The following is a 72,089-nucleotide window of genomic DNA, read 5'->3' on the forward strand; positions in this document are numbered from 1 at the left end:
ATCAAATGAAGGGATAAAGGTGGACACTCAGAAGATTGAGGCCGTGAAATCTTGGCCTAGACCTACCACTCCGGCAGAGGTACGTAGCTTTCTAGGCTTAGCAGGATACTATCGGAGGTTTGTAGAGGGTTTTTCTTCCCTTTCGGCACCATTGACGAAGTTGACACAGAAAGAAACTAAGTTTCAATGGACAGAGGCTTGTGAGCGGAGTTTCCAAGAGCTTAAGAACATGTTGACCTCAACTCCAGTTCTAACACTTCCAGAGGGTCTAGAGGGTTATGCCGTGTATTGTGATGCATCAGGTGTCGGGTTAGGATGTGTCCTGATGCAACATGGGAAGGTAATTGTGTATGCTTCAAGGCAGTTGAGGAAGCACGAGAGGAATTATCCGACCCACGACCTCGAGTTAGCTGCGGTTGTCCATGCACTTAAGATATGGTGGCATTATTTATATGGTGTTCATGTTGATGTATTTACTGATCATAAAAGCCTACAATATATTTTCAAGCAGAAAGAGTTAAATTTGCGACAGAGACGATGGCTTGAGTTATTGAAAGATTACGATGTTAACATTCTCTACCATCCAGGGAAAGCTAATGTTGTAGCAGATGCCTTAAGTCGCCGATCTATGGGTAGCTTAGCACATGTAGAGCCCGAGAAAAGACAATTAGCTAGAGAGATTCATCAATTGGCTTCGTTGGGGGTTCGGTTAGTAGATTCTGAGGATGGTGGAGTTGTAATCCAAAACACTGCAAAATCATCCCTCATAGCTGAAGTCAAGGAAAGGCAGTACGAGGACCCAGAGTTGGTCGAGTTGAGAGAGCGAGTTCCGCAGCAGAAGAAGCCATTGTTAGAGCTCAAGGGAGATGGGGTTCTCAGATACAAGGGTCGTTTGTGTGTTCCAGATGTAGCAGGGCTACGAGACAGGATTATGTCAGAGGCACATTATTCATGGTATTCCATCCATCCTGGATCGATGAAGATGTATCATGACATTAAGGATGTGTACTGATGGAATGATATGAAGAAGAACATTGCTGAGTTTGTCGCCCAATGTACTAGTTGCCAGCAAGTGAAAATAGAGCACCAGAAGCCTGGAGGGCTAATGCAGACTATAGAGATCCCGACATGGAAATGGGAGGCGATAAACCTGGACTTTATCACGGGTTTACCTCGTTCTAATCGTAAGTTCGATTCCACATGGGTGATAGTCGATAGGCTCACGAAATCAGCTCACTTCCTACCGGTCAGATCTACATATACAGCAGAAGATTATGCAAAGTTATATATTAAGGAGATAGTGCGGCTACACGGAGTACCAGTTTCTATTATATCTGACCATGGGGCTCAGTTTACAGCACATTTTTGGAGGTCATTTCAGAGAGGTCTAGGGACTCAGGTGAATCTCAGCACAGCTTTTCATCCACAGACTGATGGACAAGCCGAGCGCACAATTCAGACGCTCGAGGATATGTTACGAGTATGTGTGTTGGATTTTAAAAGAAGTTGGGATGAACATCTACCTCTTATCGAGTTTGCATATAATAACAGTTACCACTCCAGTATCCAGATGGCTCCGTACGAGGCTTTGTATGGGCGTAAGTGCAGATCTCCTATAGGGTGGTTTGATGTTGGAGAATCTGGGTTACATGGGCCAGACCTGGTTCAGCAGGCCATAGAGAAAGTAAAGGTTATCCGGGAGCGACTGTTGACAGCTCAGAGTCGTCAGAAGTCATATTCTGACGTGCGGCGACGAGACTTGTTCAGGATTAATGACTGGGTATTCTTAAAGGTATCACCTATGAAGGGCGTGATGAGGTTTGGCAAGAAAGGCAAGCTTAGCCCACGGTATATTGGGCCTTATAGGATCATTCGGAGAGTGGGCCAAGTAGCTTATGAGTTAGAGTTGCCCTCAGAATTGGAGTCTGTCCATCCGGTTTTTCACGTATCTATGCTACGGAAGTGCATTGGCGATCCTACCCGAGTGGTGCCCACGGATGATGTACAGATTACAGAGGACTTGTCATACGAGGAAATTCCAGTTGCCATCCTAGACCGACAAATCCGCAATCTACGAAATAAGGAGGTAGCTTCCGTAAAGGTTTTATGGAGGAGCAAGAATGTAGAAGAGATGACGTGGGAATCGGAGGAAGAAATGAAGTCTAAATACCCCCACCTATTTCAAATTGAAGATATGGTTCGAGATGGGACGCTACAACATAGCTCTATGTAGGCTAGCAGGTCATCAGGTAAGCTTTTATTTTTCACTTCCAATATTTATGATTTACGGTCGGTGAGGCAAATTGCTGCTATCTATAAAGATTGGCCATGTGTGGCATGCATAGTATGTTTCTGGCTACGTGCAGGTTGGTTTTAACCTAGTGTACGAAGGATACTCTGGCAAAAGTTTCCAAAGTCTCTAAGAGTAAACATTCGAGGACGAATGTTTCCAAGGGGGGAATGATGTTACACCCTATATTTTCGTACATAAAAATGCTTCGTAAGCAAACTAATGTAGGACCAAAAATGAGATAATATTTAAAAGTATATAAAGTAACTTAATAATGTTACCTCTGAGGTTACAAATATTGAAGATCATGAACAACAAGTACAAAGAGGGTTGGACAGTTCAGAAGCAAAAGCAATTGAATAAAACAATGTTTCGTCGAAAGTCGACAAGTTGGGAATGTTATAACATGTACCTTTGGGGTGAGACTAGGGTGATTAACATGATAAGGAGATTATGTTATGATTTATATTAGTCGTATGACATCCGTTTGTTATGTTTTGAAGTCAAGAGAGTTGTGGAACAAAAGTCGATGAAAGTCATCACAAGTTACATTCATAAGTTTTACTGAAACTTTGGGTCAAATGTAACTGCGCTTTTCTCCCAATATACTTATGGTTATGGGGTGTTCCACCCATCCAATTAAATATCTATGAGTCTATTTTCCAACGCATTAAACCGTTTGTCCATACGACATCGGAGTAGAGAGATATGGGCATTTTTGCAACACTGCGCAAGCTGCTAGGTGACAAGTAGGTGTGTCACCTACTTGCTTAAATGAAAGCCCAAAAATGGGCCATTTCGGGTTGTCCAAAGAGGCCTTTTAAGGGCCTATTTTCTTCATATATTAGACTTAAAATAGAGCATAATAACCAGACATAAGCTCTGCAAAGAATCCTCCCAAACATTTCCCACAAACCCTAATTGATTTTCTCTCCCTTTCAAGTTCCAATTGGAGGTAAAACTTATAGTTTGAAGAACCAAGATAGGAGCTGAGTTATCCAACAAATAAGGTGAGTTTACTGCTCTCTTTCATCCATTTTTTCTTCTGTAAATTCATGGCAAGTCGTTCTATACTTGTAAGAACTCACGGGACGGTGATTGGAAGCCGTGAGTTCGAGTTATTCACTTGTAGCGGACTGTTTTGTGGACTGTTTTGTGTTGCTGTTGGGCTGCGTGTTTTACTACTATTTTGTGGAGTTTTGGAGGAGGAAGGGGGTTTATAAACACCATATAAATGAAGGGTGGTTTGCTGGTCGTTCGTCATAACATTTTTGGGTCATTTGACACTACTACGGTGGTCGTTTTGTGTACGAAGAGATTGGGGTGTGTTGGGCTGTTTTGTAGTATTTGATGGTGTATATAGGGCTGGAAAATGATGTATATATGTTGTTATTGTTCTGTTCTTGTATTGTTGGTGTTATCTTGAATTTGGAGGAAGGGCATATTATAGGGGAGATGCTGCCCGTTTTAATACAAAATAGGTTTGTCGTTCGTTGTGCGATAGTTGTACCTTTCGTAACTTAACGATAGTATTATTATCATTCTTGTAGATTAAGGTGCGAAGAGGTGAGTTCAACTTGGTGATTGGAAAGATTGTGATAAGGTATGTTAAGGCTAAGCTTTCCTTCATTTTGGCATGATCTCGTAGCTACATGTGTTAGTAATGAGACAAAAAGAGAAGTTCATATTCATGAATTTATTCACACTATTCTAGTCTCATAAGTTACAATATTATTCCTTATCGAGATTCTATATTCAATTTAGTATTGTCTTCTTCCAGTCAAGAGAGCAACAAGCCTATATATACAGTATTACAGTATTTTCATTACCATCGAGCTATAATCGATGGGCAGGCCCCTATTGGGCAACCACTGATATATACCGAGCCTACTGTGGCCGAGCGCCTATGAGCGAGCCCAGCATGGTCGAGATACATAGCCTAGTATGGCCGAGCGCCTATGAGCGAGCCTACTATGGCAGAGCAGTTATATATACCGAGCCTTATAAGGCCATACAATTATTTTACTTACTATATTGAAGGAGTTGAGTCAGTATCAGCAGGTAAGTATATCTCCAGATCATCTTTGACTCCCAGTTAATTTCAGTTATCATATTATCAGTTTAGTTTCAGATTTCAGTTATTTTATTGTCTTACATACTCGGTACATTATTTCGTACTGATGTCCCTTTTTTGGGGACGCTGCATTTCATGCGTGCAGGTTCAGACAGACAGACGGGTAGACCTCCTCAGTAAGTGTTTCCCGAGTTCCGCCTGATCGGTAAGCTCCACGTCTTTCGGAGTTGCCATGTCAAGAGTTTTGTGTACATCTTATGTATATCTGTATATATGTTATGGGTAGGTCGGGGCCCTATTCCGATCTCAGTACATCTATCAGTAGAGGCTTGTAGGCATCTCCTGTTGGTTAGTGCAGTATGTTGGGTTTGTATAAATTGGTGGTTTGTCAGCTGTAGTAGCTATGACGGCCTTGTCGGCCTAGCTTTATATTGATATTTAGTTAGCGCTAGTTTACATTCAGTTTTATATTTTGCTTCGCAAATTGTCTTGCAAGGTGGCCCCATGGCCAAAGTATGACATTATGTGTTCAGAGTCACTTAGTCGCAATTTGGTACGCCAGGTTAGGTGAGGCACAGGGTGCTTGTCTCGCTCCTAGGTTCGGGGCGTGACACGTACGCAGGGAGGGTCGATCCGGTGGTCGAGGTACGCATGGAGAAGGAGATGGTGGAGTCAGTCTCCAATTGATATTTGAAATATTACAGGCTCAAAAAGCCGCTATAGCGCAACTACAAAATCAACATTAAGCGCCGAGTGGGGTAGAACTAGAAGTCGTCCACAGGACCGAGCTAGTGCCGGAAAGATCGAATGCCAATGAATCGGAAACTGACCCCGTCATTATGAAAATGCTCGAGAAGCTCACTAAACGAATTGAAACGGGAGAAAATAAAATCGAGGCAAATGACAAGAAAGTAGAGACATATAACTCCGGGGTTGACCAAATACCGGGGGTACCACCAATTTTAAAAGGTATAGATTCGAAGAAGTTCGTGCAAAAGCGGTTCCCCCCAAGTGCGGCTCTGAAGCCCATTCCAAAGAAATTTTGCATGCCGGATATCCCCAAGTACAATGGGACCACCGATCCAAATGACCATGTCACCTTCTATACATGTGCAATAAAAGTAAATGATCTAGAAGATGATTAGATCGATTTGGTTCTATTAAATAAATTTGGAGAAACTCTATCGAATGGGGCAATGATATGGTATCACAATCTGCCACCTAATTCCATCGATTCCTTCTCCATGCTTGCAGACTCTTTCGTAAAGGAACACGCCGGAGCAATAAAGGTTGCGACTAGGAAGTCGGACCTCTTCAAGGAAAAACAGAAAGATAACGAAATGTTGAGGGAGTTCATATCTCGGTTCTAGATGGAACGCATGGAACTACCACCAATCACAGATGATTGGGTTGTTCATGCTTTTACTCAAGGTTTGAACTATTAGAGTTCGGTGGCATCACGACAGCTAAAGCATAATTTAATTGAATACCCAGCAATAACCTGGACCAATGTACATAATGGATACCAATCAAAGATCAGGGTCGAGGATGATCAATTAGGGACCCCTTCCAGTTCCGCTTATCCGACCAGGCCCGTTGGAAAAACACAAGAGATATTCACTGAGAACCTCGGTCGAACATTGATCGATATCAACCATACAATGTAGATCATAGAAACAATGACCCAGGACGCAATCCCATCCGAAATAATAGAAGGAACAATCGAGGACAGATCTCTCGATGGCTCATGAGTAAAAACAGTTTTGATAAACGTGTCGATCCCACAAAGGCACCACGATTATGCGAATACAACTTCAGCATCGACGCATCAGGTATTGTGTCAGCCATTGGGAGAATCAAAGATACTAGATGGCCCAGGCCCCTGCAGACCGATCCATCCCAAAGGAACCCCAATCAAATATGTAAATACCATGGTACGCATGGTCACAGAACCGAAGACTACAAACAACTAAGGGAGGAGGTGGCATGTTTATTCAATGAGGATCACCTTCGAGAGTTCTTGAGCGACCAAGCTAAAAATCATTTTAGAGACAGGGATGCAAACAGGAAAAACAAGCAGGAAGAACCACAGCACGTGATTCACATGATCGTTGGTGGGATCGATATTCCACAAGGGTCGATTTTCAAATGCACTAAGGTATCGATCACCAGGGAAAAACGAACTCGAGACTATGTACCATAAGGCACTTTATCATTCAACGATGAGGAAGCAGAAGGGATCTCACATCCCCACAATGATGCATTTGTTATCTCTATCCTTGTGAATAAATTTCAGGTTAAACGTGTTTTAATTGATCCAGGAAGCTTAGCCAATATTATTCGATCGAGGGTTGTGGAGCAGCTCGGCCTACAAGATCATATCGTGCCCGCAGCTCGAGTTCTCAATGGTTTCAATATGGCAAGAGAAATTACTAAAGGAGAAATCATTTTACTAGTAAATATAGCTGGGACTATTCAAGAAACCAAGTTCCATGTGATTGAAGGCGATATGAGATACAACGCCCTGTTCGGAAGACCCTGGATTCACTATATGAGGGCACTCCCTTCAACACTTCACCAAATGCTAAAGTTCCCAAACACTGGATAGAGTAAAAATGGTGTACGGGGAATAGCACACTGCCAAAGAAATGTTCGTCGTCGACGAAGTGATACCGATATCGGCACTTTCGTCAACAAAAGGATCGGAGTCCAAATGAAAACAGGAAGCTAAATAGCAACCACAACTGCCAACCTCGACTCAATAGGAGAAGCAGTGAACGGGGTAGGACGATGACTATTGGATATCTTGATCCTTCATAATCCCCGAGGATTCCGACGCCACCAAATTGACGGTCGAGGAGCTGGAGCAGGTCGTACTGATTGGTCATCTATCCGATTGAAAGGTATACCTAGGAACGAGATTAACCCCCGAGCTCAGAGAAAAACTCATTAAATTACTTATCAATAATATAGATTATTTTTCTTGGTCCCATTTAGATATGACATGGATCCAGCTGGAAATCGCTACACATCGACTGAGCTTGGACCCGAAGTTTCGCCCGGTAAAACAAAAGAGAAGACCCCAGTCCACGGTAAAACATGCATTCATCAAGGATGAGGTAACCAAACTTCTCAAAATAGGATCCATCCGGGAGGTAAAATATCCCAAATGGTTAGAAAACGTAGTCGTAGTCCCTAAAAAGGGAAATAAACTTAGGATATGCATAGATTATAAAGATTTAAACAAACCATGTCCTAAAGACTCTTCTGCTCTACCGAATGTCGATCACGTGATCGATTCCATGGCCGGCAACTAGATCCTTAGTTTTCTCGATGCCTACTCCGGGTACAATCAAATACAAATGAACCCAGAGGATCAGGAAAAGACTTTGTCCATCACTAAGTACGACACCTATTGTTATAATGTAATGCCATTTTGACTAAACAATGTTGGTGCCACTTATCAACGCTTAGTGAATAGAATATTCAAAGAACAAATAGGTAAGTCAATGGAAGTTTATATTGACGATATGCTAGTTAATTCCCTTCGAGCAGAGGACTATTTGACACATTTGCAGGAGACCTTCGATGTACTAAGGAAATACAACATGAAACTCAACCCGGAGAAGTGTCCATTCGAGGTCGGCTCGGGCAAGTTCATCAGCTTTATGGTATCAAATCGGGGTATCAAAATCAACCTGGATAAGATTAAGGCGATCGAAGACATCACAATTGTGGATAATGTTAAGGCCGTACAAAGATTAACAAGACGCATAGCCGCCCCAGGCCGATTCATCTCAAAGTTTTCAGATAGAAGTCATAAGGTCTTCTCGCTAATCAAAAAGAAGAACAATTTTGCATGGACCCCGGAATGCCAACAAGCATTGGAAGAGTTATAGTGGTACCTCTCGAGCCCGTCACTGCTTCATACTCCTAAAGTAGACGAGCAACTCTACTTGTACTTAGCAGTCTCGGAAATCGCGGTAAGTGGAGTCCTAGTTCGAGAAGAGCAAGGTACGTAATTTCTTGTTTACTATGTTAGTCGAACTCTAGGTGACGCCGAGGCTTGGTACCCAAACTTAGAAAAATTGGCGCTTGCCCTAATAAGAGCCTCTAGGAAATTAAAACCATATTTTCAATGTCACCCAATTTGTGTAGTGAGCACTTATCATCTTCGCAATATTTTGCATAAGCCCGAACTCTCGGGCCGATTGGCCAAATGGGCCGTCGAAATCAGCGGGTATGATATCGAGTATCAACCCCGAACATCCATCAAGTCTCAAATCTTAGTAGACTTCGTGGCCGACTTTATGCTAGCCCTCATACCTGAGGTCAAAAAAGAACTATTACTTAAATAGGGTACAACATCGGGGGTGTGGACCCTATTCACAGACGGTGTTTTGAACGTGAAGGGGTCCGGGCTAGGCATCGTTTTGAATCCACCCACAAGTAATACAATTAGACAGTCTATCAAAACTTCTAAGTTAACTAACAACAAGGCCAAGTATGAGGCAATGATTGCAGGTCTCGAGCTAGCTAAGAGTTTGGGAGCAGAGGTCATCGAAGCCAAATGTGACTCCTTACTTGTGGTAAACCAAGTCAACGGAACCTTCAAGGTTCGAGATGATCGAATGCAGAGATACTTGGATAAATTAAAGGTGACACTACATCGGTTTCAAGAATGGACCCTACGGCATGTACCCCGAGAGCAAAACAGATAAGTCGATGCCCTTGCAAATTTGGGGTTGTCGATCAAAGACGACGAAATTAGCGCGGGGACTTTCGTGCAACTTTTGAGGTCAGTTATCGAAGAAGTCCACGCCGAAATAAACTCCACAAGTTTGACCTGGATTGGAGGAATAATTATATCGAGTACCTAAAGAACGGAAAGCTTCCGTCGGATCCTAAGGAATCGAGGACTCTATGTACGAAGGTTGCACGATTCACATTGGCCGAAGATGGAACACTATATAGAAGGATGTTCGATAGACCATAGGCAATATGTTTGGGTCCCGGAGACACCGACTACATCCTACGGGAAATTCACTAGGGATCTTGTGGAAATCATTCTGGTGCCAAATCATTGATTCACAAAGTCATCAGAGTAGGATACTACTGGGCCAATATGGAAAAATATACGAAGTGTCAAGGAAATGCGCCGACAATCCACCAACCCGGGGACCAACTCCATTCAGTCCTATCCCAATGGTCGTTCATGAAATGGGGAATGGATATCGTCGGCCCTCTACCATAGGCCCCAAGTAAAGCTAAATTCATTTTATTTATGACTAACTATTTCTCTAAATGGGTTGAAGCACAGGCCTTCGAAAAAGTCAAGGAAAAAGAAGTTATCGACTTTATCTGGGGCCACATTATATTTCGATTCGGAATCCCTGCCGAGATCATATGCGACAATGGAAAGCAATTCATCGGCAGCAAATTAACAAAGTTTCTTGAAGACCACAAAACCGAAAGGATCTTGTCAACGCCATATCATCCTAGTGGGAACGGACAGGCAGAATCAACAAACAAAACCATCATCCAAAATCTAAAGAAAAGGTTGAACGAAGCTAAGGGAAAATGGAGAGAAATGTTGCCCGAGGTCCTTTGGGCGTGTCGAATAACATCAAAATCCACTACAGGGTCAACGCCGTTTGATGTTGGGCATATTTCGATATGTGTTGATGTTACTTTACCTATGTTTTAACCGCTTTTTGATGCTATTTGATCTTTAAAATGCCCAACATGGTTTAATTATTGGTTTTATGACTAATTGAGTTGTGTGTGATGATTTAGGGTGTTTGGAGTGCAAAAATATGAAGAAAAGGTGCTCTAGCTAGAGGAAGAGGGGTTGGATGTGTCGCATCCAATCTAGAAAAAAATCAGATTTCATGCACCCTTAGCAGTGAAGTCAGCCCATAGCATCCGCCTTAGCATCCACACCTGGGCATCCACCCTAGCATGCGAAGCTGGGAAGTAGAGGACGAGGTGGATCCACTCCAGCATCAATATCTGAAGCTGATTTGGATTAGGAATACGATAAATTTGGCCCACGACTTTTGTACGCAATATATAAGCCAAAAACGCCTCTTTTAGGGCATCTAAGATATTGGGAAGGGGGAAAAAGCCACGACAAAGCTGGGGAACCACGGAATTCATCTTGAGTTATTATTTTTCCTTCTTTTATTGATTATTATGCACTCTTGTGAATTATTTGATGATTGCATGAACATGAGTGGCTAAGAACCCTATTATTCTAGGTTCATGGGCGATACATGAATGTTGATGTTTGAAGTTTAATTTGACAAACTTGATTTTATCATATTGAGTTGTTTATTTAATTCTGTTTTTAATTAATTTGCTGAGTAGCTAACAGTGAATTACTATCTACGAATCTAGAGTTAAACTCGAAAGTGGGAATTCTAGATTGCATATAGAATTAAATATAGCAAGTTCTTGAACCCGGACATCGGGGAACGGATTCGCAATTAGGATAGAAATATACCTAATTGTCTTGCTCGGTTGAGATACAGGAAGTGTAAATGCATTCTTGTTAATCTTAATTCCATAGACATATAGGTATTAAGTTAGCTTGAACAGGCGAGTAAGAACTCGACAGATTCATATGAGTAATATCAACCTGTCAATCAACAATCCAGATAAATCAATTAGTTATTTTAAGCTAAGAATGCAACATGATTGTTAGATAACCGGTGACCCTGTAATATTATCTCCTATTAATTGTTATTCGAAATCATTTAAGTGTTGTGGTTGATCTTTAGTATTTCATTACTTGATAGTTTTTAGGTAGTAAATTAGAAAATTATCTATTTTGTGAGAAATCGCTTGAATCGATAAGTTATTTGAGTTTGAATTAGTCAAAAGTTAATTATAAGTCTTCGTGGGAACGATGCTCTACTCATTACTATATTACTTGACGACCACGTATACTTGCGTGAGTTTGTTTGGTCGCAACAAGTTTTTGGCGCCGTTGCCGAGGACCTAGAAATTAGCTACTTGACTGAGTTAAACTTTTATTACTTATTTGTTCAAGTTTTAATTTTCAGTTTTCCTTGTTTGTGCTAACGCAGGATCTTCTCTTGAATGAAGAGCAGTAGAAGTGCAAACAAACTCCTTCCTTTTGATCCAGAAATTGAACGAACACTTCATAGAGTGAGGATGGAAGTCGAAGCTAGAACGAGAATAGAAAGAGAGTTGGACATCATAGTTCAACCACAACCAATAGAGATGGCAGGTAATGAGGAGCGCCCGGTGATAGAAGCCGCAAGGCCCAATCTTGCTAATATGACTCAGGCTATCGTGAAGCCCGATATCACGGGGCATTTTGAACTCAAACAGTACATGGTACAACTTATTCAGTCCATAGCGCAATATGGTGGGTCTATCTCATGAAGACCCGCACAGGCACATTCAGAGCTTCTTGGAAATTACAGACACTTACAATTATACGAACGTTTCCAATGACTATGCCAGGCTGACACTATTTCGTTTTTCATTGTTGGGGGAAGCTAAGGAATGGTTGAAAAAGGAGCCCGCAAACTCAATCCACACTTGGGATGATTTAGAAAGGAAATTCCTAATCAAGTTTTTCCCTACTAAGAAGACAAAATCGCTGAGGAGCCAAATTCTTGGGTTCCAACAACCGGATGGCGAGACACTTTGTCAAGGTTGGGAAAGATACAAGAAGCTACTCAGAGACTGCTCGCATCATTGTCAGACTGATGAGATATTGGGTCACACTTTTGTTTATGGGCTAGACAAGGAATCAAAGATGAATCTTGATTCAACTTATGGGGGTAGTTGCATGGAGAGGCCGTATAGTGAAATACAACTCTTGATAAATAACATCACTGCTAATTATCATAATTGGCAGGGAGATGGGGACGCAAGAAGAGCAATTAAACAGAAGGCAGTCGTGGTGATTGATCTTAATGACTTCTCAGCCATGAGAGCAGATATTGCAAAGCTAGCAAATCAGATGAACATAATGACAATGTAACAAACACAACAGATGCAACATGTACAGCAGATGTCTATTTGCTGCGAACTATGTGGTGACAGTCATATGAGTGACATGTGCCCCACGAATCGTGAATCTATATACTATCTGGGGCAACAAAACAGAGGTCCGATGAATCAGCATGCACAATATGGGAACACTTACAATCCAAATTGGAGGAATCATCCTAACTTCTCATGGGGCGGAAATCAATAGAATCAGAATCAGTATAGGCCTCAAGGAAATTTCAATCAGCCTCAGAAGCCACCCCAACAAATAGAAGAGAGTATGAATGACTTGCTAAAAAAGTTATTACTTGACAATCAACAGCTCAAGACCGATTTCAGAAATCTTGAGAGGCAAATGAGGTAGTTAGCAGCAAATCAAAATACTAGACTTACAGGCTCTCTTCCTAGTGATACAGAGAAGGACCCTCAAGTTAATACAGTTACACTTAGAAATGGGAGGGAACTAGAGGAAGTGACAAAGAAGAGAAAGGACAAACCTATACCCGAGGGGGAGATGACCCCTAAGGTAATACACGAGTCAAAGAAAAATGATGCAAGTTTAGAGCCAGTAGAGGCTGAAAGGCCACCACCACCTTTCCCCCAGAAATTGCAGAAAAAGAATGACGATCGCATGTTCAACAAATTTCTCTCTATGTTGAGTCAGGTTCAATTAAATATTCCATTGGTGGATGTACTTCGTGAAATTCCAAAGTATGCTAAGTACATAAAATATATAGTGGCTCACAAGAAGAAATTAACTGAGTTTGAGACAGTTGCACTTACTGAGGAGTGCACTTCAAGGGTCCAACACAAGCTTCCTCAAAAGCTTAAGGATCCTGGCAGTTTCACCATCCCGGTGTGAATCGGTAATATTGATGTGGGTCGTGCTCTTTATGATTTGGGGGCGAGCATATATTTGATGCCATTGTCCTTGTTTAAGCAATTGGGTTTGGGAGCTCCAAGACCAACCACTGTGATGTTGCAATTAGTAGATAGGTGCACAGCCTACCCTGAAGGAGTGATTGAAGATGTGCTGCTGTAAATTGGGAAATTTATCTTACCAGCTGACTTCATTATTCTTGATTTTGAGGCTGATGAACAAGTTCCAATCATATTGGGACGACCTCTCTTGGCTACTGGTGATGCAATAATTAAAGTGAGAGAAGGGAAAATGATTATGAGGGTGGACAACGAGCAAGCAGTCTTTAATGTCTACAAAGAAATCCAACTTCCCTGTCACTATGAGGAGCTCTCTATGATATCTGTTGTGGAGGTGGATGAGCAACTTCTTGACACGAGTGTATACCTAGACGACTCTCTAGAAAAAAACACTCATGTTGTTTGATAGCTTTATGATTGATGATGGGGTTGAGGAGATGATGCATATCCTAGATGCATCATGTGCTTACATGCAAGGAATACACCCGTTTGAGCCCCTGAATAGGCCAAGTAGTCCCCCTCCAAAGCTGTCAATTGAAGAAGCTCCACAATTGGAGCTTAAACCCCTACCGCTCACCTTCAATATGCTTATTTGGGTAGTTCTGACACTTTACCTGTTATTGTTTCTTCTCACTTGTCTAAATTGCAGGAAGAAAAGCTATTGAGGGTACTACGTGAGCACAAACGAGCAATTGGGTGGACAATGTCTGACATTAAAGGCATTAGTCCAGCTTTCTACATGGATAAAATCCTCATGGAGGACGGACACAAGCCAAGTGTAGAGCAACAACGCCAACTAAATCCAATCATGAAAGAGGTGGTAAGAAAAGAAGTGATTAAGTGGCTTGATGCAGGTATTGTATTTCCAATCTCTGATAGCAAATGGGTAAGCCCCGTTCAATGTGTGCCGAAGAAAGGGGGGATGACTGTTGTAGTTAATGAAAATAATGACTTAATTCCTACAAGAACTGTCACTGGATGGAGAATTTGCATAGATTATAGAAAATTGAACAATGCCACACGGAAAGACCACTTTCCCCTCCCCTTTATTGACCAAATGCTTGATAGGTTAGCTGGCCAGGACTACTACTATTTCCTGGATGGTTATTCGGGGTATAATCAGATTTCTATAGCCCCAGAGGACCAAGCGAAAACTACATTTACGTGTCCTTATGGCACGTATGCGTTCAAGAGAATGCCCTTTGGTCTTTGTAATGCACCTGCAACTTTTCAAAGGTGTATGATGGCTATTTTTACTGACATGGTTGAATGATTTGTAGAAGTGTTCATGGATGATTTTTCTGTGTTTGTATGTTCTTTTGATAATTTTTTAATGAACCTTGATAAAGTGCTTGCTAGATGTGAAGAGACGAACTTGGTGCTAAACTGGAAAAAGTGCCATTTCATGGTACGTGAAGGTATAGTTTTGGGGCACAAGGTGTCGAAAAGTGGCTTGCAGGTGGACAAAGCGAAGGTGGAGGCGATTGAAAAATTTCCCCCACCGACATCCGTCAAAGGAATTTACAGTTTCTTGGGCCATGCAGGTTTTTATCGTCGTTTCATTAAAGATATTTCAAAAATTTCTTCTCCTTTGTGCAGGCTTCTTGAGAAAGATGTGCCCTTCAAGTTTGATGATGCTTGTCTGAAAGCATTTGAGGAGCTGAAGGGAAGGTTGGTGACTGCACCAATTATCATTGGTCCAGATTGGGCGCAATCATTTGAGTTGATGTGCGATGCAAGTGACATAGCAATCGGAGATGTTTTGGAGAAAAGGAGGGATAAAATCTTTCACTCCATTTATTATGCGACAAAAACTATGAATCTAGCTCAGATGAATTATACAGTTACTGAAAAGGAGTTGCTTGCAATGGTGTGGGCGTTTGACAAGTTCAGATCCTATCTAGTGGGAACCAAAGTCATCGTTTACACAGATCATTCAGCTATCAGATACTTGTTTGAAAATAAACACGCCAAGCCGAGGCTAATTCGTTGGGTCCTCCTCTTCTAAGAATTTGACTTAGAGATCCGAGATCGAAAAGGGACAGAAAATCAAGTGGCTAATCACTTGTCCAGATTAGAAAGTCGGAACCATGTAGCTGAAGGAGGGTCAATCAAAGAAACATTCCCTGATGAGCAGTTATTAGCAGTCACCTCAGGTGAAGCCCCATGGTATGCGGATTATGTTAATTTTATTGCAAGTGGGGTGACACCACTAGAATTGACACCTGATAATAGAAGAAGATTCTTACACGATGTGAGGCTCTACACGTGGGATGAGCCATTCTTATATAGGCAGTGCGCAGATCAATTGGTGCGAAGATGTGTTCCTGAGGAAGAGATGAATGCTATACTGCATGACTGCCATGTTTTTCCATATGGAGGTCATCACGGCGGGGACAGAACCGCTCAAAAAGTGCTACAATCAGGTTTCTATTGGCCTAAATTGTTTAAGCATGCACATGCCTTTGTTAAAAATTGTGACAGATGCCAAAGAACCGGAACTATCACAAGGAAGCACGAGATGCCCTTGCAAACTATTCTGGCAGTAGAGCTTTTTGATGTTTGGGGGATTGATTTCATGGGGCCATTCCCATATTCTAATGGGCACACACACATCTTGGTGGCGGTCGACTATGTTTCTAAGTGGGTGGAGGCCATTGCTCTTCCTACTAATGACACAAAGGTAGTGGTAAGCTTTGTAAAGAAGCACATCTACACACGTTTTGGGACTCCAAGAGTGTTGATAAGCGACAGGGGAACTCACTTTTGTAACAAATTGCTGAATAATGTTCTTACAAGGTATGGAGTTAAGCATAAGGTTTCCATTGCCTATCATCCCCAAATGAGTGGTCAAGTAGAAGTTTCCAACAGAGAGGTAAAGTAGATTTTGGAGAAAACAGTAAGTGGGAATAGAAAGGACTGGGCCGGAAAGCTGGATGATGCATTATGGGCATATCGCACTACATACAAGACCCCCATAGGTACTTCTCCATACAAGTTGGTTTATGGGAAGGCATGCCACTTGCCTGTTGAGCTTGAACACAAAGCCTATTGGGCGATTAAAAAGCTAAATATGGAGATGGACTTGGCCGGTGAAAAGAGATTGCTACAACTAAACGAGCTTCATGAATTTTGATTGCATGCGTATGAAAATGCCAAATTGTATAAAGAAAAGACAAAGAGGTGGCATGATAAGCACATCCAACATAGTTATCTTGTTTAATTTGAGGCTGAAGATTTTTCCCAAAAAGCTTAAATCTCGATGGTCGGGTCCGTTTGAAGTGGTTAGTGTGAAACCTCATGGGGTGGTGGAATTATGTGATACGAGTTCCAATACGACATTCTTGGTAAATGGCCAAAGAGTAAAACACTATTGGGTTGGTGACATTGCACGTCACAAGACCTCGATGGATTTGGTGGAGGCGTGAAGAACGTATTGCATCGTGCCGCGACATTAAATCAGGCGCTTGTTGGGAGGCAACCCAGCTTTACTGCTTTCTTTTATTTTTGTTTACTTTTTATTTTATTTTATTTTATTATTTTGTAGTATTTATTTTTGTTTTGTAGGATTATGAGCATAGGAAGAAAATCCATTAGAAGAGTGCAAAAGCGATCTAGATGGTGAGGACTAAGTGTGGGGTGCCTACACAAAGGACGATGCCTGGGGGAAATCTGAGTACCTCGTGAGCCGCTATTGCTTCGGCCTTTGGCCGTTTACCCTCTTATTATTTATAGTGTGCATTGAGGACATTGCAAAATTTTAAGTGTGGGGTGAGGAGATCGTTTGGATGAGTTTCTGTACTATTTTAGCTTAGTTGAAGTACTCATTCTTATGTGTAGTAGCTTTTTTGTGGAAAAAAAACGAAAAAAGTAGAAAAATTGGACTTTTCCCGACGATTGATCTCCTAAACAGTTTTCTTGAGGGATTAAAGTCTAAACAAAAATCCAAAAATATATCTTTTAGCTTTCTTTAGGTAGTAATAATCCCCTGTGATTTTTCTTTGTGCCTCGGTCCTTTTTCATGAGATGTAGTTTGAACCGGGTACTTTTTTTTTCTTTCCGAGTAGATTAGGAATTTAGAAAATAAAAGGAGGAAGAATGATGAACCTAAGCGCCCTTGACTTGTTTCATAGTAGCATATTTATGCTTTGGCATGTGTAGTATCTCCCCTATATTTTGATATTAATCTTGATGCCTTTATATATTGGATAGCATGTTTTGTGATGACTATTTCTCGTTTTCTTGACTTGTGTTCACTTTGCACTTAATGCTTAATATCCCGTGTCTCCGTGAATACTTACATTGTTTGAGAGTCAGATTTTGATCGTCCTTAGTGAGTCATGTGCCATGTGTGGTGAGGTTCTTGTGTAGTCCATGTATTGTACTTGTGTCCAGAACTTGCCCGGTATGTGAGTTGAAGCAAAATTTGAGGTGATGCTCAGTTTGAAAAATGATTTTAGGCTTTGTTTGATCTTTTTGAGCTTATTGCTTATCATAAATAAAATTTATCCCTAGTTAACCATTTTGAGCTTATTGACTTTTATTTGGTACCCACATTACAAGCCTATACCTTTTTTATTCTTAATTGACATTGTTTTGATCCTTTTACCTCTTAAAACACTTTAATTGTTAGATGAGAGCTAAAAGAAGTAAGAAGGGACTAAGTGTGGGGTGACTTTTAAGTGGAACCAATGAAAGGAAGAAAAGTGCACTAGTTTTGTAAAATACTACACCACTAGCGGAAATTGAAAAATAAAAGGAAAAATAGAAATGAATAAATTGTTGTCTTGTTCTTGCTAGTGGTATGAACTAAAGTAGTGCTTAAAGAAAAAGGGATTGTTTTGGGGTGATATTGTTTGTGAAATTGAAGTGGTGTTGAAGAAAATATGCTTAAAGTAATTTTGTGTTGTATTAAAGTGCTTAGGAGGGTGAGTCACTATTTCTTAAGTATATCCTACCCGTCCCTTAGCCCACAGTACAACCATGAAAAAGTCCTAATTGATTTTAGATCGAGCGAGCTTACATTAGTAGAGATTTACATTAAGGGAAAGCCTATGGTACCAATTGCATGCATGTGACTTCTTTGTAAGAGTGAGCGATTTTCTTTGATATATGTGAGTCATTAAAATATATTTGATCATGAGATTTGAATGTGTGGATTGAACTCGCTCTCTTGTTCTTGTTGTGAGGGCATATGGTGTCACGAGGGATAAGTAACGTTATTAGACTTCTCTATGATATTGGATGTTCAAGCCATGAGTGCATTGTGACATTGAGTCGGTTTTTGAGGTTAGGATTGTTGTGAGCATGTTGTTTTTGTTCGAATATTGTTTTAAAAGAATGACATAAGTAAAGGAAAGTGTATGTGATGCATATTCTAGAGCCTAATTGTTGCAAATAGCCATGGTCATAGGTGTAGTGTGCTTTGAATGATAAGAGCTTAATTTTGTTTCGTCTACTATAGTGATGGTTTGTTCGAGGACGAACAAAGGTTTAAGTGTGGGGTGGTGATGTTGGGCATATTTCGATATGTGTTGATGTTACTTTACCCATGTTTTAACCACTTTTTGATGTTATTTGATCTTTAAAATGCCCAACATGGTTTAATTATTGGTTTTATGACTAATTGAGTTGTGTGTGATGATTTAGGGTGTTTGGAGTGCAAAAATATGAAGAAAAGGTGCTCTAGCTAGCGGAAGAGGGGTTGGATGTGTCGCATCCAATCTAGAAAAAAATCAGATTTCATGCACCCTTAGCAGTGAAGTCGGACCGTAGCATCCCCCTTAGCATCCGCTCCTGGGCAAAGCTGAGATGAAGGAACAAAGGGTGGATGCGAAGCATGGCCCCTAGAATGCGAAGCTGGGAAGTGGAGGACGAGGTGGATGCGACGCATCCACCCCAGCATCAATCCCTGAAGCTGATTTGGATTAGGAATAGAAGAACTTTGGCCCACGACTTTTGTACGCAATATATAAGCCAAAAACGCCTCTTTTAGGGCATCTAACATATTGGGAAGGGGGAAAAAGCCACGACAAAGCAGGGGAACCACGTAATTCATCTTGAATTCTTATTTTTCCTTCTTTTATTGATTATTATGCACTCTTGTGAATTATTTGATGATTGCATGAACATGAGTGGCTAAGAACCCTATTATTCTAGGGTCATGGGCGATACATGAATGTTGATGTTTGAAGTTTAATTTGACAAAGTTGATTTTATCATATTGGGTTGTTTAATTAATTCTGTTTTTAATTAATTTACTGAGTATCTAATAGTGAATTACTATCTACGAATCTAGAGTTGAACTCGAAAGTGGAAATTCTAGATTGCATATAGAATTAAATAGAGCAAGTTCTTGAACCCGAACATCGGGGAACGGATTCGCAATTAGGATAGAAATATACCTAATTGTCTTGCTCGGTTGAGATACAGGAAGTGTAAATGCATTCTTATTAATCTTAATTCCATAGACATATAGGAATTAAGTTAGCTTGAATAGGCGAGTAAGAACTCGACAGATTCTTATGAGTAATATCAACCCTGTCAATCAACAATCCAGATAAATCAATTAGTTATTTTAAGCTAAGAATGCAACATGATTGTTAGATAACCCGTGACCCTGGAATATTATCTCCTATTGATTGTTATTCGAAATCATTTAAGTGTTGTGGTTGATCTTTAGTATTTCATTACTTGATAGTTTTTAGGTAGTAAATTAGAAAGTTATCTATTTTGTGAGAAATCGCTTGAATTGATAAGTTATTTGAGTTTGAGTTAGTCAAAAGTTAATCATAAGTCTTCGTGGGAACGATACTGTACTCATTAATATATTACTTGATGACCATGTATACTTGTGTGAGTGTGTTTGGTCGCAACACCGTTCTCTTTAGTATATGGCACCGAAGCTCTAATCTCAGTCGAAATCGGTGAACCTAGCATCAGGTTTTGATATGCAATGGAAGATTCGAATCACGAGGCTATGATTACAAGTCTCGAATTGCTAGACGAAAAACAGGAAAGCGCCCTCGTTCAAATGGTTGCACAGAAGCAACAGATCAATACTACAACCGAAGAGCCAATTTTAGTCATTTTAGAATGGGACTTAGTACTAAGAAAAGTCACCCTCAATACTCGAGACCCAAAAGAAGGAAATCTCAGCCCAAATTGGGAGGGACCGTATCAGATCCTCGATATCATCGGAAAAGGATCTTACACACTCGCCACGATGAACGGCGAACAATTGTCAAATAATTGGAACGTGTCACTCCTCAAACGATATTATTGCTAAGGTATGACCTTCTCAGTTTTCAATAAAATTTTATGCTAACCAATTACAGGTGTTCTGTCGGAGACATCGGAGCATCCTTCAACATGAAGTCCTTAGGTCTGAAAGCACGCGTTGCACTCTTTTTTCCTTCGACCGGATTTTGTCCCAAATGGATTTTTCCGGCAAGGTTTTTAACGAGGCAACCATTGTTCGGGCTAACTTAGAGCAATTCAACAGTATCCAAGGCTCCTTTACAATCAACCTTGAATACTGGGGGGCTTCACCCTCGGATAGCTATAAGGAAAATACTTCGTGTCGATAGAGTCTCGATAGGTATATTTTGTAAAGGACCAAATGGTCAAATGAACCGTGCCCATGTAGATTACTCAAGCCCTAAATGGAAAAGCATGTACGCATGTATAATCTATTGGAAGAAGTATTGTTTCCTTACCAGATGCTCCATGCTTTAGAAAAATTTATACTTTACAATTTCATACATGATCTATGGTGGAAACCGGCTCAAGGGCCGATCACAACTAAAGTTCAAACAATTTACCCGATACTCAGGGACTGTCGCCCAAAAAATTGACACGATCAATTCACTAAACCTCGAGATCGTAAGACCTTAAAAAGGCAATGTTCAATTTTATAGGCCACGTCCACCCCACTCGGGGACTGATACTTCGAACAAGTTTGAAGTATAACAGGGGAACAAGCCCAAAAGGCAAATCCCAAGTTAAAGGCTATGGCCAAATCAACACGGTTCGGAGACATTCGATTTCCATTATTAAACAAGCCTTCGAATATTTTCACAAACCGGTTAAAAAGGCAACCCTCGGCTAAAATTCTAAGGGTCTCAATAATGTTGACCCTCGAAAACCTTAATGGATACAAAGACGTTCGAACTCTCGAAGAAATCCAATATTTTATGCTAAGGCATTACGAAACAAAGGGTCTCGATAATATCGACCCTTGAAAATCCTAATGGGTACGAAACCGTTTAAATTCTCGAGCAAATCCTTTATTTCATATTAAGGAATGACATAATTTATATGATTAAATGATAAACGTTTCAAGTCGAAAAAGGGAGAAAGCCATTCTTTTTGCCATGGCTATATTGGCCTAATTCAAGAGCCTAAAGGGCCAATTTATTTTTGAGTTCGAAGAAATCATCCTCACTCAATTAAAATCTAAGGGTCACCCTATTCCGAGTTCAAGCAAGTACTTACTCGATTATAAAAACTACACTAGTTTTGTTTCGATCAAAATGCCTAAGCCTTAAACTTATGAACAAAACTTTCACAAGGCATAAAAGAAATAAAGACAAGTTGTAAAGGAAAGAAATCTTTATATATATGAATATTTACAAGGTCCGATCTGGATCCTATACAAAAGATCAAAAGTGTAAAATCCTAAGGTTCTTGATATCCTCCAGGGGCAACTTCTTCTACATCGAGGTCCTCCCCATTATCGGACCCGCTCTTGCTGCCATCATCATCATCATCATCGGAAGTGGACAGTGCTCCAGCTTTGGCTTCATTCTCTCTAGCCTTTTCTATCTCGTTGGTAAGATCGAAACCTCGAGCGTGAATCTCCTCGAGGGTTTCCCTCCGAGATTGGCATTTGGCGAGTTTAGCAATCCAATATGCTCGAGTTTGAGCGGTCTCGGATGCCTCTCTCCGTTGGACTTGAGAGGCTTCACCATTGGCCCGATAGATGGCCACGATCGCATCTGCCTCGGACATTGCATTTTCGGCTTTAGATTTGGCCTTGGCAAGTTTGGAATCCAACCGAGCCTCGAGCTCCTCTATTTTCCTTGCTTGAGCTGAGCTCTTCTCCTTCGTGCCTTGAAGTTAACTTTTGGCCGATGATAATTGGGCTCGAGCAGTCTCTTTTTATACAGCAAAGCAATCCATTCCCTCTTTTCCACCCCAAGGACTCCGCCTTTATCATGTCGACCTCCTCACGGAACTGCTCGATCCTTTCGATCTTCTATTGCAGCTGTGAGATTGAAATGTTAGCCACCGTTCTCGAATCGATCCCATGAGATTTTAATATTTTCATTACCTGCTCGATCAAGTCTGTATGATCTTGGTAAACCTTGCCTAACATGGCTCGAAGAGCTTTGATCTCTTCCTCTTTTTGCCCACTAAGAAGTTTGAGGGCATTTATCTCCTCCGAAAGCACTCGGAAGTCAGCCTCACATCGGCTCAGCTCTGCCCGAGACTTTGAAAATGCCTCCTGATGAAGATCTAAAGCCTATATGGAAAAGAGAAAAAGTTAGGCAGAAAATGGAAGAATATGACATCAACAAAGGGAATCGAGACTTACCCGATTTAGGGCTCGTTGAGTCTCGAAGAAAAGGCCCGATGCGTCACTCAGCATCCTCGATACCTGTAAACAAATCACGGAAGGGGTCCTCTCGCTCATGAGCTCGTTCTACCTCGAGGGTCCCCAAAGTTCGGGCTTCCCGGATCACCCCTTCGAAACAATCAAGGAGAGTGGGCGAGTCTCCGATTATTATTGCCCCAAATGAGTCACTTGGGGCATTCTCCTTAGTTTGAAGAGATTCAGGGCCGGTCCCTTCAAATATATCCACCGTTAGTTCACTTTGGTGGGAGGCATCCTCGATCTCCAACGACTCGAGGACTTTGCCCGAGTGCTTCTTTGATACCCCCTCAGTTCGAGGCGAAGCCTTATCAACCACCATCGATCCTGCTGTCTTTAGGGCATCAATGGTTTTCTTCACTCGGGCAACCAGTATGAAGTCATCTTTTTCTTCTTCGTCGTCTTCATCCCTTAGACACCGAACAGATTCTTCGGTCATAGGGATGGTGTTCTTCCTCGGCTTACGAGTCATCCTTGTCTTAAGTTGTGGGTCCTCGGAAGCCGAGGCCCTTTTTCTCTTGTTGTCCTTTGCCAATTTCGGAACCGGGGCCAAAGTCTCTTCCTCATCAGATGGGGGCCTCATGATCACATCTTTGCCCAGGCCTACACGTAAGAAAATTGGTTAAGTATAAGAAAGACATTTTGATCAAATCATCAAAGACATGAGAATGGGGCTTACCGTGAGTTTTGGCCTCCCATCGGCCCTTTGATAAATCGCGCCATGAGCGCTCAGCATATGTAGAGATCGAGGCCAGGTCCAGAACCCAGCTCTTGAGGTTAGGAATTTCACCGGGCATCCAAGCGACCGCTACATCACGGAAAAGAATATCGATAAGAAGAAGCAAATGGGCAAAACAATAAATAAGACCTAACAGTGGGATTATACTTATGCTTAATATTCCATTTCTCAAGTAATGGCATCTTCTCGGTCGGGATTAGGTCGGAAGTCCTCACTTGAACGAATCGGCCTATCCAGCCTAGATCCTTTTCCTCGTCTATGCTCGAGAGCAGCACATTAGTGTCCCGACATTGGAGTTTTAGTAACCTGCCTCGATAGAAGCGGGGGCTGTATAACCTGATGAGGTGGTCAACGATGAAAGGCATCCCCTCGACTTTGCTTACGAAGAATCGAAGCAGAATACTAATTCGCGAAAAAGAAAGATGGATTTGGCCTAGGGTTATTTGGTACTGATGAGAAAAATCAATGACGACAAAGTCGAGGGAGCCTAGCATGAAAGGGTAAGTGTAAGCATTTAATAACCCTTCCACATGGGTGGTAATGTCTTCTTCCGGGGCCGGGATCACCAATTATTTTCCTTTCCAGTTACAGTCTTTCCTTACCTGCTTAAGGTACCCTTCATTTATCGAGCATATGTACCTCGATACTGGTTCGCATCGACCAAGAATTGACGAGGCTTTATTGGTTTTGAAGTCAAAAGTGATAACACCCCCCTCCCCGCAGGAACACACTCTTCAGGTCATGGCTCCACCGGTGTTTTGTCGCCAGCCGACCGCGATGAAGAAGCGTTTTCCTTAAGAGGAACATTCTTTGATGTTTTTGCCATTTTTGTATGGATTTGAGGTTAAAAATAGATGAAGATGATAATATTTGGTGTTTGAGAAGATGGTAGCAATGAAAATCGTGGATTTGCAGATGAAGAAGTTAGAAGATATAAAAAGCTTTGGAGATTACGAATTTCAAAGTAAAAGTTTGAAATGGTGGAGAGAGGGCCTATTTATAAATTTCACAATGACGATTCAATATTGGCAATGGCCGACCATCGACTAACGCGCATTTAATACCTAGGAAACTGTACAGACGGGACGTTTCAGTCACTTCTGTCGCTTAAGTCACAAGGATGGTGTCATGATAGATCGAGGTATAAAATCGAAGGCTCAATTCGTTTTTTGTCATTATAGTCCAAACAAATGGGGGACTATCTGTATACGGTTAAAACCAGGCCCACCTGATTTTGCTGTTTGACTGAGACCGGGAATTTGCATCAAAGGACGACTTCGAAGTGGATCGGATCGAGGCACGAAAACAAGGTACCGAGATCGAGATTCGAGGCACCTTCCAAGATCAAGGCCGACAGCAATCGAGACCAAACGAGACAGGCATCGAGCAATACCGAAGATAGCGTAATAACGGAAAAGCGAGATATTTGTGCTTGGTCGAAGATCATGGCGGAAATCTCGGAACGGAGGTAAACACAATTCTATATATGTTCATCTTATGTTTTATGGTGTCTTCCTAAATCTCGCGTATGAGCGTGTCAATGGTGGCTTTGACGAACATGGCATCTGCAAGGGGCCTTAGCCTTGGAGGCATTATTTTCTGTTGATTGTTTGAAGGAGATGAATTTGATATGAAGTAGTTTTTTTGTTATTTCGTGTTGTATTGCAGCCCTTGTATTAGTAAGCCACTTTTTGAACTTAATTTTGCTCATATGACTTCTCGTAATTGACATGACTGTTAGCATTTTTCATATTCGGGTGCATGCTTTGAATCACAATGTTCGTGGTATTTTAATGGAAAGAGTGCCAGCGACTGCTTCAAATACTCGATGGTAACCGACTAAACCAATGGTTGTCGATAGACCCAAATATGGCGAAAGAGCAAAATATTACTTTGATTAAACCTATAAGGGGGTTAATACTAAACAAAAAGTTAAAAATAGAATTATAAGGGGTATATTATAAATAACATATCTATAAATAAATAGAAATGGAGGTTGATTATAGGAGGAGGAGGGGAGGCAACATGATGATCTTGATATCAATGGCTCTATTCCCGATGAGTAACTTTTGGCACTTTCAATGAAAGAGGTACCAAGGTTCACGGATTTGGATACTTTCATTGTAAGCAGAATCATTCTGAAAGAGTTCACTTCAAACCAAAGAAATAAGTCAAGAGAGATTGCAAAAACTATTATTGGGATGAACCATACCTTTTTTCGGATTTGCACGGATGGGGTAATTAGGAGATGTGTGTCGGATGAAGAATAAATTGATATTCTTGGGTCTTGCCATTCTTCACCTTATAGTGGTTATCAAGGGGGAACAAGACTGGTGGCTAAGGTCCTATGTTGTGGTTTCTATTGGCCTACTCTTTATAAAGATACAAATAATTTGGTAAGAATATGTGATGAATGTCAACGGACCGGTGGGAATTCAAAGAAACATGAGATTACCCATACGACCATCTTGGAGATTCATATCTTTGATGCTTGGGTCATTCACTTAATGGGATCTTTTGTGAGTTCTTGTGGTAATGCCTACATTTTGGTCGTAGTTGACTATGTGTGTAAATTGATTGAAGTCGTTTGTTTACCCAATAATGAGGTTAGAAGTGTTGTGGCTTTCTTGAAGAGGAACATTTTCACAAGGTTCGGGACTCCGAGGGTAATCACAAGTGATGGAGGGATGCACTTTTGCAACAAGGCTTTTAATACTTTGCTTGAAAATTATGGTGTAACAAATAAAGTAACAACTCCCTATCATCCACAAGCAAGTGGTCAAGTAGATGTTTCCAACCAAGAGATAAAAAGTATTGTGTCAAAGACGGTGAATGCAAATCAGTCGGATTGGTCTAAGAAGCTTGATGATGCTCTATGCGCATACAGAACGACATACAAAACACTTATTAGAATTTCTCCATGTCGGTTGGTGTTTGGAAAATCTTGTCATCTCCCGGTGGAATTATAGCACAAGGAAATGTGGGCCTTGAAGAAACTAAATCTTGATTGGGATGTAGCTGCTAACTTGCGGGTTGCACATTTGAATGAATTGGATGAGTTCCGGTACCATGCATATGAGAGTTCGTCCTTGTACAAAAAATGATGAAGTACCTTATTGACAAGTATATTTAGAACATGGAGTTCAAGGACGGTGATCTAGTATTGTTGTTCAAATCAAGGTTGAGAATATTTCCCGGGAAACTTATATCGAAGTGGAGTGGTCCATTTGAAATTGTTAGTGTGACTCCCTTTGGTGCTTTGGACTTGAAGAATAAAAATAATAAATTATTTTGAGTCAATGGTCACCGAGTAAAGCATTAGTTATGAAACGTTTGTGAAAGCCACGTGGTGGCGGTGTTTTTACTTCAATTGAGGATTCTATGACATTGCATCGTGCCACAACGTTAAACAAGGCGCTTCTTGTGAGTCAACCCAAGCTCTTTTCCTTTTTCTCTTTTAGTTTAGATGTTATTTATTGTTTTTAACCATATTTGAGGTATGTTGCACTAATCAGTAGTAGATGTTGAGAGATGGCTAAAGATATGGTATTGAATGGAATTCAGCGAACAACACTTTTATTTGTGTGGCCGCAAAGATGGTATGCGGGCAACAAAAGTTGGACTACAGCCGTAGATTCTTACTGTGGACCGCAAATGTAGTGGTAGTCCAATTGCTAAAATGAGGATTCTTTGAACGTTTTTTGCAACAGTGCAGAGCCAATTTTGCAGTCTTTAAAGATTTCTGCGGCTGCAGGAGAGCACCTTCAAAGAAGTCACTGGAAACAAATTGGCTTAAGTGTGGCCGTACTTGAAAAAGTGCGGACCGCACAACTACAAGCTTTCCACCGCCCAAGTAACAAAGTGCGGACCACTGTTGGAATTTTGCGACTGTACTCGCTCTCTCTCTGACCCAACCCAGGATTAAGTATAAATACAACATTAGGTCCCATTTTATACTATTTCACCATTTGACCTAATCAACTGTGTTTTGAACTCACTTGCACGCACGGTTTCTCATCTTCATCCACTCACTTTCCAATCTTCAATACTTGTACTAGCACACTCTGGTATGGCACACTTCAATCATATTTAATTTTATTTTGAATTATTTTCTGATTTGTAACTTCTTTTTAGGTCATCTATGTTGCATCCCTTTATCTGTTCTATGAGGAGTAACTTACGAAAGGGATATTTATAAAATCATAATTAGAATGGGTTAGGATTGTTGCTATCATGCCTTTAGTCTGTTACCCAATTAGATTCGACCAAATTGCTTAACTTAAATGATCACTAGGCTTAGTACTTAGTTGTTCCTATTGGTTCTTGATTGTGTAGATCGCAGCTGAAATTTTGTGGTCCGCAATTGCTTGTTTAAGCCACCTAGCTACCTAAGTTCTGCGGCCGCAATATTATTGTGTAGACCGCAGTGGGAATTTTGCAGCCGCAAGAGAGGTCCGAATTGTCCTTCAGAGAACTTCTTTTTTGGGACATGAGTACTTCTACTCAAGTGCGGGCCGCACTTTTAATTATGGAGCCTGCAGTTGGATTTCTGCGGCCGCAAAAATGTGTCCGCACTATATTTCAGAGACTTGTCTCTGAGAGTCTGATGCCTCAGTACTAAAGTGAGGCCGCACTTGGAATTCGGCGGACTGCACTTCCACTTTGCAGACCGCAGTTGGAATTTTGTGCACTACACTTCCACCCTTCCCTCTGCATGTTTGATAACGAACACACCACTACTTTTATTCTTTCCCCTACTACAAATGTGACTTATAACTACCTTGTAATTCATGTCAATGACTTGTATAACCAGTGACAACTCTCCTTTTGTTTCAACAGAAAATAGCACGATCAAGAGGAAAGGAAGAGACTTCAAAAGGTCGGGGTAACTAAGGAAAAGGCAGAGGTATTGGTGCCTTGCCACCTAGTGTACAAATAATGATTGATAAGAAGCAAATAGTAGGGTGGGGGAGAGTAAGAAGTTTATCAAAATCTGATTCATATGTCCCTTCTAGGGAGGCCTGTGAAGGCAACTCATTGTCTTAGTATGAAGACCACAATGAGGAGCAATCCCAACCACAGTGGCAGTCTGAGCCTTGAGCTGAGCCTTCCACATCTCAGGACACATCCCAAGGTACATCCAACACTAGCCGTAAGTCCAATGTAGTTGCACCTGACTTTAATTCCGATGATGCCCTCGATGAAGGGAAAAGGGGAAAGGTTGCAAAGGATGGGAAAGAGAGGACCAAGAAAAATGTGGTCTGTGCAGATAGATTCTTAAGATACAATGCCTTTATTGATTCAAAAAGTGATGGAAGGAAAGGTCCCTAACTCATTAAAATTAATTCCTCACAAAAGATATACACAAGTATAATCCGGCAGTTCTAGAGCAGTTTACTAAAAGAAAATGCTAGATGTAGTTCACTGAAGAGCTGGTTAATGTTAAAGAGCATCTTGTCCGGGAGTTATGCCAACACAATTCACATTGTCAAAGGGACCAAGGTTACCAAAGTGCATAACTTTAAGGTTAAATTTGATCAGAGAACATCGAATGCATATATGAGACTTGATTATGTTGAGCCAAAGAAGTACCTGGCCAAGCTAGCTGAGAAGCAGGAAGTCCGGCCTTTGCTTGATGAGATTCTTGCACCAAGGCTGTAATGACCCGACCGGTCATTTTGAGTATTTGCATTCCGTTCAGGCCTTTGAAGTCTTGAGTATCTTCATATGATGTATTATGACTTGTTTGTATCGTGGGTGTTGCTTTCAGGTGATTCAGAATTGATTTGGAAGAATGATTCTCAACTAGGAAGCTTTAAGTTGGAAGAGTTGATCATGTTTGACTTTTAGGTATTTGAACTTGGATCGGAGTTTTGATGGTTCCATTAGGTCTGGATGGTGATTTTGAACTTGGGCGTATGCCCAGATTTGCATTTAGATATTTCTAGAAGGTTACGACACCAATTGGCGAAAGTTGGCAATTTAAAGGTTAGGAATGTTCATAAGTTTTGATGTTGTTATGTGTGATTTGAGGCCTCGAGTAGGTCCATGTTATGTTATGGTACTTTTTGATATATTCAGGAGGGGTCCCAAGAGGCTCGAGTGAGCTTCGGACGTGGTTCGGATCATTTTTGGTCATGTTGGAAGTTATAGTGCTGGTTCTTCGCACCTGCGCATGTCTGTCCGCAGGTGTGGACGCACTTACGCAATGAATTTATCTTTTATACGAAGAGGAGGTGTTGTGGTGAGTCCCACTTCTGCGGATGTATAAGCACAGATGCGCAAGCGCTACTGCGGGGTCATGGTCGCTTCTGCGAGAATGGGTGTGAGCTGGGTGTCTGCTCCTACGATGGCTCAGGTTCTTCTGTGGAGTCGTAGGTGCGGAAGATGCTCCGCAAGTGCGGTCTTGGTTATTTAAGTTGTAGTCACAGATGCGACGTGTTGGTTCATAAATGCAAGGCCGCAGGTGCGGCATTTTTGTCCGCAAATGCAAAGAGGCATGGGCAAAAGCATATATTTCGAGGGTTTGTTGATTTATTCACATGTTGAGTTGGGGAACTCGGATTGACACGATTTTTGAGGAAAGTTTCACCACATTGTTTGGGGTAAGTGTTCTCTACTCGGTTTTGATTATATTTCATGAACCTATCTTCGTTTTTGGCAATTGGATTATGAATTTCGAAGAGAAGTTTGGGGGTTTTGTCTAAAATTTCATAAAGTGAATATTTGAGTTTTGAACATCGATTCAGAGTTAGATTTGAATGAAACTTGTATTGTTGGACTCGTAATTGAATGAATTATCCGATTTTGTGAGTTTTGTTGGGTTCTGAGGTGCGATACCGGGTTTGACGTTTTGGTTGACTTTTGGTTTTTGATTAAATATTCCACCTTTATCGATTGGGTTTGTTTCCTTTAGCATTATTTGATGTTCTTGAATTTCGTTTGGCTAGTTTTGCGTCTTTCAGAGGTCGGTATGCGCAGGATGGTATTTATAGAGTACTGTTTGGCTTGATCGGTATTAGATTTGACTTGTTCGAGGTAAGTAACACTTCTAAACTTGGTGCTGAGGGCATGAATTCCCAAACTACGTGTTATGTGGTTGGTGTTGAGGTGACGCACATGCTAGGTGATGGGCGTGTGGGCATGCACCGTAGTAATTGTGACTCGGTTGATTCTACGGAACTGTGTAGTTATCTAATCATGTTATTATTCATGTATTCTCCATGTATTAGAGGAATTGAGCTATGATTTCATGTTAGAAATCATGTTTAGGCTATATGTTAGTACTGTTGGGACCCACAGAGGTCATTTTTGTTCTTGAGTTATTTGCATAAATTGCAGTTAGGTACTTAGTCGCATTCATTATTTGCATATCATATCTCAGTCTCTGTTATCATTTATTGTTACATCGTGTATTATTGTTTTGGGCTGATTGGCATGACTTTTGTGAGCCTGAGAGACTAGAGAGATTGATGACTAAGTGAAGCCGAGGGCCTGCTTATGAGTGATATTTATGGGATCCGGTTGCCCGCCGCAGCAGGCTTTATTGATTCATGATGGGATCGGGATGCACGCTGCAGCATGCCATGATTGGCTTATATTAGTGCTTGGGCAGGCTCCGCCCCTATGGAGTCTGACATACCAGCAGCGAGTGCATTCACTGAGTGCTGAGTGCCGAGTTCCGGTGTTCAGTGAGAGTGCCAAGTGCGAGTGCAGAGTGATTGAGAGTGTTGATTGATTGGGATGTGCTGAGTGATTGAGAGTGTTGAGTGATTAGGAGGTGCTGAGTGATTAAGCGTGTTGGGTGAGGTTGAATATTCTGAGAGCTTGAGAACATGATTCTATCATTGTGGTGCGTTGCATTTGACATGCATAGTTGGCATGTAGGCATAGAGATACATTACCGCATGCTATACGATTTTGTGACATTTATAATTTTTCATATACATTGACATGTAGGCATAAAGATGTATTTTCCCTATGCTATGTGATAATGGAGCATCTTATCTGTTGTTAAAAGTTTTTGGGAAAAATCACAGTTTTTGTGACATACTCACATTTTGGTGACTTCGGTGACAGATTTGGGCTTTACTGTTATACTTGAAAAATGTGCCTATTTTCTGTAACTATGAACAAGCTGAACATCATATCTTTGAGTATTACTTGTACTGTTTTCATTATATTGTTACGCGTTGTTCTTGGTTGTTGGTGTTGGACTCTGACAGTTGTCAAAGCTCGTCACTGCTTTCAACCTAAGGTTAGGTTTGTTACTTATTGAGTACATAGGGTCAGTTGTACTCACACTACACTTCTTCACCTTGCATGCAGATTTTGGAGCCAATGTTGTTGTGTATGGCGAGAGATGGCATTGAAGATGTACCTGCATTCCGGTTGTAGCTGCCTCTTGTTCATGGAAGCTTTAAATTCATAAAAATTTGTTTATGTACATTTCGAACGGATGATGTATTTATTTCATACCAGCTTTGTAAACTCTTAAGTCTTAGAAGCTCATGATTTGTACTACCAGTCCTTGGGATTTAGTATAAAAGCTCAGTTATTTCATCATTTATTTTCTTAATTAATCTCATTTGGGTTGATTTGTTGCTAATTGGCTTACCTAGCGGGATGAGTTAGGTTCCATCATGACTAGTGTCTTGTGGATCAATATGATGACGCCCATACCTATTTTTGAGAGGTTATATGGTATTTAGGATAAACTTCACATCTTTCTTTCCTTATCATGCAGCATTGATTAAGCTTGAAGCATATCTCTTTAAATTCATTCCACTCACTCGTATGCGCATGTGAGCACTCGATATCAGATGTACATTGACGGCTTGTGGAATTCCATGAATGAGGTGCGAAATGTTTTTATGTGTTTGATGATGGGCCAGTTCGGAAAACTTGAGGCCAGGTTTAGACCGTAGTTTAGGCTCGGTAGTTTCAGTTTTGGTAGCATGTGCTTTTGGACTTCTATGTCTAGTGGTATCCCTATGAGTGGGACTAGTGGCTAGGTGAGTGGTTGGATGGTTATATGTTGAGTAGGATGTGACTTCGGTATGTGTTCAGATGGTTTGAATATTACGGGAAGAGTTTGTTTGAGATGTGAAAAGGACTATTGGATGCTCAATTTCTATGGATGTGTCATACAGTCTTGAGTTATGAAGGTTTTTGAGAGATTCTTTTGTGATATTTTATTGTGGAACGAAGTAGATTTTCATGTCTTGTTGATTAGTTCAGACTCTAGAAGATTAAGTGTTACACCCTATATTTTTGTACGTAAAAATGCGTCGTAAGCAAACTAATGTAGGACCAAAAATGAGATAATATTTAAAAGTATATAAATTAAGTTAATCATGTTACCTCGGAGGTTACAAATATTGAAGATCATGAACAACAAGTACAAAGAGGGTTGGACAGTTCAGAAGCTAAAGCAATTAAATAAAATAATGTTTCATCGAAAGTCGACAAGTTGGGTATGTTATAACATGTACCTTTGGGGTGAGACTAGGGTGATTAACATGATAAGGAGATTATGTTATGATTTATATTAGTCGTATGACATCCGTTTGTTATATTTTGAAGTCAAGAGAGTTGTGGAACAAAAGTCGATGAAAGTCATCACAAGTTACATTCATAAGTTACTGAAACTTTGGGTCGAATGTAACTGCACTTTTCTCCCAATATACTTAGAGTTATGGGGTTTTCCACCCATAAAATTAAATATCTATGAGTCTATTTTCCAACTCATTAAACAATTCGTTAATACGACATCGGAGTAGAGAGATATGTGCATTTTTGCGATACTGCGCAAGCTGCTAGGTGACAAGTAGGTGTGTCACCTACTTGCTTAAATGAAAGCCCAAAAATGGGCCATTTCGGGTCGTCCAAAGAGGCCTTTTAAGGGCCTATTTTCTTCATATATTAGACTTAAAATAGAGCATAATAACCAGACATAAGCTCTGCAAAAGAATCCTCCCAAAAATTTCCCACAAACCCTAATTGATTTTCTCTCCCTTTCAAGTTCCAATTGGAGGTAAAACTTAGAGTTTGAAGAACCAAGATAGGAGCTGAATTATCCAACAAATAAGGTGAGTTTACTGCTCTCTTTCATCCATTATTCTGCTGTAAATTCATGGTGAGTCGTTCTATACAGTATTACACTATTTTCACCACCATCGAGCTATAATCGGTGGGCAGGCCCCTATTGGGCAACCTCTGATCAGATGGAAAGTTATATACCGAGCCTACTGTGGCCGAGCGCCTATGAGCGAGCCCAGCATGGTCGAGATACATAGCCTAGTATGGCCGAGCGCCTATGAGCGAGCCTACTATGGCAGAGCAGTTATATATACCGAGCCTTATAAGGCCGTATAATTATTTTACTTACTTTATTGAAGGAGTTGAGTCAGTATCAGCTGGTAAGTATATCTCCAGATCATCTTTGACTCCCAGTTAATTTCAGTTATCATATTATCAGTTCAGTTTCAGATTTCAGTTATTTTATTGCCTTACATACTCGGTACATTATTTCGTACTGACGTCCCTTTTTGGGGGGGCTGCATTTCATGCGTGCAGGTTCAGACAGACAGACGGGTAGACCTCATCTTATGTATATCTGTATATATGTTATGGGTAGGTCGGGGCCCTGTTCCGATCACAGTACATCTATCAGTAGAGGCTTGTAGGCATATCCTGTTGGTTAGTGCAGTATGTTGGGTTTGTATAAATTGGTGGTTTGTCAGCTGTAGTAGCTATGACGGCCTTGTCGGCCTAGCTTTATATTGATATTTAGTTAGCGCTAGTTTCCATTCAGTTTTATATTTTGCTTCGCAAATTGTCTTGCAAGGTGGCCCCATGGCCAAAGTATGACATTATGTGTTCAGAGTCCCTTAGTCGCAATTTGGTACGCCAGGTTAGGTGAGGCACCGGGTGCTTGTCTCGCTCCTAGGTTCGGGGCATGACAAACTTGGTAACAGAGCAGTTCTGTCCTAGGGAGTCTACTAGCCGTGTCTAGTAGGGTCTTGTTTATAGATGTGTTGTGCACCACATTATATAAGCAAGGAACTACAGGGCATTTAGGAGTTGGTTACACTTCTTTGAAATCTAAATCATGCTATAGAACTGAGTTATAGGAAATTTGAATTAAACTTATGTGTTGGTGTTTGCATGCACAGATGACCATGACTAGGAAGACTACGGCTAGCACGAGGAGAGATACAATAGTAGGTGAGGGGACCAGCAGGGTACCCCCAGTAGATGGGGCCCAGTCTGAGGCTCAAGGGGAGACCCCTACTCAGCCATTACCAGCTCCTCCACCAACTACGGAGATTCCTAGGGAAACCGCACATCCAGTTCCACCTCCACTTCCATCAGATCAGGACTTAAGGAGTGCAGTGCATTTGTTGACACAGTTGGTAGCTACCCAGCAACATGCTAGGGCATCAGCTAGTGCAGGAACTTCTGAGGGGTCTGGGAGTTCAAGGGTCCGAGAGTTTATTGCTTTGAGTCCCCCAGAGTTCACGGGGACAGATCAGAGGGAGGACCCGCAGGATTTCATAGATCAGCTTCACAGGATCTTTCGTGTTATGCATGCCACGGAGAAAGAGGCAGTTGAGCTAGCAGCTTTTCGACTCCGAGATATAGCCATCCTTTGGTATGAGGGATGGGAGAGGTCCAGGGGACGTGATACACCTCCAGCTATTTGGGAGAATTTTTCAGATGCTTTCCTTGACCAGTACTTACCGCGGGAGATCCGACAGGCTCGAGTCGATCAGTTTCTAGCCCTCAAGCAGGGTAATATGAGTGTTCGAGAGTATAGTCTCCGTTTTGACTCATTGGCCAGATATGCACCATCCATAGTTTCTACTATGCGGGACAGGACTCACAGGTTTATAGCAGGGTTAGCCCCAGAGTTAACCGAGGCATGTGCCACCGCTGCATTGCAGGATAGTATGGATATCTCCCGGATTCAGGCATTCGCCTAGAATATAGAAAGGGGTAGGCATCGACAGCAGGGTACAGAGAGGGCTGAGCAAGGGCAACGTAAGAGGATGAGATTTCCCAGGTCTCAGGAGCAATCTCAGGGTAGTTATAGGACCCAGTACTTTGGACGGCTACCTTGGCCTTCGCCACCTCAGTTACAGGGTTACAAGTATGATCGCTATACTCAGTCAGGACCAGGTGACAGCTCACGGGTATCGGGTTTGCAGCGACAGCGAGGATCTGCGCAGACATGGTCATTTCCTCCACGGTGTGACATCTGTGGTAGAGGACACTTGGGCCAATGCCGAGCAGGTTCTGATGCTTGTTATATATGTGGGCGTCCGGGGCATATTGTATCAGATGAAGGGATAAAGGTGGACACTCAGAAGATTGAGGCCGTGAAACTTGGCCTAGACCTACCACTCTGATAGAGGTTCGTAGCTTTCTAGGCTTAGCAGGATACTATCGGAGGTTCGTAGAGGGTTTTTCTTCCCTTTCGGCACCATTGACGAAGTTGACACAGAAAGAAACTAAGTTTCAATGGACAAAGGCTTGTGAGCGGAGTTTCCAAGAGCTTAAGAACAGGTTGACCTCAGCTCCAGTTCTAACACTTCCAGAGGGTCTAGAGGGTTATGCCGTGTATTGTGATGCATCAGGTGTCGGGTTAGGATGTGTCCTGATGCAACATGGGAAGGTAATTGTGTATGCTTCAAGGCAGTTGAGGAAGCACGAGAGGAATTATCCGACCCACGACCTCGAGTTAGCTGCGGTTGTCCATACACTTAAGATATGGCGGCATTATTTATATGGTGTTCATGTTGATGTATTTACTGATCATAAAAGCCTACAATATATTTTCAAGCAGAAAGAGTTGAATTTGCGACAGAGGCGATGGCTTGAGTTATTGAAAGATTACGATGTTAACATTCTCTACCATCCAGGGAAAGCTAATGTTGTAGCAGATGCCTTAAGTCGCCGATCTATGGGTAGCTTAGCACATGTAGAGCCCGAGAAAAGACAATTAGCTAGAGAGATTCATCAATTGGCTTCGTTGGGGGTTCGGTTAGTAGATTCTGAGGATGGTGGAGTTGTAATCCAAAACACTGCAAAATCATCCCTCATAGCTGAAGTCAAGGAAAGGCAGTACGAGGACCCAGAGTTGGTCGAGTTGAGAGAGCGAGTTCCGCAGCAGAAGAAGCCATTGTTAGAGCTCAAGGGAGATGGGGTTCTCAGATACAAGGGTCGTTTGTGTGTTCCAGATGTAGCAGGGCTACGAGACAGGATTATGTCAGAGGCACATTATTCATGGTATTCCATCCATCCTGGATCGACGAAGATGTATCATGACATTAAGGATATGTACTGGTGGAATGATATGAAGAAGAACATTGCTGAGTTTGTCGCCCAATGTACTAGTTGCCAGCAAGTGAAAATAGAGCACCAGAAGCCTGGAGGGCTAATGCAGACTATAGAGATCCCGACATGGAAATGGGAGGCGATAAGCATGGACTTTATCATGGGTTTACCTCGTTCTAATCGTAAGTTCGATTCCATATGGGTGATAGTCGATAGGCTCACAAAATTAGCTCACTTCCTACCGGTCAGATCTACATATACAGCAGAAGATTATGCAAAGTTATATATTAAGGAGATAGTGCGGCTACACGGAGTACCAGTTTCTATTATATCTGACCGTGGGGCTCAGTTTACAGCACATTTTTGGAGGTCATTTCAGAGAGGTCCAGGGACTCAGGTGAATCTCAGCACAGCTTTTCATCCAGAGACTGATGGACAAGCCGAGCGCACAATTCAGACGCTCGAGGATATGTTACGAGTATGTGTGTTGGATTTTAAAAGAAGTTGGGATGAACATCTACCTCTTATCGAGTTTGCATATAATAACAGTTACCACTCCAGTATCCAGATGGCTCCGTACGAGGCTTTGTATGGGCATAAGTGCAGATCTCCTATAGGGTGGTTTGATGTTGGAGAATCTGGGTTACATGGGCCAGACCTGGTTCAGCAGGACATCGAGAAAGTAAAGGTTATCCGGGAGCGACTGTTGACAGCTCAGAGTCGTCAGAAGTCATATTCTGACGTGCGGCGACGAGACTTAGAGTTCAGGATTAATGACTGGGTATTCTTAAAGGTATCACCTATGAAGGGCGTGATGAGGTTTGGCAAGAAAGGAAAGCTTAGCCCACGGTATATTGGGCCTTATAGGATCATTCGGAGAGTGGGCCAAGTAGCTTATGAGTTAGAGTTGCCCTCAGAATTGGAGTCTGTCCATCCGGTTTTTCACGTATCTATGCTACGGAAGTGCATTGGCGATCCTACCCGAGTGGTGCCCACGGATGATGTACAGATTACAGAGGACTTGTCATACGAGGAAATTCCAGTTGCCATCCTAGACCGACAAATCCGCAATCTACGAAATAAGGAGGTAGCTTCCGTAAAGGTTTTATGGAGGAGCAAGAATGTAGAAGAGATGACATGGGAATCGGAGGAAGAAATGAAGTCTAAATACCCCCACCTATTTCAAACTGAAGATATGGTTCGAGATGGGACGCTACAACATAGCTCTATGTAGGCTAGCAGGTCATCAGGTAAGCTTTTATTTTTCACTTTCAATATTTATGATTTACGGTCGGTGAGGCAAATTGCTGCTATTTATAAAGATTGGCCATGTGTGGCATGCATAGTATGTTTCTGGCTATGTGCAGGTTGGTTTTAACCTAGTGTACGAAGGATACTCTGGAAAAATTTTCCAAAGTCTCCAAGAGTAAACATTCGAGGACGAATGTTCCCAAGGGGGAGTGATGTTACACCCTATATTTTTGTACGTAAAAATGCGTCGTAAGCAAACTAATGTAGGACCAAAAATGAGATAATATTTAAAAGTATATAAAGTAAGTTAATCATGTTACCTCTGAGGTTACAAATATTGAAGATCATGAACAACAAGTACAAAGAGGGTTGGACAGTTCAGAAGCTAAAGCAATTAAATAAAACAATGTTTCATCGAAAGTCGACAAGTTGGGAATGTTATAACATGTACCTTTGGGGTGAGACTAGGGTGATTAACATGATAAGGAGATTATGTTATGATTTATATTAGTCGTATGACATCCGTTTGTTATGTTTTGAAGTCAAGAGAGTTGTGGAACAAAAGTCGATGAAAGTCATCACAAGTTACATTCATAAGTTACTGAAACTTTGGGTCGAATGTAACTGCGATTTTCTCCCAATATACTTAGAGTTATGGGGTGTTCCACCCATAAAATTAAATATATATGAGTCTATTTTCCAACGCATTAAACCATTCGTTAATACAACATCGGAGTAGAGAGATATGTGCATTTTTGCGATACTGCGCAAGCTCCTAGCTGGCAAGTAGGTGTGTCACCTACTTGCTTAAATGAAAGCCCAAAAATAGGCCATTTCGGGTCGTCCAAAGAGGCCTTTTAAGGGCCTATTTTCTTCATATATTATACTTAAAATAGAGAATAATAACCAGACATAAGCTCTGCAAAGAATCCTCCCAAAAATTTCCCACAAACCCTAATTGATTTTCTCTCCCTTTCAAGTTTCAATTGGAGGTAAAACTTATAGTTTGAAGAACCAAGATAGGAGCTGAATTATCCAACAAATAAGGTGAGTTTACTGCTCTCTTTCATCCATTTTTTCTGCTGTAAATTCATGGTGAGTCGTTCTATACTTGTAAGAACTCACGGGACGGTGATCGGAATCCGTGAGTTCGAGTTATTCACTTGTAGCGGACTGTTTTGTGGACTGTTTTGTGTTGCTGTTGGGCTGCGTGTTTTACTACTATTTTGTGGAGTTTTGGAGGAGGAAAGGGGTTTATAAACACCATATAAATGTAGGGTGGTTGGCTGGTCGTTCGTCATAACATTTTCGGGTCGTTTGACACTACTACGGTGGTCGTTTTGTGTACGAAGAGATTGGGGTGTGTTGGGCTGTTTTGTTGTATTTGATGGTGTATATAGGGCTGGAAAATGATGTATATATGTTGTTATTGTTATGTTCTTGTATTGTTGGTGTTATCCTGAATTTGGAGGAAGGGCATATTATAGGGGAGATGATGCCCGTTTTAATACAAAATAGGTTTTTCGTTAGTTGTGCGATAGTTGTACCTTTCGTAACTTAACGATAGTATTATTATCATTCTTGTAGATTAAGGTGCAAAGAGGTGAGTTCAACTTGGTGATTGTAAAGATTGTGATAAGGTATGTTAAGGCTAAGCCTTCCTTCATTTTGGCATGATCTGGTAGCTACATGTGTTAATAATGAGACATAGAGAGATGTTCGTATTCATGAATTTATTCACATTATTCTAGTCTCATAAGTTACAACATTATTCCTTATCGGGACTTCATATTCAGTTTAGTTTTGTCTTTATTCAGTCAATAGAGAAGAGGGTCTATATATATATATATACAGTATTACACTATTTTCACCACCATCGAGCTATAATCGGTGGGCAGGCCCCTATTGGGCAACCTCTGATCAGATGGAAAGTTATATACCGAGCCTAATGTGGCCGAGCACCTATGAGCGAGCCCAGCATGGTCAAGATACATAGCCTAGTATGGCCGAGCGCCTATGAGCGAGCCTACTATGGCAGAGCAGTTATATATACCGAGCCTTATAAGGCCGTATAATTATTTTACTTACTTTATTGAATTTGACTCCCAGTTAATTTCAGTTATCATATTATCAGTTCAGTTTCAGATTTCAGTTATTTTATTGCCTTACATACTCGGTACATTATTTCGTACTGACGTCCCTTTTTTGGGGGCGCTGCATTTCATGCGTGCAGGTTCAGACAGACAGACGGGTAGACCTCCTCAGTAGGTGTTTCCCGAGTTCCGCCTGATCGGTAAGCTCCACGTCTTTCGGAGTTGCCAGGACTAGAGTTTTGTGTACATCTTATGTATATCTGTATATATGTTATGGGTAGGTCGGGGCCCTGTTCCGATCACAGTACATCTATCAGTAGAGGCTTGTAGGCATATCCTGTTGGTTAGTGCAGTATGTTGGGTTTGTATAAATTGGTGGTTTGTCAGCTGTAGTAGCTATGACGGCCTTGTCGGCCTAGCTTTATATTGATATTTAGTTAGCGCTAGTTTTCCATTCAGTTTTATATTTTGCTTCGCAAATTGTCTTGCAAGGTGGCCCCATGGCCAAAGTATGACATTATGTGTTCAGAGTCCCTTAGTCGCAATTTGGTACGCCAGGTTAGGTGAAGCACCGGGTGCTTGTCTCGCTCCTAGGTTCGGGGCGTGACATTAAGTAATTGCGTAGTAGTTATGGTTGTGAAAGGGTATAAAGAGATGTCAGTTTAAGTCTAAGCAGGTGGGTTGTCACCTGCGGGGTAATCTATAAATGTGTCATCCTTATGATATTGTGTGGAGGGTTTCTTTTCTACTAGTGGGTTATATGTGTTGCAATTTGAGATTGGATTGGTTGAGAAATTTAAATTGATTGTCACAAGGATGAATGTGGGATTATCAGATGATTTAAGGTATTTTATGGGTTGTGTTGCAGGAGCTTGTGAAGAATTTTATTGAATCTCACTACGGGATTATGGCAGTGATAGAGTATGGGTATTGTGAGTTATCGGGTGTTTTGTTCTATGACTTTGAGCCAAGTGGGGGAGTTTGCCATCGGCGATTTGATTACATGGTTATGTGTTATATTGGTTTCAATGTGAAGCATACTTGTTGGTCGGTTATGACTCCCAGAGGTAGGTTTTGAGGATGACTTGAGTAAGGAATTCCTGGATGCATGATGTATTACCCCTTTTGGATACATGGGAGTCCTGGAAATGGTCTAGGGTTGTTGTTCGTGATGGATGTAATGTACCAAGAAAAGTATTCACTCGGTTGCTTAGAGGTGTGAATTACTTCTTGGGGTGTTGTCATGCTAATGGGCACAAGTCATTCGGCCCGTTTGGCTGGTGCAACTGAGATCTGAGAAGAGTGGATGACTCTCGAGAAGGTTCTAATGGATCCAAGATTTATATGTGGCAATTGAGAATTTTTCGGACTTCTATATGGCTAGAATTTGAGATTTATTGCGGATGGTGTCGGGACTTGAGGTATTTCGGTGTCACTATGGATTCTACATTTTCGTATCAGGAATGTCAAGGGAACAGGTTTAGATTCACAAAAGGTCTCTTCAGAGTTGGTGTCTTGGTTGTGGTACTTTTAGGGTGCTTAAGAGGGAATACAATGGCTTATGGGCCTTAGGGCAGTATGTTTTTATGTTAGAATCTCTTGTGGTGAGCTTTGGGTAAGGATCGTGGTGTTCTGGCAAGGAGAAGTGTCAACTTAAGGGTAATTCAGAAGAAACTCGGAGAAATAAGACAGCTTGGTAGTAGGTTGGATCAGCACGGTAATGGATATGATCGGTTCTTTGGGTACTTATGATGTGGTGAGTCTCTACAGGTGTTTTGTGGTAATACTCTTGGGTTTTGTTGACCTGCATGACTTGGTTGAATTAGAGGGATTCAGTTCTGATGGCTTGGTTATGTGCAAATTGGGCTTCATAGAGTTCTCGATGATTTCTACGACTTGGGATGGATATTTTCTACAGGCATGGAGTTGGTTGTGCGTGGTGGTTTTCTCCTGAATAGGATCATGTGAAAGGTTTCTAGCTAATTGAGTATATAATATGTTTGTGACTTAGAGTTGATTATGAGATTCTCCTGCTTTTCATATAATGGCATGATAGACGCGGTGCATCATGTGGGATTGATATTTGCTTGTCCAAGGTCACGGTTCAGTTTTGAAGGGAAGGTCATGAATTTTTAGACACAATAGACAGTTTCAAGTGATTAGATGAATGCTATTACTACTTGGTATTGTCTTAGAAGGGTGCGCATTTCAGAAGGCGCATTGTGTTTTGACTTACGGATGTTTCATTGGTTATGCGGTACTCGCCTGGTTGATCGATTTGCTATGTGGCATGGAAGAGTTATAGAAGTATTATTAGTGGGAATGATTATGTATGAGATATGTGTTATTCATTTGAGTTGTGAAGTTGGGATCAGCTAGGGTAATTCATGTGTTCTATGGATTTGGAGATTGGAATTCTCAGAAGCAAATTGTTTCAGGGTTGCGTACTATGAAGATGTGGCCTACGTTACCAGATGGTAGTACATGCTATGGTTAGGTCATTGTGGCCTTTTGAAGGGCCATTTATCCATTTGGGGATGACCGGAGTTGATTTGGGGGCCCATTGGTAGGCCCAACAAGGATGTGTATTTTACACGGGGTCGGATTTGTTGACTTAGAGATGTTAGTGCTGAGGGGTGTGGCATTCGGTTAGAGTTGAGCTTGTTCGTGTTCTGATAAGTTCTATGTGCTACTCTTCTATGCTATGAGGGGTTGTGCTTTATTGGTTATATGCACACATGATGCGATTCTATTTGGGCCTCGTAGCAGAATGTGAGCGAGATGGTTATTGTGGTGTTGAATGGTTGATTACGCCTTGGTTATGGTCTTTTCGTGCTTTGGTATATAGTGTTATTCACTTCTCCATGGTTATGGTCATGTACTTAGTGTACTTGATGTCGAATTTTTATGGTTAGGTCATTGTGGACCAGTGTTTGGATGGGGTCACACATTGCAGTTGGGTTATGTTGGAATATGATCTTTTGTGTTAGATTCATGTGTCTTTGTTCTACTATGTGTTATGGGTTTGTAGAATTGCCTTTGTGGTGGCACTTGTTGACCTTGCAGGACGGTTCTCTCATTTGAGTCATTTTCTATCTTTGAGTACATATGAATCGTTGCTTGTTGGTGCACAGATTGCATGGTTATGACTTTAGGTTATATTGGTGGGGCATGTCAATAGAGTAGTTGTGTTTGATGAGATAAGGTTATTGAACCTAGAATGGATACTATCAGATTTGATTACGGTATGTTTGGAAGAATAATATCGGAAGTCGGCTAATAATTTGGCTTTGGTTCTAGTTGGACGAGTGAGAGAACTCCATGGCTTGTCGCTCTGATGAGTGGGTAGGCATTTCTGCATGTTTCTTTCATCGTCGGCAGTTTACGAAGGTTTTGAACTAGGTTTTATTTGATATGAGGTTTATTACCGGTATTGGGTTTGTTTTGAGCAGTTACTATGATCGGTAATTGTTGCTACGAGTATGCGTGTTATTTGGTATATCATGTGATTACATCTTGGGTTATGGATATGGCTTGATACCGCTTGCTCAGACTTATACAGTGTGTAGACCGAGATTCGTGCCTTGTAAGGAATTCCAGATGTTGGAAATTGTGTTCTAAGGCTTGAGGGCTAACATTGAGGTAATGATATTCAGTAATGTTTTGTTGTCAGGCTTATATGGAATGGGGGTGACGTGGGATCACCCTCGGGTAGCTTATATGGTGATTTTATGGCTTTGGAACGAGTCTGGCATGTTCGAGGACGAACGTATGTTTAAGGTGGGGAGAATGTAACAACCAGACCGGTTGTTTTGAGCATTTGAATTCCATTCAGCCATTTGAAGTCTTGAGTAGCTTCATATGATGTATTATGACCTGTGTGTATCGTCAATTTTGGTTTTCAGGTGATTCAAAATTGATTTGGAAGACTGATTCTCAACTAGAAAGCTTTAAGTTGAAAGAGTTTACCAAGTTTGACTTTTGAGTATTTGACCATGGATCCGAGTTTTGATGGTTCCTTTAGGTCTGGATGGTGATTTTGGAGTTGAGCATATGCCTGGATTTGCATTTGGGTATTTCTAGAAGGTTCCAACACCAATTGACGAAAGTTGGCAATTTGAAGGTTTGAAATGTTCATAAGTTTGACCGAGATTTGACTTTAATGATATCGGGTCCGGATTATGGTTCCGGGAATTAAAATAGATTCGTTATGTCATTTGTTTCTTGTGTGCAAAATTCTTTTTCATTCCGAGTTGAGTTGATAAGGTCCGACACGAGTTTTGGAAGTTGAAAGATTCAAAGTTCATTAAGTTTGATTTGAGGCATGATTCGTGGTTTTGATATTGCTATGTGTGATTTGAGGCCTCGATTAGTTCCGTGTTATTTTACGGGACTTGTTGGTATGTTCGGATGGGGTACTGAGGGGTTTGGGTGAGTTTCGGACGTGGTTCGAATCATTTTGGTCATGTTTGCAGTTCTGGTGTTGGTTCTTCGCTCATGAGCATATCCGGCCATAGGTGCGGACACGCATATGCGATGGACTTCTCGCTTCTGCGAAGAGGAGGTATTGTGGTGAGTTCCGCTCCTGCAGAGGTATAAGCGCATATGTGCAAGCGCTTCTACGAAGTCACGACCGCTTCTACGAGAATGGGTGCGAGCTGGGTGTCTTCTCCTACGGTGTTTCAGGTGCTTCTACGGAGTCGCAGGTGCGGAAGATGCTCCGCAGGTGTGGTATTGGTTCTTTACGTTGTAGTCGAAGGTGCGATGTGTTGGCTCGCAAATGTGAGGCTGCAGGTGCGGTATTTTTGTCTACAAATGCGAAAAGGGCTGGCAGAAGCATATATTTCGAGGGTTTGTTGATTTAACCACATCTTGAGTTAGGGAGCTCGAATTGAGATGATTTTTGACGCGATTTTCACCACATGGATTGGGTTATGTGTTCTCTACTCGGTTTTGGTTATATTTCATGAACCTATCTTTGTTTTTTGGCACTTGGATTATGAATTTCAAAGAGAAATTTGGGGGTTTTGTCTAAAATTTCATAACGTGAATTTTTGAGTTTTGAACATCGATTCGGAGTCGGATTTGAGTGAAACTAGTATGATTGGAATTGTAATTGAAAGGGTTGTCGGATTTTGTGAGTTTTATCGGGTTCTGAGGTGCGGGCCTGGGTTTGACGTTTTGGTTGACTTTGGGCTATATGTTGGTATGTTGGGACCCATAGAGGTTCTTTTTGTTGTTTAGTTATTTTCTTAAATTGCAGTTATGTACTCAATTGCATTCATCATTTGTATATCATATCCTAGTCTCTATTATCATTTATTGTTACATCATGTATCATTGTTTTGGGCTGATTGGGATGAGTTTTGTAAGCCCAAGAGACTGGAGATTGATAACTGAGTGAGGCAGAGGGCCTGATTGTGAGTGATATTTTTTATGGGTTCGGGCTACACACTGCAGCAGATTTTATTGATTTATCATGGGATCGGGTTGCATATTGAAGCATGACATGATTGGCTTATATTAGCGTTTGGGCAGGATCCGCCCCTCCGGAGTCTGACATAGTAGCAGTGAGCACATGTACTGAGTGTCTAGTACGAGTGTGATTGCCGAGTGCGAGTGCCGAGTGATTGAGAGTGTTGAGTAATTAGGAGGTGCTGAGTGATTGAGTGTGCTGAGTAAGGTTGAATACTTTGAGAGTATGATCACATGAGTCTATCACTGAGGTGTATTACATTTGACATGCATACTTGGCATGTAGGCATAGAGATGCATTTCCTCATGTTATACGATTTGGTGACGTACACATTGACACGTAGTTATAGAGATGTGCATTTCTCATGCTATCCGATAATGGAGCATCTTATTTATTGTTGAAAGTTTTGGGGGAAAATCATAGTTTTTCTAACATACTCACATTTTGGTGACTTCGGTGAAAACTTTGGGCTTTACTGTTATACCTGAAAAGCATGCATATTTTCCATAACTATGAACAAGCTGAGCATCATATCTTTGAGTATTACTTGTATTGTTTTCATTATATTTTTACGAGTTGTTCTTGGCTGTTGGTGTTGGATTCTGACCGTTGTCCAAGCTCATAACTGCTTTCAACCTAAGATTAAGTTTGTTACTTATTGAGTACATGGGGTCAAATTTACTCATACTGCACCTCTGCACCTTGCGTGCAGATTTTGGAGTTGATGTTTTTGTGTATGGCGGAAGCTGGCATTGAAAATGTACTTGAGTTCCGGTTGTAGCTGCCTCTTGTTCATGGTAGCTTTAGATTTATAAAAATCTATTTATCTACATTTCGAACATATGATGTATGTATTTCATACCAGCTTTGTAAACTCTAAGTCTTAGAAGCTCACGATTTGTACTACCAGTCCTTAGTATTTTGTATAAAAGCTCAGTTATTTCATCATTTATTTTCTCAGTTAATCTCATTTGAGTTGGATTTGTGCTAATTGGCTTACCTAGCGGCATGGATTAGGTGCTAGCATGACTAGTTGAATTTTGGGTCGTGACAAAGGCCTACCCCTCCTTGGATAGGTGTCGGAGTGCCAATCTTGTACAAGACCTTGAGCTTTGAGGCAAAGGGTTGGTAGACAATTATGTGTGCTAGACTTGATTCATGCTTGAATGAAAACAATCTACCTTTTGAGAGGGTAGTGCTAAGGGCATCCATCATGGATGGGTACTCAATTAATGTGTGTGCCTTGATGTCGGCCAACATTACTTTGGTAGGTCAACAAACAAATACTTCTTTCCCGTACCCCAGTACTATCAAAGAGTACTTGACAGATGCAAAGGTGGAGTATATACCATTTGACACCAAGATTAAGCCAACTGGCCCCTTTGACTTGTACAAATTACATGACCACAGAAACCCCAAGTCGAAGAAGAGCAGCCAGCCTCCCACTACTACTAGCCAATTTGATGAGCCTGTAGTAGAAGTTGTCAGTCCTATTATATTTCCTCATCTTTAACTGAACCTTCTACCCATGCCATGCGTACTGATTCTAGGCCACCATCGGCTCCTGCTCTACTACCTACACTAGCTCTAAGGCCTGTGCCTATGCCTACTGGCCTATTATCTTCCTTGCGGTTCTCTTAGGCACTAGTAAGTCTGAAGAACTAGATGCAGTACATCAAAGTTGTTCGAGCTATCTAGTGAAGTTTCTGGGTAGCCCTCTACAAAGCCAGACACTTCTGAGAAGCTTGCAAAGATCTTGGACAACCAGAAGATGATCATGAATACTTCGGTTCAGCATGGTGCAGTGACTGGAAGGCTGACCAAGCAGGTGAAGAAGATGAGAAAGACTCAGGCTAGCAAGAAGTCGGTTGAGTCACTGCGGGCCAAAGTGAAATAGATAGATGAGGCGGGCAACTTGCCCTTTGACATGATAATTTACCCCGCCTAGCCACACCTAGCTCAGACCTCTTATGATTCCCCTACAAATCATACTGAATACCCCTGCCTATCATCCAGTATTGCTGCTGCAGTGCGTGAAATGTTCATATCTCAAGCAGCTCCCATGTATGATTATACTATGTAGTTAGCTGAGCCAGCTCGGACTGACTCACTCGCTGATACTCCAGTGACTAAGGATGTTTAGGGAGTTTCCTTGCCTCTCTCTGCTCTTTGATTCTGTTTTGTTAATTAATGGGAACAATGCGTACTTTTCTTTACGGGTGGATAATTTGATTTGATTTGATGAATTTGGTATGTAATAATTGGATGATACATTTGTTAGTTAATAATAGTTTGATATATTTAGTAGTAATCAAAAGTTATATTTTGGTAGTGTAAATAGATATTTTTTATTTCTTGTTATTGTTAATAAGTATTTGGTTTTCTTAATATCACATTTCTTTCCAAAAGGTAGTAGTAGTAGTAGTAGTAGTAGTAGTAGTGGCAGTAGTAATGGCAGTAGCAGTGACAGTAGCAGTAACAGTAGAAGTGGAAGTAGTAGTAGCAGTAGCAGTGGTAGTAGCAATGGTAGTAGTAGTGGCAGTAGGAGTGACAATGGCAATGGGAGTGGAAGTGGCAGTGGTGGTGCCGGTGCCGGTACCGATGCCGGTGCCGGTAAGAGTGGCGGTAGTCGTGCCGATAGCTGTGGCAGTAGCAGTGGCGGTGGAGGTGCCGGTGGCGGTAGCCGTGGCGGTAGCCTTGGCGGTAGAAGTGGTGGTGGCAGTGGTAGTGGAAGTAGCAGTGGGGGTAGCCTTGGTGGTAGGAGTGGAAGTAGCCGTGGCGGTGGCAATAGGAGTAGCCCTAGCATTAGCAGTGGCAGTGGCAGTGGAAGTGGTCGTAGCGGTAGTGGTGGCGGTCGTCGTAGTGGTGGCAGTGGCGATGGGAGTGGCAGTAGCATTGGCGTGGCAGTGGCAGTGGCATTGGCGGTAGTAGTAGCGATAGACGTGACAGTAGCCGCAGCGGTAGCAGTGGCGATAGCCATGGAGGTAGCCGTAGTGGCAGTGGCAGTGGGAGTGGCGGTGGGAGTGGCGGTGGCGGTGGCGGTGATGGTGGCAGTGGCGGTGGCGGTAGCAGTGGCGGTGGCTGTGGCGGTAGCCGTAGCGGTAGCCATGGCGATGGCAGTGGCAGCAGCTGTGGCAGTAGCGGTAGCAGTGGCAGTGGACGTGGCAGTAGCGGTGGCGGTAGCAGTGGCAGTGGTAGTGGGAGTAGTAGTGGCGTGGCAGTGGCAGTGGCAGTGGCGGTGGCGGTGGCAGTGGCATTAGCAGTGGCGGTAGCAATGGCGGCAGACGTGTAAATAGATATTTTTTATTTCTTGTTATTGTTAATAAGCCTTTGGTTTTCTTAATATCAAGTTTCTTTCCAAAAGGTAGTAGTAGTAGTAGTGGTAGTAGTAGTAGTGGCAGTAGCATTGACAATAGCAGTAATCGTAGAAGTGGCAGTAGCAGTAGCAGTGGCAGTAGCAATGGTAGTAGTAGTGGCAGTGGCAGTGGAAGTGGAAGTCGAAATGGTAGTAGGAGTGGCAATGGCAGTGGGAGTGGAAGTGGCAGTAGCGGTGCCGGTGGCGGTAAGATTGGCGGTAGTCATGCTGGTAGTCATGGCAGTAGCAGTGGTGGTAGCCGTGGTGGTAGCCTTGGCGGTAGCAGTTGCGGTGGCAGTGGCAGTGGCAGTGTTGGTATCAGCGGCGGTAGCCGTGGCGGTAGCAGTGGGGATAGCAGTGGGGGTAGCCTTGGTGGTAGCAGTGTCAGCAGCCGTGGCGGTGGCAATAAGAGTAGCCCTGGCATTAGCAGTGCCATTGGCAGTGGCAATGGAAGTGGTAGTGACCGTGGCTGTAGCGGTGGCGGTCATTGTAGCGGTGGCAGTGGTGGTGGGAGTGGCGGTGGTTGTGGCGGTAGTTGTGGCAGTGGTTGTGGGAGTGGTGGTGGGAGTTTCGGTAGCAGTGGCATTGCTAGTGGCGGTAGCAGTAGTGATAGTCGTGGAAGTAGCCAATACGGTAGCAGTGGGGATAGCCATGGAGGTAGACGTAGCGGCAGTGGTAGTGGGAGTGGCGGTGGGAGTGGTGATGGCAGTGGCAGTGGCGGTGGCAGTGGCGTGGGAGTGGCGGTGGCGGTGGCAGTAGCCGTGGTAATGGCGGTGGCAGTGGCTGTAGCGGTGGCCATGGCAGTAGCCGTGGCGGTAGCCATAGCGGTAGCCATGGCGGTGGCAGTGGCAGTGGCAGTAGCCGTGGCGACAGCAGTAGCGATGATAGTGGCAGTGGCCATGGCCATGGCGGTAGTAGTGGCGGTGGAAGTGGCAGTGGCGGTGGCCGTGGCGGTAGCCGTAGCGGTAGCCATGGTGGTGGCAGTGGAAGTAGTCTTGGCGGTAGCCATGGCAGCAGCAGTAGCGGTGATAGTGGCCGTGGCGGTAGCGGTGGCGGTAGCAGTGGTAGTGGGAGTGGCAAAGGTAGTGGAAGTGGTAGTGGCAATGGCATGGCTGTGGCGGTGGCAGTGGCAGTGGCGGTGGCAGTGGCATTAGCAGTGGCGATAGCAATGGCGGCAACCATGGTAGTAGTAGTAGTAGTAGTAGTAATAGTAGTAGTAGTAGTAGTAGTAGTAGTAGTAGTAGTAGTAGTAGTAGTAGTAGTAGTAGTAGTAGTAGTAGTAGTAGTAGTAGTTCGATTGTGGTTATTGTGGGTTTTAGATTCTATCTTCTTTTACGGTCTATTTGAATGAGCTGAGGTGAAATTTTGTTGCTAGTCCAAGAGCTTGAGTGGATAGTCTAGAACTTACCCCGAATGTGCTTCAAGGGGAAACTATGAGTTTGCTTGGCTTGAAAGCTGATTGTAGGCTTTCCTTGGACCGTTTGAGATTTCAATTGCCAACCTTTGATCATTATCCGTAGTCAACCCCTTTGAGCCTTTAGCCTTTTTCTTTTGGCAACCTTACTATAAGCCTTTCATCTTGTGATCATAATCTCCTCTTGGAAATCGAACCTTCCTAAGCACTCATATGTAGTATGTGGCCAAAACCCTAAGTTTGGGGAGAGTTGAGAAATCTAAAGAGTTACCAAGGCATCAAAAAGAAAGAAAATAAATGATTTGCATAAAAGAAAAGGAAAGAAAAGCAAGTAATGTGAACAAAAAGGATCCCAAAAAGGGGCTAAAAGGGAGATTGATGAAATAAAGTGAGCAAAGTATCTCTAGCCATGGAGGTAGCTGTAGTGGCAGTGGCAGTGGGAGTGGCGGTGGGAGTGGCGGTGGCGGTGGCGGTGATGGTGGCAGTGGCGGTGGCGGTAGCAGTGGCGGTGGCTGTGGCGGTAGCCGTAGCGGTAGCCATGGCGATGGCAGTGGCAGCAGCTGTGGCAGTAGCGGTAGCAGTGGCAGTGGACGTGGCAGTAGCGGTGGCGGTAGCAGTGGCAGTGGTAGTGGGAGTAGTAGTGGCGTGGCAGTGGCAGTGGCAGTGGCGGTGGCGGTGGCAGTGGCATTAGCAGTGGCGGTAGCAATGGCGGCAGACGTGTAAATAGATATTTTTTATTTCTTGTTATTGTTAATAAGCCTTTGGTTTTCTTAATATCAAGTTTCTTTCCAAAAGGTAGTAGTAGTAGTGGTAGTAGTAGTAGTGGCAGTAGCATTGACAATAGCAGTAATCGTAGAAGTGGCAGTAGCAGTAGCAGTGGCAGTAGCAATGGTAGTAGTAGTGGCAGTGGCAGTGGAAGTGGAAGTCGAAATGGTAGTAGGAGTGGCAATGGCAGTGGGAGTGGAAGTGGCAGTAGCGGTGCCGGTGGCGGTAAGATTGGCGGTAGTCATGCTGGTAGTCATGGCAGTAGCAGTGGCGGTAGCCGTGGTGGTAGCCTTGGCGGTAGCAGTTGCGGTGGCAGTGGCAGTGGCAGTGGCAGTGGCAGTGGTGGTATCAGCGGCGGTAGCCGTGGCGGTAGCAGTGGGGATAGCAGCGGGGGTAGCCTAGGTGGTAGCAGTGTCAGCAGCCGTGGCGGTGGCAATAAGAGTAGCCCTGGCATTAGCAGTGCCATTGGCAGTGGCAATGGAAGTGGTAGTGACCGTGGCTGTAGCGGTGGCGGTCATTGTAGCGGTGGCAGTGGTGGTGGGAGTGGCGGTGGTTGTGGCGGTAGTTGTGGCAGTGGTTGTGGGAGTGGTGGTGGGAGTTTCGGTAGCAGTGGCATTGCCAGTGGCGGTAGCAGTAGTGATAGTCGTGGAAGTAGCCAATACGGTACCAGTGGGGATAGCCATGGAGGTAGACGTAGCGGCAGTGGTAGTGGGAGTGGCGGTGGGAGTGGTGATAGCAGTGGCAGTGGCGGTGGCAGTGGCGTGGGAGTGGCGTGGGAGTGGCGGTGGCGGTGGCAGTAGCCGTGGTAATGGCGGTGGCAGTGGCTGTAGCGGTGGCCATGGCAGTAGCCGTGGCGGTAGCCATAGCGGTAGCCATGGCGGTGGCAGTGGCAGTGGCAGTAGCCGTGGCGACAGCAGTAGCGATGATAGTGGCAGTGGCCATGGCCATGGCGGTAGTAGTGGCGGTGGATGTGGCAGTGGCGGTGGCCGTGGCGGTAGCCGTAGCGGTAGCCATGGTGGTGGCAGTGGAAGTAGTCTTGGCGGTAGCCATGGCAGCAGCAGTAGCGGTGATAGTGGCCGTGGCGGTAGCGGTGGCGGTAGCAGTGGTAGTGGGAGTGGCAAAGGTAGTGGAAGTGGTAGTGGCAATGGCATGGCTGTGGCGGTGGCAGTGGCAGTGGCGGTGGCAGCGGCATTAGCAGTGGCGATAGCAATGGCGGCAACCATGGTAGTAGTAGTAGTAGTAGTAGTAGTAGTAGTAGTAGTAGTAGTAGTAGTAGTAGTAGTAGTAGTTCGATTGTGGTTATTGTGGGTTTTAGATTCTATCTTCTTTTACGGTCTATTTGAATGAGCTGAGGTGAAATTTTGTTGCTAGTCCAAGAGCTTGAGTGGATAGTCTAGAACTTACCCCGAATGTGCTTCAAGGGGAAACTATGAGTTTGCTTGGCTTGAAAGCTGATTGTAGGCTTTCCTTGGACCGTTTGAGATTTCAATTGCCAACCTTTGATCATTATCCGTAGTCAACCCCTTTGAGCCTTTAGCCTTTTTCTTTTGGCAACCTTACTATAAGCCTTTCATCTTGTGATCATAATCTCCTCTTGGAAATCGAACCTTCCTAAGCACTCATATGTAGTATGTGGCCAAAACCCTAAGTTTGGGGAGAGTTGAGAAATCTAAAGAGTTACCAAGGCATCAAAAAGAAAGAAAATAAATGATTTGCATGAAAGAAAAGGAAAGAAAAGCAAGTAATGTGAACAAAAAGGATCCCAAAAAGGGGCTAAAAGGGAGATTGATGAAATAAAGTGAGCAAAGTATCTCTAGCCATGGAGGTAGCCGTAGTGGCAGTGGCAGTGGGAGTGGCGGTGGGAGTGGCGGTGGCAGTGGCGGTGATGGTGGCAGTGGCGGTGGCGGTAGCAGTGGCGGTGGCTGTGGCGGTAGCCGTAGCGGTAGCCATGGCGATGGCAGTGGCAGCAGCTGTGGCAGTAGCGGTAGCAGTGGCAGTGGACGTGGCAGTAGCGGTGGCGGTAGCAGTGGCAGTGGTAGTGGGAGTAGTAGTGGCGTGGCAGTGGCAGTGGCAGTGGCGGTGGCGGTGGCAGTGGCATTAGCAGTGGCGGTAGCAATGGCGGCAGACGTGTAAATAGATATTTTTTATTTCTTGTTATTGTTAATAAGCCTTTGGTTTTCTTAATATCAAGTTTCTTTCCAAAAGGTAGTAGTAGTAGTGGTAGTAGTAGTAGTGGCAGTAGCATTGACAATAGCAGTAATCGTAGAAGTGGCAGTAGCAGTAGCAGTGGCAGTAGCAATGGTAGTAGTAGTGGCAGTGGCAGTGGAAGTGGAAGTCGAAATGGTAGTAGGAGTGGCAATGGCAGTGGGAGTGGAAGTGGCAGTAGCGGTGCCGGTGGCGGTAAGATTGGCGGTAGTCATGCTGGTAGTCATGGCAGTAGCAGTGGCGGTAGCCGTGGTGGTAGCCTTGGCGGTAGCAGTTGCGGTGGCAGTGGCAGTGGCAGTGGTGGTATCAGCGGCGGTAGCCGTGGCGGTAGCAGTGGGTATAGCAGCGGGGGTAGCCTTGGTGGTAGCAGTGTCAGCAGCCGTGGCGGTGGCAATAAGAGTAGCCATGGCATTAGCAGTGCCATTGGCAGTGGCAATGGAAGTGGTAGTGACCGTGGCTGTAGCGGTGGCGGTCATTGTAGCGGTGGCAGTGGTGGTGGGAGTGGTGGTGGTTGTGGCGGTAGTTGTGGCAGTGGTTGTGGGAGTGGTGGTGGGAGTTTCGGTAGCAGTGGCATTGCCAGTGGCGGTAGCAGTAGTGATAGTCGTGGAAGTAGCCAATACGGTAGCAGTGGGGATAGCCATGGAGGTAGACGTAGCGGCAGTGGTGGTGGGAGTGGCGGTGGGAGTGGTGATGGCAGTGGCAGTGGCGGTGGCAGTGGCGTGGGAGTGGCGGTGGCGGTGGCAGTAGCCGTGGTAATGGCGGTGGCAGTGGCTGTAGCGGTGGCCATGGCAGTAGCCGTGGCGGTAGCCATAGCGGTAGCCATGGCGGTGGCAGTGGCAGTGGCAGTAGCCGTGGCGACAGCAGTAGCGATGATAGTGGCAGTGGCCATGGCCATGGCGGTAGTAGTGGCGGTGGAAGTGGCAGTGGCGGTGGCCGTGGCGGTAGCCGTAGCGGTAGCCATGGTGGTGGCAGTGGAAGTAGTCTTGGCGGTAGCCATGGCAGCAGCAGTAGCGGTGATAGTGGCCGTGGCGGTAGCGGTGGCGGTAGCAGTGGTAGTGGGAGTGGCAAAGGTAGTGGAAGTGGTAGTGGCAATGGCATGGCTGTGGCGGTGGCAGTGGCAGTGGCGGTGGCAGTGGCATTAGCAGTGGCGATAGCAATGGCGGCAACCATGGTAGTAGTAGTAGTAGTAGTAGTAGTAGTAGTAGTAGTAGTAGTAGTAGTAGTAGTAGTAGTAGTAGTAGTAGTTCGATTGTGGTTATTGTGGGTTTTAGATTCTATCTTCTTTTACGGTCTATTTGAATGAGCTGAGGTGAAATTTTGTTGCTAGTCCAAGAGCTTGAGTGGATAGTCTAGAACTTACCCCGAATGTGCTTCAAGGGGAAACTATGAGTTTGCTTGGCTTGAAAGCTGATTGTAGGCTTTCCTTGGACCGTTTGAGATTTCAATTGCCAACCTTTGATCATTATCCGTAGTCAACCCCTTTGAGCCTTTAGCCTTTTTCTTTTGGCAACCTTACTATAAGCCTTTCATCTTGTGATCATAATCTCCTCTTGGAAATCGAACCTTCCTAAGCACTCATATGTAGTATGTGGCCAAAACCCTAAGTTTGGGGAGAGTTGAGAAATCTAAAGAGTTACCAAGGCATCAAAAAGAAAGAAAATAAATGATTTGCATGAAAGAAAAGGAAAGAAAAGCAAGTAATGTGAACAAAAAGGATCCCAAAAAGGGGCTAAAAGGGAGATTGATGAAATAAAGTGAGCAAAGTATCTCTAGCATAAAATCAAGGAATAAAATGTATGAAATTGTCAACAAAGAGTAATGGCAAGTCTCTCTAGCCTCCAAGAAAAAGAATGCCACGACCCAAAATCCCACCTTAAAGATCGTGATGGCATCTAGTCTCTAAAACTAGGTAAGATGATCACTTACAACGGTTAAGCCATTAAAACCATGATATAATGAAGCATAGTTTAATATAAAAGCAGAAAGTAAAGGTGATACAAGCCAACACGACGATAATCACAGCAAATTCCCAAGACTAGGTAGTACAGAGTCACGAGCTCTAGCTGAATACATAGAAATATCTCAAAAACAAATATAATACAGTTCGGAGAGAGAATTTACAATATAATTAAAAGGAAAGGACTCAAAGGAACTGCGATGATCGAGCAACTCTACCTTGAATCCTCGCGATCAAAGAAGCTAACACTGCCTAGGTCCACAGCCTTCAACACCTGGATCTACACAAAAATATGCAGAAGTGTAATATGAGTAAACCACAATCGGTACTCTGTAAGTATCGAAACTAACCTCGGTGGAGTAGTGACGGGGTTCAAGTCAAGACACTTACTAATCAAATAACCTGTGCAGAATATCAATATAAATCTAACAACGAAAAGCAAAAAAAAAATAAATGGCACAAAGAGATATCATGTGATAACAGCAAAATAATCAAAGCATGGATAAAATAAAAGTGAAAGCAATTAAGGCAAAACAACGACATCTCTAATCAACAAACTGTTCCAACACAAGATTTACAAGAAGAGTCACCCTAAGGCACTACACCACATAACCAAAAATCCCAAGTGACAAATCACGAATCTCATACACATAGCACCTCATGCCACATTATCAATCACCATCGCACGGCCAAGACCTTGTACCATAACATAAGTCACAACCGCACAGATAACTCACATGTAAATATCACATTCTACCCGATGTGGTCACATTCTTAATATCACAATCCGCCTGGCATGGTCATGGGCTCAATATCACAATCTGCCCGGTGTGGTTATAGGCTACGTGCTCAAACCATATCGCGGAGAAAATAGATATACAAGAATACACGTACATGATCAATGAATATTAAGTTTTATCCTCCTGGACTGGTCTAAATGACATGTTACGGTGTATGCATGTGCAAGTGTACTAGCACAGCTCAAATCATCAAGTAATATCAGAGACATCGAGTATTACAATGTGAAGAACACACCAAATAACGTAATATGCATGACACACACAAGGAAGATATAAGCACAAGCAAGAATGCCCCTTTTCGTCAACAACACGCCCTCAAGCCATCACATATCATCCCCACAAAGCCTCCCTTATCTCACCGCATTGACAATATCATAATAGCTACCTGTATCGCTCCGTCCAAACAATATATCAATAGCCACCTATATCGCTCCGCCCAAAAAATATATCAATAGCCACATGTATCACTCCGCCGTAACAATAACACATTAGCGACCCGTATCGCTCCACCCAGACAGTATATCAATAGCCACCCATATCGCTTCGCCCAGACAATATATAAATAGCCACCCGTATAGCTCTGCACAATCAACAATAGTGAAATCCCACCATTATGCTCTGCATAACAACAATCAATCCCCACAACATGTCCACATATGCCATAATATTTCCAAAACAACAACACCAATATCACAATAAATCATTGCCCACGACTCAACAATAACTTATATAAGAATTTGAACAACAACAAAATTAAACGTGAAATAACTCAATAGTAAAAGACATTCCATATAACAACAACTTCAATTAAAAGAATATTAAGAACCTAACAGTCTAAACCGGTCAACTTCCACATATAAGCCCGGGTACACACTGGTCACCTCGTGTACACGTTTTTCACATAGTATAATAATACAATTAGCCCAAATCCTACGGGGTAGTTTCCCCCACACATAGTTAGGCAAGATACTTATCTCAAAGAAGCTAAATCAGTACTCTAAGAAGCCTTTACCGTGTGAAACAACCTACGGACGGCTCGAATCTAGCAAAAATAACTTAACATCATAAATAAAATCCAAAGGAAACGATTTCGAATAATAAAGCTTTGATGTTTAATGAAAATCAAACAGTCAATCCAAAAAGTAAATCCCGGAACCGCACCTCAAAACTAGACAAAACTCACAAAATACGAACACTTATTCCGATGCGAGTTCAACCATACCAAAATCATCAAATTCTGACCTCAAATCGGCCTTCAAGTTATCAATTTATGTTTTAGAAACGTTTTTACTAAAATCCTCAATTTCTCAAATTCAAATCATCAATCAAACACTAAAATCAAGGATTTTATTTTTGCTTAAAAATGAGATATTATTATTATGCAGGAAATTAAAGAGAGTTATTACAGACCTGGGCTGATCTTAACAAAGGAGTCCCTAGTAAGTCTTTGTGAAAAGTAGAGAAAGCAAATAAAGGTGGTTCACTCCAGAAGTGGTCTTCACACTCAACGTTAGTATGTGAGAAAGCAAAATCGAGGTTGAAATCAGGAAATATAAAGAAATCCGAGTCAAAAATACTTACCCCAATCCAAATCGTGAAAATCCCCTCCAAAATTGCCCAAAACCGAGATCTCTAACTCAAAATGTGATAAAATAACAAAAGCCCTCAAAATAGAATACTATATAAGTCTGCCCAAGGGTCCTCTTTGCGATCGCGTGACCTTCTTCGCGATCATGAAGAACAAAACATCTGCTGGCTAAGAATCCTATTTGCAAACGCGGTATGAGCCCTATGAACGCGACCCATCACCTCAATTAGCCTATGTGAATGTGACCTCTAACACGCGAATGCGAAGGCCATCCACTGGCAACCCCATCCAGTATTCACCCTACGCGAACGCGATCTCATGTGCGTGAACGAGATGAACACCTCCCCTCCAGGCTCCGTGGATGTGTCCCTTTCTTCACGAACGCAATGAACAAAACATCAGCCACCCAAATAACACTCCACGATCACGATGACCAGTATAATACCAAAAAACCAACAACTCTAAACATGAGCGAAATTGACCGAAACTCATTTGTAATACACCCGAGGCCCCCGACACCCCATCCAATCACACCAACCAATCCTAAAAGATAACGCATATCTACTGGAGGCCTCAAATCATACCAAATAACATCAAAACTATGAATCGCACCTCAATTCAAGCTTAATGAACTAATGAACTTTCAACTTCTAAAACTCATGCTGAACCATATCAAATCAACTCGGAATGACCTCAAATTTTGAATAATAGTCTCAAGTGACACAATAAACTTATACCAACTCCCGAAACCATAATCCAAACCTGATATAAACAAATTCAACTCTCGGCCAAACCTATCAACCTTCCAAACCTTCAACTATCTAACTTTCGCCAATTCATGCCAAAATAACCTAGGGACCTCCAAATCCACCTACGGACATATGCCTAAGTCCAAACTCACAATCCGGACCTAACGGAACCATCAAAACTCTGATCCGAGATTAAATATGCAAAAGTCAAACTTGGCCAACTCTTCCAACTTAAAGCTTCTAAAATGAGAATCATTTTTCCAAATCAACCTCGAATCTCTCAAAGACATAAAATCTGACCATACATGCAAGACATAATACAAAAATTGAAGCTACTCAAGATCTCAAACCACCAAACGAAACGCTGAAGCTCAAAATGACTAATCGGATCTTAACAAATAAATACCACCACGGGTTCTATCTATGATGTTTTATGACAAATGTGAACCAAGAAATGATGAATTAAGTGCTTAAGGAAAGGTGTAACCACTTGTACCCCACATAGTATCCTTCCCCGAACCAAAGCCTTCATTACAACCAGAAATAAGTCCTATTTGATTTGAAACCGAGTATGCTTACATTAGTGGAGATGTACATGACGGGCAAGCATAGTACTTGAAGCTTAACTTGTGACCATTCTTTCTGAGAAAAGAGTGAAACCTTTTATGCATTAGAAATTGAGTGTTAGATTTTGAAGTGAGCAATGCAAATGGAAGGTCGAAGAGGAACAGTTTGGAGTCTACTATGATTAACATCAAAGAATAAGAATCCATGATCAATGAAGTCAACCCTTAAGGCTCAAATGTCACACTAGAATTACATGAGATTAGAAAGTTGCTCCTTTTTGAAATATTTGGCACCTTGTTTAGAATGCATAAGAATTGTGGGTAATTATTGGTCCCAACTCAGTATAAATGACTTGTGGGTGACTCCTTGAAATGACATTAGAGTGTGGGAATGAGTGTACTAATCTAGTTTCTTGAGAACAAGCACAGAGTTAGGTTTGGGAGAGTTGATAAGTGTGCATTTTAACAACTTATTAGTGACTTCTTGCTATAGTTTTTAGTCAGAAAGTACTGATTCTATCCCCAAATCTAACGAAAATGGTTGAATTGCAGGTGGTGGAAAGTATAAGTTCAATGAAGAAAAATGACTCAAAAAGGAGATGTTCTAACCAAATTCAATGAAGAGAAGAAGTGTTGAAAAATGTGCATCCAGCAGAAAACAACTGCGACCGCAAAAGCAATTGCGGTCCACAATAGAAGGAGTACGACCGCAGAAGAATAACTGAAGCTTCAAGAACTTTTGGCAGAAATATGGTCTGGAGAAGAAACTATGTGGTCGCACTTCATTCGCAAAACAGGTTCACACTGCCAAGATCAGAGAATGAGTAGTTGAACAATTCTGAATCCTCCTCAAATAAGGTCCGCAAAACATAAAGTGCGACCGCAAAACTGAAGTGCAACCGCAGAACTTCCCTACTAAAAGCACATGCAATGTCAATCCAGCAAAGTGCGGGCCGCAAAAGCTGATGTACGGCCGCAGAACAATCTGAAGGAAAATTTTGTCAGAGATTTTGGGAGCCTTATAAATAGAATTTTATGACTTTTTATGGCATCTTTTCACTGTAGCAGCTAAGAGTTAGTTACATTTAGCTATTTTGAGCAAGTTTGAGGTACAATTGGAGAAGATCATCCATTTTTCTTTTATTTTTGATTTTATGTGTTTGATTTCTTCTTATTTTCATCTTTCCATGTATTTTACTATGAGTAGCTAGACTTTTATCTAGGGTCGTGATCCATCCCTAGTGTGTAACTCTTATGGGTTATTAATATTATGCTTGTTATTGATTGGGTTAGTGCTATTTAGCCTTGTTTATGCTTTAAAGCGTCACGACCCCAAAACCAGTAAGCTATCGTGAAGGCCCCTAATCAGCTTTTCCTCAGAATTTCCATAACCATACCAAACCACTAATCAGTTTTCCTCAATAACCGCATGTACACCATCAATAAGGAATATGAGAGGGTGACCTAGGGGGATGGATCCATGTCAACACACTGCACGGACAACTCATGTGATGCACGGACAACTCACGTGATAATAATATCAACCGCATAGACAACTGACGTGCAGTATGGACAACTCATGTGCCAATAGTATCAATATCTGGATCCGCACGGACAACTTATGTGCTGCACAGATAACTGGCGTGCCAATAATACCTGCCACACAGACAACTCACGTGCCAATAATCACCATCCACTTGGTGTGGTCACAGGCTCAATAGCACAATCCGCCCGGCGTGGTCACAGACTGCCAGTACAGATCATATCACACAAAAAGCATATATACAAGAATACATGTACATAATCAATTAATATCAAGCTTAATATTCCTAGACCGGTATAAATGACATGTTAAGGTGTATGCATGTGCAAAGTGTTCTATCCTAGCTTAATCCAACAAATACATCACCAAAGTAGCAATTAATAGGTTCAGGAGAGTAACCTTAACGTAACCTCAAATATGGTACAAATATATCACAAAAGGGGTAAAAATAGGAGGAACATCACAGCATGAAGCTTAGCAATCAAATCAAGGCATATCATAGCCTAAGCACTACCCTGAGCAGGAATAATAACCCGATGCACGCACATGGGCTCAATCCCCACACATGTTCGTCACCCATAGAACCTAGCTTTCACAAAATAACTCATGCAACTAGTACCTCATCCAAGTTTAGGTAAGATACCTACCTTAAGCAAGCTAAATCGGTACTCTAGGAAGCCCTTCACGCATAAGTCAACCTCCAGACGCCTCGAGTCTAGCCAAAATAACTTAACATCATCCATAAAAGCCATAGGAAATGATTCCAATTCATAAAGCTAATATCTTTAACCAAAATATAAAGACCCAACCAAAAAGGTCAACCCCAGACTCCCACCCCGGAACCCAACCAAACTCACAAATTCCGAACACCCATTCTGGTATGAGTCCAAATATATGCGTTGCATCCAATTCCGTCCTCAAATCGACCCTCAAATCATCAAATCTCACTCTCCAATATCATAGTAAAAAAATACCCAAATCCCACCTTAAAATTCTTATAAATTAGGTGTAATAATATATGGGTAATTAATATATAACAACAAAATAGAGTAAGGTCCACTTACCCTTTCAATTGTGATGAAAAACACTCCAAACATTGCCCATATCTGAGCTCCACAACTCCCAAAAATGAGAGAAATAACCAAACACTTCGAATATAAAATATGTCCAGCAAAACCACATCTGCAGTCCTTAGTGTCGCACCTACGGTCCTTAGTGTCGCACCTGCGGTCCTTAGTGCCGCACCTGCAATACTGCATCTATGGAAAACCCATTGCAGATGTGGAAGTCATTAACTTCTCGACCTGCCGCTTCTACGGAAGCTCATGCGCATCTGCACTTGCGCACCTTCACTCAATGGTCCGCATTTGCAAACTTGCTATATTAGTCTCCTCATTCGCATCTTCTCACAAATAACTATACCTGTGGCCAAGCCCCCCAACCCCCCGCTTCGCAGATGCAAAAACACCAGAAGTCTTGAATCTTCAGTAATACTACTTAAGTCCGAAAATGGTGCGAACTCAGTCCGAAACAACCCCGCGGTCCTCGGGACCCCGTCCACTCATACAACAATCCCAAAACATAACACGGAACTATATAAGGACTCAAATCACAACAAACAACATCAAAATCATGAATTCCACCTCAATTCAAGCCTAAGGACACTAATGAACCTCCGACTTTCGAAACTCATGCGGAACCATATCAAATCAACTTGGAATGACCCCAAAATTCGCATGCAAGTCCCAAATGATACAATGGGAAGCCTCTTCTGGAATCAAAATCCGAACCCCATATCAAAAAATTCAACTCTCTATCAAACCTATCAACCTTCCAAACCTTCAACTTACCAACTTTCGCCAAAAAGAACCAAACTATCCCAAGGACCTCCAAATCCAAATCCGGACATACGCCTAAGTCGAAAATCACCATACAAAACTTTTGGAACAATCAAAACAATGTTCCAAAGTCTTCTACACAAACGTCAAACTTCGGTCAACTCTTAAAACTTAAGTTTCCAACCTTTGGAGTAAGTGTCCCAATTCACTCCAAAATTTCCCCAAAATCAAACCAACCACCCCGACAAGTCCCGTAATCATAAATAAACATATGTAAAGCATCAAATATAGGGAACAAGGCTAAAATACTCAAAATGACTGGCCGGGTCGTTACATTCTCCCCCACTTAAACAAGCGTTCGTCCTCGAATGAGTCTAGAATCATACCTGGAGTCTAAAAAGGTGAGTATATTTGCTCTGCATCTCCTTCTCGGTATCTCAAGTACTCTTAGACCGGCTGACCTCTCCAATGAACCTTAACTGATGTTATGTTCTTCAACCTCAACTTCCGAACCTACCAATCCAAAATTGCCACTAGCTCCACATCATAAGTCAAATCCTCGTCTAATTGCACTGTGCTGAAGTCTAAAACATGTGACACATCCCCATAATATTTACAGAGCATAGAAACATGAAACACTAGGTGAACTCCCGATAGACTAGGGTGTAAGGCAAGTCTGTAGGCCACCTCTCCAACTTTCTCAAGCACCTCAAAAGGACCAATATACTGAGGACTAAACATGCCATTCTTCTCGAACCTCATCACACCCTTCATGGGCGAAAATCTGAGTAGAACTTTCTCACCCACCATATATGCAACATCATGATGTTGCACTCGGTCCCTCATAACAAGGATGTGGGGATTATCATACTGACATGCCTTGATGCGCTCAAACAAGGACGGTCATGATACAACACAAGCAAGAACTCTGTTGGACTTCAAAATATCCAACCTCATGAACTGATTGGTCAAAGGCTGAATATCCAATGTTAATAGTCTCTCTCCAACTGGTATATAAGCAAGACTCCCCATGCTCTTAGCCTTCCTACTCAAAGCATCGGCCACCACATTGGTCTTTCCCGGGTAATAAAGAATGGTGGTATCATAGTCATTTAGTAGATCTAACCACCTTTGTAGCCTCAAGTTCAGATCCTTTTGCTTGAACAAATGTTGGAGACTCCTGTGATCTGTGAACACCTCACAAGACACGCCGTAGAGATAATGCCTCTAAATCTTAAGCGCGTGAACAATGGCTTCCTACTGCAAATCATGTACTAGGTAGTTCTTCTCATGAATCTTCAACTAGCGTGAAGCATACACAATCACTCTAATGCTAATCCGTGAAGCATCACAATAGACTGTATAAGAACCCAATCCTGAAGGCAAAACTAGAACCAGAGTTGTAGTCAAGGCAATCTTGAGATTCTAAAAGCTCTCCTCACACTTATCAGACTACCTGAATTGGGCACCTTCTACATCAATCTAGTAAATAGGGTAGCTACATATGAAAAACCCTCCATAAAATGGCGATAATACCCAGCCAAACTAAGGAAACTCTAGATCTTAGTCGCCGAAGACGGTCTGGGCCAACTTTGAACTAACTTAATCTTCTTTAGATCCACCTTAATCCCTTCATTGGACACCACATGGCCCATGAATGCCACAGAGTCCAACCAAAACTCGCACTTGGAGAATTTAGCATACAGCTTCGTCACCCTCAAAGTATGGAGCATGATCCTGAAATGATGCTCATGATCCTCTCAGCTGCGAGAATACACAATTATATCATCAATGAAAACTATGATGAAGGAATCAAGAAAGGGCTTAAATACGTTATTCATCAAGTGCATAAAAGTTGTTATGGAATTGGTCAGCCCAAAAGACATCACTAGAAATTCATAGTGACCATAGCGGGTCCTGAAAGCCGTCTTCAGAATATTTGAAGCCCGAATCTTCATTTAATGATACCCCGATCTCAAATCAATCTTCATGAATACCCTAGCACCTTGAAGCTGATCAAACAAATCATCAATACGCGGTAATGGGTACTTGTTCTTGACAGTAACCTTGTTCAATTGGTTGTAGTCAATGCACATCCTCGTAGAACCATCTTTCTTCTTCACAAATAGTATTGGTACACCCCAAGGCGACACGCTTGGCCTGATGAAACCCTTATTAAGAAATTGTTGTAACTGTTCCTTCAACTCTACTGGTGCCATGCGATATGGTGGAATAGAGATGGGTTGAGTGCTCGGCACCAAGTCAATTCCAAAATCAATATCCCTGTCAGGTGGCATGCTCGGCAAATTAGTTGAAAACACATATGGGAACTCCCTCACTACTGGAACCGACTCAACAATAGGAGTATCATCACTAATATCCCTCACACATGCGAAATACATCAAACACCCCTTCTCAACCATCCGTGGAGCCTTCAAATATGAAACCACTCTACTGGGAACATGATCCAGAGAGCCTCTCCACTCCAACCACAGAAACCCCGGCATAGCCAATAACACAGTCTTAGCATGACAATCAAGAACAGTGTGATATGGTGACAAACAATCCATGCCCAAAATCATGCAAAAATCTACCATGCTGATCAAGAAGAGATCAACTCTCATCTCACAACCCCCAATGGTCACCATACATGATCGATATACATGGTCTACCATAATAGAATCACCCACCGGTGTAGATACATGAACATGCATTTATAAATAATCATAAGGCATATCCAAATAAGTAGAGTATGATGACACATATGAATAATTTGAACCAAGGTCAAATAATACTAAAGCATCCATGTGGCACACTGAAACAATACATGTGATCACGGTATCAGAAGCAATTTCCTCTGGCATGGCAGGAAATGCATAGCAATGGGCCTGACTACCGGCTGACTAACCTCCCCTCTAGGGCGACGTCGAACTGACTGAGCCCTATCCCTAGCTGGTTGTGTAGGTAGTGTAGATGTTAGTGCTGAAATCATAGGTTACGAGCTATGCTGTGGAACCCTACTTAGGAGTCAAGAGCAATCCCTCATGAGATGACTTAAGTATATGCACTGAAAGCAACCCATTCTCTAATGAATTTGCTAACCTTAATAATTCGAATAACTGCCTGTGGAACCCTGAGCAGATGGAGCACGGTAGGAACTATATGCAGGCAGCGTACTGAATGGTGGCTGGACTAAGCGAGCACTATATAAATTGTTGCTAACTGAAGAACCATGAGGGACATGACGAGCTTCCTGAGCGGGTGTAAAAGGACGACCCCTGCTGTAATGTGACTGGCCTCCAAATGAGGAACTGCTAAAAACTATCCAAACCACGAGGCCTCTTGGCCTCCCGCTCCTCAAGCTCAAGCCTGCGAACTTGCTCCAAACGTCTAGCAATCTCGACCACCAGGTCAAACCTAGCATATGTCTCGGCCTCTCGAGCCAAACTATAATGTAGACCATAGTTAAGGCTATAAATGAACCTTCTGATTTTCTCCCTCTCTGTGGGAACCAACCAAACTGCATTATATGTCAAATCTGCAAATCTTCATCTCGTGCTAGGTCACAGTCATATCCCCCTGGCGTAGCTTCTCAAACTCCCTACGTAACTCCTCTCTGTGAGTCTGTGGGATAAACTTCTCTAAGAAGAGAACTGAGAACTCATGTCATGTAAGTGGTGTTGCGCTAGCTGGCCTACCTGACTCTTAGGTTTGCCACCATCTGTAGGCTACCCCTGTCAGCTGAAAAGTACTAAAAGCAACTACACTGATGTCCATAATAAGTGACGACTCGATAGGTCATTTTGAGTACTAGCCTTAATTTCTGTGTTCCGAAACCTCTAATAGCTTTATTTGATCTTTCTTGATTTGTGTGCATAGTCTGTGTCACTTTTCAAAAATCTTTTATGTAAGAAAAAAATATGATTTTTGACTTAATTGGGGCTAGGGTTGACAACAGCCAACATTTATATTAAATGACCTCGGATCATTAATTGGACTATTATGGTAGGTTTGTATGATGTTTTGGACTTGGGGTCCTAAGTGACCCGAGCATATTTCGGCACATTATGTGAAAGTTCTCAAATAATTGAGTTTTAAGTGAAAATCTTGAGTTTTGATGATTGATTCTTGTTATTTGATGTTATTTTACTGATTTGAGGTAGCGAGAAAGTTTGTAGGATGTTATAAAATTTGTGTGCATGTTCGTTTTGGAGCCCGAGGGGCTCGGGTGTGTTTTGGATGCATTGCAGAATGAATTAGGAATGTTGATGCATAGCAGCTGATATGCCCAGTTTGCAGGTCTTGCATTTGCGAAGAACTGATCGCAATTGCGAGCCTCACATTTGCAATGTGAGTCTCGCAAATGCGGAATTGGGTATGGGACTAGAGACTTCACAAATGCGAAGAAGGGGTCGCATTTGTGGACAGTGGGTGGTCACATTTGTGACCTTGGAGTCACTTTTGCGACTTGGAGCTGGGGGCTGGCAGGTTTGCAAGTGCGAAGCTTAGCTCGAATTTGCGAGATTTATGTTGCATTTGCGACTTCTGTAGTCCAGATGCAGGGATCGCATTTGCGATCCGTGTGTCGCAATGGCAACATTTGCAGCTGGGTAAAAGATTGGGAAATCTGGACTTAGCTCATTTAACACCATTTTTCGACCCTAAGCTCTCTAGAGGCGATTTTTGAAGAAAAGTTTCTTCCCAAATTCATTGGTAAGCATCATTAACTAGTTTTCAATCAATTTCAATTACTTTTCATGAGTTTATTCCACCAAATCTATGAATTTTAGTGTAGAAATTAGGGGTTTCAGATAGAATTTAGGAATTTTAAAAAATTGAGATTTAGACCTCAAATTGAGGTCGTATTTCAAAACAAATCACATATTCTGGCTAGGGGTGGATGGGTAATCGGGTTTTGGTCCGAATTTTAGATTTTAACCAAGCGAGCCAGAAGTTGACTTTTGTTGACTTTTTCAAAAATAATCAAAATTAAACCTTTTTCATTCGTGGATAGTTTCTAAAGCTTATATTGGATTGTTTGATTGATAATTGGCTAGATTCTGTTGGCTTAGAGGCTTGTTCAAAAGGCAAATCTCTGATTGATTTTTGATTTGGTTGCGAAAAGAATTAAGTGTTGTGTTTAACTTGGACTTGAGGGAATTAGGACTTGATGATCTAATTGCTACGGGCATTATGTGTGGGGGGCGATGTATATGCGAGATGATGAGTGTATATGCGTTATCATGGGTTAAAGCATGCGGGTTGGGCTATTTACCTTTATGTCGTCATTTATTCCATGTTATATCTTGTTACATGCTTTGATTACTACATGTCCTTACTTGTTATTCCCGCCTTAGTTGTTATTTATCATTTAGTTGTTACTTGTTTCCATTTATTAATTCCTCTATCAATATCTGCTTACCTGCTATATGTTCCTACCTATATTAACTGAATATCTTCATTGATTTTTTACCTTACTTGACTTTATTATCTTTACCTTATTTGTTGCACTTTGTTATGTTATATGCAATTGTGTGAGTCCTTTGGCTATTCTCGTGTTAATGATTTGTTGAGGTTTGTGAATATGAGATATCGGTAGTTCTTTGTTGCGCTAGTAGTTTCTTGGTGTTTTATACGCTTTAGTACCTTTTATGTTGAGATTACAGAATTTGGTGATGTTGAGTTGTTCATATTAATGAGTTAATATTGGGAACGAGTTGCACGCCGAAACAGTATTAAAATGAACTGATAATGGGAACGGGTTGTACGCTACAATAGATATTGATATGATATTGAGATCGGGTTGCACGCTGCAATAGATATTGTGTAAGTGTTGGGATTGGGTTGCGTGCTACAATAGATTATGATATGTTGTAACTATTTGTAGCTGCAGTGTTCTATTTCTATACTGTGATGTGAGGATTATGGAGATGTTATTTTGGGGGCCTTTGTTAGTTGACCTTCGGGTCCCATGCTTATGAGTTTATTAATTTTCTCTATATTCTGTTGTCTTTTATTTATCTGTACAGGTTTATTGAGAGTGTCTTGCCATAGCCTCGTCATTACTTTGTCAAGGTTAGGCTTAACACTTATAGAGTACAAGGGGTCGGTTGTACTCATACTATACTTTTCCATAACTTGTGCAGATCCCGGTGTTGGTCCCATTAGCGCATAGAGGAGATTGATCTGATCCGACTTGTTCAGGATACTTGAGGTAGAGTTGCACGGCGTTCGCAATCCTTAAAGTACCCTTCTTTCATGTTTTACTATTTTCCTACTTTCAGACAGTTGTATTTCATTTCGGACCATATTCATAGTATTCTAGTCACTCTTGTACTTGTGACTCCGGATTACTGGATTTTCATAGACTGCACAATTATGTATTTATCATATTTATTTTAGGGTATTTCAGTTGTTATTTCTCATTATTCTATTCTAAATTGTTAAAATTAATTAACTCCTTAGTTAACATTAGCTTGCCTAGCAAGCGGGTGTTAGGTGTCATCATGATCCCATGGTTGGGATTTCGGGTCGTTATAAGTTGGTATCAGAGCACTAGGCTACCTAGGTCTCACGAGTCATGAGCAAGCTTAGTAGAATCTTGAGGATCGGTACAGATACATCTTTACTTATCTTCTAAAGGCTATAAGGCTTTAGGAAAATTTCACTTCTTTCTTTCTCTATCGTGCGATTTTATTCTATCATTGAGTTTGAATCATTATATTCTTGTTCTCTCATAGATGGTGAGGGCACGCACAACATCCATAGCTAGTCAAGGACCAGAGCCCCAGTTGCTTCCACTACCAAGGGTAGAGGCCGGGGTCGAGGTAGGGACAGAGGCAGAGCTCAGCCTAGAGCCTGCGTAGCATCACCTATTTCAGAGCCTCAGATCGAGCAGGTGGAGGATATCCCTATTCAGACTACACTAGTTGGACTATCTCAGGTCCCGGGGGGGTTCATTGCCACCCCAGTTCTGCACGCTCTAGTCTGTCTAGTGGGCCTTATGGAGAGTATGGCCCAGGTTGGTATATTCCCTATGGCACCAGCCGTCTCTCAGTCTAGGGGAGGATCCCAGACTCCCGCTACTCACACTCCAGAAGGTTGCTCACGGATATCAGACTCTGGTAGTTTTAGTAGTTAGAGCAGTTCAGCTTGTTATTACTACATAGTCCTAGGAGGGTTCCACAAAGTCATCAGATGGACTAGAGGTTGGACAGGTTCACCAAGCTATTTCCTATTCATTTTAGCGGTACGCCTTTGATGATCCCCAGGATTTCTTGGACCATTGCCATGATGTATTGCACAACATGAGTATAATGGAGTCTAATGGAGTTGACTTTGTAGTGTTTCAGATGAGTGGTTATGCCAAGAGATGATGGCAGGAGGATGTCCGGGGTAGGCTAGAAGGTTCACCTTCTCTCACTTGGGCTTAGTTCTTACATTTGTTCTTGGAGAAGTTCATTCCTTTCACTCAGTGAGAGGATCTACGCAGCCAGTTCAAGCACCTACAGTAGGGTAGCATTACAATCACCAAGTACGAGACCAGATTTGTAGATATATCATGCCATGGAGCTATCCTGATCCCTATTGAGAGAGATAGGGTGAGAAGATTTATAGATGGCCTTACTTATGGTATCAAGCTGCAGATGGCTAGAGAAACTGAGGATGATATTTCTTTTACTCGGGTTGTGGAGATAGATAGGCGGATCGAGAGAATTTGTGGTCAGGGAAGAGAGGCGCAATCCAAGAAAAGGTCTCGACGTTTTGGTGGTTTTAGTGGTGCCTCGTATGCAGGTAGAGGTTTGTTTGGTAGAGGCCATCCTATCAAGCCTGTTCAATCAACACTTTAGGTGTCTCATGGTTCTTTAGGTGTCTCATGGTTCTTCAGGTGTTCACAACGCATATGGGTATCATTTAGAGCAGCCAGTATTCAGCACACCTTCAGCTCTTACTAATGTACCACCACTACAGAGTTACTATAGTGGTCATTCGGGTCATCAGAGATCATCTCAGAATCAACAATTATTCCAGTTGCGGGGTTGCTTTGAGTGCAGCGATGCAGGTCATATCAGAAGGTATTGTCCTAGATTGAGGAAGAGCAGACCATAGCAGGGTGCTCGTGCCATGATTCTGGCTCCTGTTGCTCCAGCGCCCACTCAGCCAGCTAGAGGTGTGGGTCAGATAGGCATAGGTACAGGTTAGACAGTTAGAGGTGGAGGCCAGTTAGTGAGAGGACATCCTAGAGGTGGAGGTCAGATTGGTGGGGTTCAACCCCATTATTATGCATTCCCAATTAGACCTGAGGCAGATTCATCTAATGCGGTTATTACAGGTACCATTTCAGCCTGTCAAAGAGACGCTTCTGTGTTATTTGATCCGGGTTGTATGTATTCTTATGCGTCCTCATATTTTGCTTCGCATTTGAGTATGCCTTATGATTCTCTTGATGTTCCAATTTTTGTGTCTACACCGGTTAGAGATTCTATTGTAGTTGATCAGGTATGTAGGTCGTCTGTGGTTATATTTCATGGTTATGATACCGTAGTCGATCTTTTATTGTTGGATATGGTGGATTTTAAGGTTATACTTGGTATGGACTGTTTATCCCCGCGTCATGCTATCTTAGATTTTCATGCCAAGACTGTGACTTTAGCTATGCCAAACTTGCCACAATTGGAGTGGACAGGGCCTCTTAATCACTCCACTAGCAGGGTCATTTCATATGTGAAGGCTCGGCGTATGGTCGAGAACAGGTGTATGGCATATTTTGCCTATATTTGTGATTGTAGTGCAGAGATTCCTTCCATGGATTTGGTTCTAGTGGTGAGAGACTTCCCAGAGGTGTTTCCGATAGATTTGTCGGGGATTCCACCCAACATAGATATTGACTTTTGCATCGAGTTGATTTCGGGAACTCTGCCTATATTCCACCATACTGTATGGCCCGAGTTGAGTTGAAAGAATTGAAGGTATATTTGCATGATTTTATTTACAAGGGATTTATTAGACCTGGTGTCTCGCCTTGGGGTGCAGCAGTGTTGTTTGTGAAGAAGAAAGACTGATCGATGCGGATGTGCATAGATTATCGGCAGTTGGACAAGATCACTATCAAGAACAAATATCAGTTGCCGAGGATTGATGACTTATTTGATCAGCTTTGGGGCACAGAGGTGTTTTCCAAGATTTATTTGAGGTCTGGCTACCATCACGTGAAGATTAGGGTATTAGATGTCCCTAAGATAGCTTTTCGGACTTGGTATAGTCACTACGAGTTCGTAGTGATGTCATTTGGCTTGACTAATGCCAAACCAACCTTTATGGATTTAATGAACCGAGTGTTCAAGCACTATCTGGATTCCTTTGTGATTGTCTTCATTGATGATATTTTGGTTTACTCCCACAGTCGAGAGACGCATGAGTAGC

The 72,089-nt window shown here is 42.4% G+C and overlaps 3 protein-coding genes across 3 annotated transcripts; 2 read left to right on the forward strand and 1 right to left on the reverse strand.

The window, feature by feature from the left end:
• The first annotated feature begins 6,111 nt into the window (after nt 1–6,111).
• Nucleotides 6,112–6,972, forward strand: LOC138899005 (uncharacterized). The gene is made up of 2 exons (XM_070185116.1): nt 6,112–6,522; nt 6,661–6,972. The coding sequence occupies exons 1-2, from the start codon at nt 6,112–6,114 to the stop codon at nt 6,970–6,972; spliced, it is 723 nt and encodes a 240-aa protein (XP_070041217.1).
• Nucleotides 6,973–22,010: 15,038 nt separating this feature from the next.
• On the reverse strand, nt 22,011–23,783 carry LOC138899006 (uncharacterized). The gene is made up of 4 exons (XM_070185117.1): nt 23,666–23,783; nt 23,126–23,589; nt 22,666–22,857; nt 22,011–22,436 (listed from the first exon to the last, which is right to left on the reverse strand). Exons 1-4 carry the CDS (start codon nt 23,781–23,783, stop codon nt 22,011–22,013), a joined length of 1,200 nt encoding a protein of 399 aa, XP_070041218.1.
• A 25,377-nt stretch (nt 23,784–49,160) lies between these two features.
• LOC104094234 (uncharacterized) lies at nt 49,161–54,767 on the forward strand. The gene is made up of 8 exons (XM_070185118.1): nt 49,161–49,174; nt 49,237–50,296; nt 50,340–50,578; nt 51,063–51,374; nt 51,437–52,107; nt 52,160–52,718; nt 53,238–53,549; nt 53,612–54,767. Exons 1-8 carry the CDS (start codon nt 49,161–49,163, stop codon nt 54,765–54,767), a joined length of 4,323 nt encoding a protein of 1,440 aa, XP_070041219.1.
• Nucleotides 54,768–72,089: the final 17,322 nt, after the last annotated feature.

The sequence above is a fragment of the Nicotiana tomentosiformis genome, chromosome 9 (assembly GCF_000390325.3).
Source record: "Nicotiana tomentosiformis chromosome 9, ASM39032v3, whole genome shotgun sequence".
NCBI classification, from domain to species: domain Eukaryota; kingdom Viridiplantae; phylum Streptophyta; class Magnoliopsida; order Solanales; family Solanaceae; genus Nicotiana; species Nicotiana tomentosiformis.

Coding starts and splice junctions, on each gene's coding strand:
- LOC138899005 (XM_070185116.1), top strand. CDS start 6,112: ATGAGTAAAAACAGTTTTGATAAACGTGTCGATCCCACAAAGGCACCA. Junction 6,523..6,660: donor CGATTTTCAAATGCACTAAG/GTATCGATCACC, acceptor AATAAATTTCAG/GTTAAACGTGTTTTAATTGA.
- LOC138899006 (XM_070185117.1), bottom strand. CDS start 23,783: ATGCCCGGTGAAATTCCTAACCTCAAGAGCTGGGTTCTGGACCTGGCC. Junction 23,590..23,665: donor ATGGGAGGCCAAAACTCACG/GTAAGCCCCATT, acceptor TCTTACGTGTAG/GCCTGGGCAAAGATGTGATC. Junction 22,858..23,125: donor CCCCAAGTGACTCATTTGGG/GCAATAATAATC, acceptor TTTTCCATATAG/GCTTTAGATCTTCATCAGGA.
- LOC104094234 (XM_070185118.1), top strand. Junction 50,297..50,339: donor CCGTGGCGGTAGCGGTGGCG/GTAGCAGTGGTA, acceptor TGGAAGTGGTAG/TGGCAATGGCATGGCTGTGG. Junction 52,719..53,237: donor GTAGTAGTAGTTCGATTGTG/GTTATTGTGGGT, acceptor AAGTATCTCTAG/CCATGGAGGTAGCCGTAGTG.